Source organism: Nerophis lumbriciformis, linkage group LG38 (genome assembly GCF_033978685.3).
Source record: "Nerophis lumbriciformis linkage group LG38, RoL_Nlum_v2.1, whole genome shotgun sequence".
NCBI lineage: Eukaryota > Metazoa > Chordata > Actinopteri > Syngnathiformes > Syngnathidae > Nerophis > Nerophis lumbriciformis.
The window spans coordinates 10,434,370-10,506,458 of record NC_084585.2 but is presented as its reverse complement, the minus strand read 5'-3'; the positions used below and the strand labels follow the sequence as shown (position 1 = coordinate 10,506,458).

At 41.3% G+C, this 72,089-nt stretch overlaps 2 protein-coding genes across 4 annotated transcripts in view; both read right to left on the bottom strand.

Moving 5' to 3' along the window:
• The window catches only part of stat1a (signal transducer and activator of transcription 1a), a 41,081-nt gene extending 40,108 nt beyond the window's left edge, over positions 1-973 (bottom strand). The window contains exon 1 of the mRNA XM_061932546.1: positions 873-973. The gene's annotated coding sequence lies outside the window, so the exon portion shown is untranslated. The remainder of the gene's footprint in view (positions 1-872) is intronic.
• Positions 974-16,270: 15,297 nt separating this feature from the next.
• LOC133578403 (glutaminase kidney isoform, mitochondrial-like) lies at positions 16,271-68,662 on the bottom strand. Of its 3 annotated transcripts, none has more exons than XM_061932801.2 (18): positions 68,346-68,662; positions 52,521-52,617; positions 52,312-52,430; positions 43,407-43,536; positions 43,254-43,333; positions 41,238-41,401; positions 40,941-40,999; positions 38,299-38,331; positions 37,759-37,817; positions 37,619-37,685; positions 37,482-37,532; positions 33,149-33,325; positions 32,941-33,072; positions 32,787-32,879; positions 24,751-24,812; positions 24,600-24,676; positions 24,466-24,529; positions 16,271-18,565 (listed from the first exon to the last, which is right to left on the bottom strand). In XM_061932801.2, the coding sequence occupies exons 1-18, from the start codon at positions 68,570-68,572 to the stop codon at positions 18,418-18,420; spliced, it is 1,839 nt and encodes a 612-aa protein (XP_061788785.1). In that variant the 5' UTR covers positions 68,573-68,662; the 3' UTR covers positions 16,271-18,417. The 3 variants fall into 3 exon arrangements, with proteins under 3 accessions (XP_061788785.1, XP_061788786.1, XP_061788787.1); XM_061932802.2 differs by having other exon boundaries at positions 52,521-52,611; XM_061932803.2 differs by lacking the exon at positions 68,346-68,662 and adding an exon at positions 58,789-58,806 and having other exon boundaries at positions 16,272-18,565.
• Between the last annotated feature and the right edge of the window lie 3,427 nt (positions 68,663-72,089).

Here is a 72,089-nt window from a genome sequence, read left to right as displayed (position 1 = left end):
AAGCTGGACAAATAAAATGCCAAAAACCAACCACTTTCATGTGGTATTAGACAGAAAGGAGGAACTTTTCTTCTCCTCCATTTGAAAACGTGGACGTTACCAGCACTACTGTCTGATTACAATCAATGCAAGTCATCAGAATCAGGTAATACACCAACTTATATTCTTGTCTTCATGAAAGAAAGGAATCCGTATGTTAAACATGCATGTATATTCATTAAAACACCTTTAACATGTAAACAAAAACGGCAAACTAAATAAATATATATATATATATATATATATATATATACACATATATATATAAATACATACATATATATATAAATATATATATATGTATGTGTGGGGAAAAAATCACAAGACTATTTCATCTCTACAGGCCTGTTTCATGAGGGGGGGTACCCTCAATCATCAGGAGATTTTTTTTTTTATATATATATATATATATATATATATATATATGATATGTGTGTGTATGTTACTCATCAGTTACTCAGTACTTGAGTAGTTTTTTCACATACTTTTTACTTTTACTCAAGTAAATATTTGGGTGACTACTCATTACTTTTACTTGAGTAATAAATCTCTAAAGTAACAGTACTCTTACTTGAGTACAATTTCTGGCTACTCTACCCACCTCTGTTTATCGCACATGCCAACATAGACAAGCTGTAGAAAATGGATGGATGTCGTATTCAGCAGAAAACATCCAACATGCAACGTTACACTCAAAATATTACAGTTAGCTAGCAAACTTACGAGTGGCTTATTACTTCCGCAACCTACGGGGGAAAAAAAACATTACAAACTAACACATTGGTATTTGTTTGATATTGCCGCGGGAGAGAAGAATACATTCCAAAACGTACCGTTTATGAGTAAAAGAGGAGCGTTTTGACAGAAGAATCTTCTTCCTTGGTCCGCCACCGAGTGTGTCAAACAGAAAGTAATGTTTTCCTGCGACTAAATGTGTCAACCAATCATCGTGAGGCATGCATAATAAAGTCCCGCCCTCTGCTTTTGATAGCCAATCAGCTTGCTGAACAGAGGCTGTTCCGCCATCTCGAACGCGTCTGGACGAGAACAAGACAACGCATTTAAGATTGGACCTCCTAAAACGCCTCGTTAAAGTGCAGTTTGGAGTTCAAACGCTTAAATCAAGTTTTTTTTTAAATATTCTGTGGTTGTTTAAGTCAAAATTGTGTTTTTTTTTTAATATTTAGAAATAAAAGATACAACATAAAAAGGGGGAGGGATATCATTAGCTGGAACAGCCAAATAACCACATGTTTTCACGGAAAAGGAAAGCAAACCAGGAATTCAAAACTGAAACCTAAACTCTCACATTTGACCCTTTGTGCAAAAACGTAAGTTAAACATGACAACTTTAAAGAATGTCATAGTTATGATATTAGGGCATAGTTATTCAGCACGGGTACAGATTTATCCCCCCTTTTTTGCTGGAGGCTGAAACTTTTTTTTTTACTATTTAATAATAGACAACACTTTCAACATTTAGTGGCTACTATAATTGGTATCATTTGTCTATATAATTGTTATGCATAACATTAAAGGAGCCATACGTAATAATTCCATGTCAAGTCATCATTAAATGGCCCTGATACGTCAAAAGGCATTAATAAATCATGTTCTTTTCCAATACCTTTATAACTGTCAACAGTAGTTCAGCCGTGATATGCTCATTTCAAAATGAGATTTACAGCCCCGAAATCTTGTTATTGTTTTCATTTTGATGCCCCGCCCTCCACCGTTTGACCACTTAGAAAGTCCGTGAGTGTGTCACATCCAGGTTGCCACCTTTATCTGGCTACTGCCACTGGTAAAGTTACTAAACATGTCAGACCTTAGTCAATCTAAAAGTTACCATTCTCAACTTATTCATTGATTGAAACTTGTATTAGTAGATTGCACAGTACAGTACATATTCCGTACAATTGACCACTAAATGGTAACACCCCAATAAGTTTTTCAACTTCTTTAAGTCGGGCTCCACTTTAATCAATTCATGGTAACGAATCATGACAAAGCCAGGAACAAAACTAGGATTTGTATTGGGGGATGCCTTTGAAAGATGGAGACCACTGAAGGCGGAGACGATTTTTTCGTCTGACGCCAAACTTGCTAATTTCCTACTTGGTACACTTTATTGCCAAAAGTATTTGGCAACCCATCCAAATGATGAGAATCAGGTGTCCTAATCACTTGGAGACTGTTTCTACAAACATTTGTGAAAGAATGGGCCGCTCTCAGTGATTTCCAGTGTGGAACTGTCCTAGGATGCCACCTGTGCGACAAATCCAGTCGCGAAATGTCCTCGCTCCTAAATATTCCAAAGTCAACTTTATTATAAGAAAAGTGAAGAGTTTGGGAACAACAGCAACTCAGCCACCATGTGGTAAGCCACGTAAACTGACAGGGAGGGGTCAGCGGATGCTGAAGCGCATAGTGCAAAGACTTTCTGCACAGTCAGTTGCTACAGAGCTCCGAACTTCATGTGACCTTCCAATTAGCCCACGTACAGTACGCAGAGAGCTTCATGGAATGGGTTTCCATGGCCGAGCGGCTGCATCTAAGCCATACATCACTAAGTCCAATGCAAAGCGTGGGATGCAGTGGTGTAAAGCATGTTGCCACTGGACTCTAGAGCATGTGGAGACGCCTTCTCTGGACTGATGAGTCACACTTTACCATACTTGCCAACCCTCCCGGATTTTCCGGGAGACTCCCGAAATTCAGCGCCTCTCCCGAAAACCTCCCGGGACAAATTTTCTCCCGAAAATCTGCCGAAATTCAGGCGGAGCTGGAGGCCACGCCCCCTCCAGCTCCATGCGGACCTGAGTCCCCTTTCCCACGATATAAACAGTGTGCCTGCCCAATCACATTATAACTGTAGAATGATGGAGGGCGAGTTCTTGGTTTCTTATGTGGGTTTATTGTTAGGCAGTTTCATTAACGTCCTCCCAGCGCGGTAACAACACACAACAGCAGCAGTCACGTTTTTGTCTACCAGCAGTTCGTCTGCCGTAAACAGCAATGTTGTGACACTCTTAAACAGGACAATACTGCCATCTATAACATCAATAACATATACGGCTTTTAGAGAGTGCAGTGCACAACTGCGCACACAGCAAGGAGACGAAGCAGAAGAAGGAGGAAGATACAGCCATGGCGACGCCGACGACGAGTAAGATGAAGAAATACGCTTTGTTGCACCTTTCCTGCCTGAGTCCGGCGATTAGTTGCAAATCTTGCTTTATTGATTGCTTGCACACAGCCAATCCAACAGAAAACAAACTAGTCCCCGCCCGCACTCACGCTACCGCTCCCTCTCTTCTCTCGCCCACACACTCACTGACGTCACTCACCTCACATGCTCACCTATTAAAGGGCCACACACACACACATACGCTACTCTCATAACAGCTTGTAAGTTCCAAGCCGCAGCTGCGATTGGACCTGGATAGCCTCCGGGAAGAAGTAGTGGACTACCAAGTGCTTGGCACTGAAGATCTTCTTCAGAAAGCAAAGATTGACCGGTTTTGGGCCATGCTAGGGAGAGATGGAAGATTCCAGACTCTATAGCATTTGATGAAAGCACTTTTGTGCGTGCCACACAGCAATGCATCATCAGAGAGGGTGTTCAGCATGGTTAGAAAAATAGTGACAGAGAATAAAACAAGGATGGACAATTCAACCCTTAACTCAACAATGAGTAGATGAGTGTTATGTGTGTGTATATGTGTAAATAAATGAACACTGAAATTCAAGTATTTCTTTTATTTATATATACATATATATATAATAAAATAAATATATATATATATATATATATATATATATATAGCTAGAATTCACTGAAAGTCAAGTGTTTCTTGGATATATATATATATATATATATATATATATATGTATGTGTGGGAAAAAAATCACAAGACTATTTCATCTCTACAGGCCTGTTTCATGAGGGGGGGGTTCCCTCAATCATCAGGAAATTTTAATGGGAGCATTCACATACCATGGATTATATAGGGCACAGAGTGGGTGGGTACAGGCTGGTGTAGGGGCGTGGTGATTGGCTCATGTGTTACCTAGGAGGTGTTTCCGTCTGTGGCGGCATGCTGTTACAATTTCGCTGCGCTTGTTGAGGGATGACAGGTCTGGACGGTAAATAATAAACAGTTTTTCTTTCAAGCATAGGTTGCATCTTTTATTACCACTATTGTAAGGTGTGCTGGATGCAAGAATTTGCCATGTTATTGAATATTCAACATTATTGTCTTTGAGGTCCCAAATGTGTTTGCTGAGTTCTGTGGTATTCCGTATATATATATATATATATATATATATATATATATGAAATACTTGACTTTGTGAAATCTAGCTGTAAATATACTCCTCCCCTCTTAACCACGCCCATAACCACGCCCCCGCCCCTTACCACGCCCCCGCCCCACCCCCCACCTCCCGAAATCGGAGGTCTCAAGGTTGGCAAGTATGCACTTTTTCAGCTGGCAATCTGATGGACCAGTCTGGGTTTGGAGGTTGCCAGGAGAACGCTACGTTTCGGACTGCATTGTGGTGAGTGTGAAATTTGGTGGAGGAGGAATTATGGTGTGGGGTTAGTTTTTCAGGAGTTGGGCTTGGCCCCTTAGTTCCAGTGAAAGGAACTTTGAATGCTCCAGGATAGCAAAATATGTTGGACAATTCCATGGGATGCCACTTCCAGTTCACATGTGAGTAAAGGCAAGGTGGCCAAATACTTTTGGCAATATAGTGTATGTAAGTAAGGCATTTACGTTTTCTTATTACTTGGAATTAGGGATGTTCGATAATGGCTTTTTTGCCGATATCCAATATTCCGATATTGTCCAACTCTTAATTACCGATTCCGATATCAACCGATACTTATATATTGTCACGACGTGGACTATGGTGTGTTTGTTTTCCCGAGATGCAAGTAAAGCTGGACTGGTCATGGCGTGAAGGTACATACATATTTATTTATAACACTCAAAGGAACAAAAAGCGCACTCAAGGCGGATGTACAAACTTGACTAACGAAACAAAAAGACTTGCACGTGGGCAAAAAACTGTGAACAATTAAACAAAAACACTAACTGTGGCATTAATAGAAAAAACTTACTTGAACATGGCATTAAGTGCGCAGAGGTAGACAGAGTGTGACAGGGGTATGAATGTGGGATGTCACCAGAACGACAAACTGAAAACAATGAACTTAAATACTACAGACATGATTAATGAAAACAGGTGCGTGACTCAAAACGTGAAACAAGTGCGTGACATGACAGGTGAAAACTAATGGGTTGCTATGGTGACAAACAAGAGTGCACAATGAGTCCAAACGTGGAACAGGTGAAACTAATGGGTAATCATGGAAACAAGACAAGGGATTGAAAAGCCAGAAACTAAAGAGTCCAATAACTAAACAAAACAAAACATGACTAAAACAAAACATGATTACACAGACATGACATATATACAGTCGTGGAATTAACACATTATTATGCCTAATTTGGACAACCAGGTATGGTGAAGGTAAGGTCATTTTTTGAATAAATTAAAATAATTAAAATAAATTAAAAACATTTTCTTGAATAAAAAAGAAAGTAAAACAATATAAAAACAGTTACATAGAAACTAGTAATGAATGAAAATGAGTAAAATGAAGTGTTAAAGGTTAGTACTATTAGTGGACCAGCAGCACGCACAATCATGTGTGCTTACGGACTGTATCCCTTGCAGACTGTATTGATATATATTGATATATAATGTAGGAACCAGAATATTAATAACAGAAAGAAACAACCCTTTTGTGTGAATGAGTGTAAATGGGGGAGGGAGGTTTTTTGGGTTGGTGCACTAATTGTAAGTGTATCTTGTGTTTTTTATGTTGATTAAATAAAAAATAAAAAATAAAAAAAACATACCGATAATAAAAAATCCGATATCGATTATTTCCGATATTACACTTTTAAAGCATTTATCGGCCGATAATATCGGACAACTCTACTTGTAATACATTTTAAATTTAAATTTTACTGTTGGCCTTGGCTTGCCATCAAAGTAGGCCTATTAAAGTTAAAGTACCAATGATTGTCACACACACATACTTGGTGCGGTGAAAGTATTCTCTGCATTTGACCCATCACCCTTGATCACCCCCTGGGAGGTGAGGGGAGCAGTGAGCAGCAGCGGTGGCAGCGCCCGGGAATCATTTTTGGTGATTTAATCCCCAATTCCAACCCTTGATGCTGAGTGTCAAGCAGGGAGGTAATGGCTCCCATTTTTATAGTCTTTGGTATGACTCGGCCGGTGTTTGAACTCACTCATGTTCTATGCTGGACTGGTCTCAATGTATATGCAAAGCTTTGCAAATATATTACAAAATACCTATTCTGTCTCTGGTGGTTTTTCTACTCAGCTTTAAGTGTCGTAAAGAGCTTGGGAGCGACTTGTGTCTTGAATTCCCTGGGAGGAACAACTGGTCCAAACGCAACAACACACATACACATTAGCCCCCCAGACACATTTTCTCTCTCAATGTGGCCCCCGAGTCAAAATATTTGCCCAGCTCTGCTCTAACCACAAGGCCACTGAGCAGGTATGTCATATATAATATATATTATATATAATATATTTTGATGGTGGTCAATGCGGTCAAACTAGACATTTTAGCAGGGTAAGTCCAACAAAATGTCCCGACTCCCGACTAAAATTTTGCTGCGTAACTTTACAAATACATTTTAGTAATGGACATCAGTAAAATGTGGCAGAATTACTTAGTAAACCATCTTGCAAGAAGCATAAACAAGAGAAACTTACAGCGTAGGACTCATCCATTGCCATTTGAAGTTCCTTGGAGTAGGATTCTGTGGAAGTTGCTTCCCACTGTTAGACGCAGCACCGGAGCCAAGCGTGCAGTTTTTAACCAGGTTTTAATGTACAAACCCCGTTTCCATATGAGTTGGGAAATTGTGTTAGATGTAAATATAAACGGAATACAATGATTTGCAAATCATTTTCAACCCACATTCAGTTGAATGCACTACAAAGACAACATATTTGATGTTCAAACTCACACTTTATTTTTTTTTTTGCAAATAATAATTAACTTAGAATTTCATGGCTGCAACACGTGCCAAAGTAGTTGGGAAAGGGCATGTTCACCACTGTGTTACATGGCCTTTCCTTTTAACAACACACAGTAAACGTTTGGGAACTGAGGAGACACATTTTTTTAAGCTTCTAAGGTGGAATTCTTTCCCATTCTTGCTTGATGTACAGCTTAAGTTGTTCAAAAGTCCGGGGGTCTCCGTTGTGGTATTTTAGGCTTCATAATGCGCCACACATTTTCAATGGGAGACAGGTCTGGACTACAGGCAGGCCAGTCTAGTACCCGCACTCTTTTACTATGAAGCCATGTTGATGTAACACGTGGCTTGGCATTGTCTTGCTGAAATAAGCAGGGGCGTCCATGGTAACGTTGCTTGGATGGCAACATATGTTGCTCCAAAACCTGTATGTACCTTTCAGCATTAATGGCGTCTTCACAGATGTGTAAGATATCCATGTCTTGGGCACTAATACACCCCCATACCATCACAGATGCTGGCTTTTCAACTTTGCGCCTATAACAATCCGGATGGTTCTTTTCCTCTTTGGTCCGGAGGACACAACGTCCACAGTTTCCAAAAACAATTTGAAATGTGAACTCGTCAGACCACAGAACACTTTTCCACTTTGTATCAGTCCATCTTAGATGAGCTCAGGCCCAGCGAAGCCGACGGCGTTTCTGGGTGTTGTTGATAAACGGTTTTTCGCCTTGCATAGGAGAGTTTTAACTTGCACTTACAGATGTAGCGACCAACTGTAGTTACAGACAGTGGGTTTCTGAAGTGTTCCTGAGCCCATGTGGTGATATCCTTTACACACTGATGTCACTTGTTGATGCACTACAGCCCGAGGGATCAAAGGTCACGGGCTTAGCTGCTTACGTGCAGTGATTTCTCCAGATTCTCTGAACCCTTTGATGATATTACGGAGTGTAGATGGTGAAATCCCTAAATTCCTTGCAATAGCTGGTTGAGAAAGGTTTTTCTTAAACTGTTCAACAATTTGCTCACGCATTTGTTGACAAAGTGGTGACCCTCGCCCCATCCTTGTTTGTGAATGACTGAGCATTTCATGGAATCTACTTTTGTACCCAATCATGGCACCCACCTGTTCCCAATTTGCCTGTTCACCTGTGGGATGTTCCAAATAAGTGTTTGATGAGCATTCCTCAACTTTATCAGTATTTATTGCCACCTTTCCCAACTTCTTTGTCATGTGCTGCTGGCATCAAATTCCAAAGTTAATGATTATTTGCAAAAAAAAAAAAAAGTTTATGAGTTTGAACATCAAATATGTTGTCTTTGTAGCATATTCAACTGAATATGGGTTGAAAATGATTCGCAAATCATTGTATTCCGTTTATATTTACATCTAACACAATTTCCCAACTCAAATGGAAACGGGGTTTGTACATAGATTTTATCAAAAGTTTTCTCTCCAGCAGGACGCGACTTTTCAGCCACGTCCGTATCCTCTCTCTCTCCTCCCGCTCCGGGCCGCTTACTGTTAAAGACAACCGATGATTAGATCAACACGTTCCACCTGTGAAATCTAATCACCTGCCAGCTGTGTCTCGCCGTCAGCACATGCCCCGCCCCTATCCGATGGTGCTCGTCCTCAGCACCATGGGGCGGCATAGCTCGGTTGGTAGAGTGGCCGTGCCAGCGACTTGAGGGTTCCAGGTTCGATTCCTGCTTCCGCCATCCTAGTCACTGCCATTGTGTCCTTGGGCAAGACACTTTTCTCCCAGTGCCACCCACACTGGTTTGAATGGAACTTAAATATTGGGTTTCACTACGTCAAAGCGCTTTGAGTCACTAGAGAAAAGCGCTATATAAATATAATTCACTTCACTTCACCATAGACAGAGGCGGTGATTATTGCTCCTGCAGCCGCGCTGGCCACACCTCCCTCCACCTGATTCGTATCTGGCAACCTCAGTCATGGAGAGTGGCAGGGGACTACAGAATTTTGACCGTGATTGCAGTACCATTTCTGGCCACATTATTACATATGGCTCCTTTAAATAACACACACACAAAAAAAAACAAAAACAAAACATAGATCATATTACAACAACAAATAACTTTATTATCATTGTGTGCTTAATTTGCTTAAAACACCCCCAAAAATGTAATACTTTTTTACACCATAATTTTTTTTTTTTTGGACCCAACTTGAAAAATAAAATGGAATACACTTAAATAATAATAGTATAGTAAATTGACATAGGAGCACAATATGTAAACACGTTAATCAAATTAATAAAACAATTTGCACTGCTTTTATTCGTCGAAGCGAGGAAGTCAGGATTAATGGCTACGAGTTTGGTTCACATCTATTAGAGCAGTGTTTTTCAACCACTGTGCCGCGGCACACTAGTGTGCCGTGAGATACAGTCTGGTGTGCCGTGGGAGATTATCTAATTTCACCTATTTGGGTTAAAAATATTTTTTGCAAACCAGTAATTATAGTCTGCAAAGGATGTGTTGTTGTTGAGTGTCGGTGCTGTCTAGAGCTCGGCAGAGTAACCGTGTAATACTCTTCCATATCAGTAGGTGGCAGCCAGTAGCTAATTGCTTTGTAGATGATGGGGGGGGGGGGGGGGGGGGGGGTCCTGCTTTGGAAATAATTGTTACCCCTTTCAGATTTTGCATTTAGTTTCCACTAAAACATTCACATGTTGCACAATGAGATGTAAACATGGGATCAGTTATTGCTAAGAAAGCCCTGGAATTTTTTTTTTTATACCATTTGTTACAACATATCTTTTTGAGCAATCCTTTTCGAGGATAAAAAAGGAAGAAAAGGAACATACTTTGCTGTGAAAATGACACGAGAGTGGCTCTTGCCAAAGTGAAGCCTTTTTGTCTTGCCTCTGGTGAGGGCGGTCGCATTTTCACAGCAGCAGTTGACCTCCAGGGTCCCAACTCCCCGCCCCTCTGTTGCGAGTTGTCGTGATTAAATGTAACGTGTTTATGTGTGCATTGCATGGAGGTTTTTCCCCACTCCAGACTAGGCCCCCTTAGGTGCGCAGTCTAGATTGTATTTTTTTTACACATCTTCTTCCCCAGCGTTTGACCTTTTTCTCATCTTTTACGGGGCGCCTCGTGGCGACCCATCAGCGTTCCTGTTCTGTAACCCTGTACACTGTTTGTTTGTCTAATCTTGAACGGGTTTGTGCTGAAAACAGTAATAATAAAGTCCTATCCTATCCTAAGCCACGCATATCTGAGCTGGTCTCTCAAAGGCAACAGCTGAAGTCAGACTGATTTGCAGGTGTGTAATTTGTTGTGTGTTTATGCACTGTGTTAGTTGTGTTCTTTGAACAAGGTGATGTTCATGCACGGTTCATTTTGTGCACCAGTATAAAAAAAAAAGATAACTTTGTCTTGAATTTGAAAAAAATATATATATATATATTTTTTTTATTAAACGTTCTCCAATACTTTATTTTCCAAGTTCCTTTTCAGATTTTGGTAAAGGCAGCAACATCCATTGACTGAATAAAAATCCTCAAAATGCAGTGATTTGCTCCTGGAGAATATCAGTGCCAACCTTGTCATCTTCAACCACACAGCTGATCTGAAGCTTCTTGATACCACACTGCAAAAACTGAAATCTAAGTAAGATGAAATATCTCAAATAAGATATTTGCTTATTTTCTGTCTGATAAGATCATTCTTCTCACTAAGCAGATTTTATGTTAGTGTTGGAATAAAAAAGTAGTTTTATACTTGTGAGTGTTGATGACACAGCTTTGCAACAGTTGATATTCTAGTTTCAAGCATGTTTTACTCAATATAGGTCATCAAATCTCAGCAACAAGCTGTAATATCTTACTGAGATCATTTAGGACCAAAACACTTAAAACAAGTAAAACACTCTAACATAAAATCTTATGTATGGCCACGCAAGTCCCGGGATGCCCAAAATGTCCGTAACACACCCAGCCGAGTCCCACGGGGGGGGGCGGGGGGGGGGGGGATGTAATAGTTGGAAAAGTCGCCAAAAGTCCCAAAAATTTTCAAAATACCTACCTGGTAGAGATGCGCGGTTTGCGGACACCCGCAGGTCGGGCGGGTGACATGACGAAAAAAATAGATTTTAAATAGATTCGGGCGGGTGGCGGGTGAACCAATTCGGAAATATATATATACTAGAGATGCGCGGATAGGCAATTATTTCATCCGCAACCGCATCACAAAAGTCGTCAACCATCCGCATCCACCCGAACTAACATTTAATCAAAACCGCACCCGCCCGCCATCCGCCACCCGCCCGTTGTTATATATCTAATATAGACGATGCAAGGCATTAGTGAGGTTATAAAGCTTTTGCCTGTTAAAGAAAGGAGACTGATCCAATGTAGCAGAGACATTCAATGCGTGCCACGCTGTCACGGCCCAGACGCACACCAGTGCGCAATCATCTGGGAGCCGCGCTGAGCGCACCTCCAAGCGCGTGGAGGTGCGATGTCCCTCGCACCCGCGGCGGCTCCACGCGGGCTCGCGCCCGAGGCTTCAGCGCGCACCGCGGCGGCCATCCTACTCGTCGCGGCCTAGCCCTCGCGGCTCTCGCTGCCGGCGACGGCCGGGTATGGGCCCGACGCTCCAGCGCCATCCATTTTCAGGGCTAGTTGATTCGGCAGGTGGGTTGTTACACACTCCTTAGCGGGTTCCGACTTCCATGGCCACCGTCCTGCTGTCTATATCAACCAACACCTTTTCTGGGGTCTGATGAGCGTCGGCATCGGGCGCCTTAACCCGGCGTTCGGTTCATCCCGCAGCGCCAGTTCTGCTTACCAAAAGTGGCCCACTCGGCTCACCAGGGTGAGCCCCACCCCTTTCGTGAGCGCACTGCGCGCGGAGTGACCCCTGTTACGCGCCCCCGGCAACGGGGGTGGCGGGAAGGTAAGCTGCGCGGGCGGAGCGCGCGGAGTGACCCCTGTTACGAGCCCCCAGCCACGGGGGTGGCGGGCAGGTAAGCTGCTTACCTGCTGCGCGTGACGCCGGCCGCGGCGAAGGCGGACGAGGCGGGGTGTCGGTGCGGTGGGCGCGGTGGTGACCCTGGACGTGCGTCGGGCCCTTCTCGCGGATCACCTCAGCTACGGCTCCCGGTGGGGCCCTCTCGGGGGAAGGGGCCTCGGTCCCGGACCCCGGCGAGGCGTCCCTTCTCCGCTCCGTAAAAGTGTCCATCTCTTTTTTTTTTCTTCTTCTGTTGTGGCATATGCTGCAGGTGCCTGCTCGTTTTTCGTATGTGGGAAACAACATTTAACTATGTATATATACTGTATTTCCGAATTGGTTTAACTGCCACCCGCCTGAATCTATTTAAAATCTAATTTTTTTTAATTTCAATCGTCCGACCCGACCCGCGGATAAAATCTAATTTTTTTTTATTTCAACCGCCCGACCCGCGGATAATCCGCGGTTGTGTCCGCAAACCGCGCATCTCTAATATATACATAGTTAAATGTTGTTACCCACATATGAAAAACGAGCAGCACTCTTTGAAACAGGCAATTATTCATCAGGCACTGCAGCACAACACAACACAACACAAGACAAAAAAAAAAAAAAGATGCAAACGTGGTACGCGACAAACTAAAAAAGGGAATACTAAAGACCAGGGGAAAAAAAAGACCAGCTGTTTGCCTTGGCCAATAAGTTGCAGGTAATTTAGTATTATTATTTATTTAATTTATTTTTGTTTAAATAGGGATGACATACATTTGATATTTTATAATTTAAGTTTGTGCGTGTGATTGACAGCCTAAGGCTTATGAGGCACATTTTTCATTTATTTTTTTATTTCAACTTAAAAACGTATGAGCCTATGCCTATGCCTACAACATAGGCTATGTGTTTATCTTTATTTTCCTGCCTGTCGTTGACAATGGAGATTGTCTGATATTTTGTCATGGCTGCAGATCAATCAATAAAGGTTCATCTTTGTCGCAAAATTGTTCACTGCTTCACTGTGCACCCCGCCCTCGTCCCTATTTGAGCATTATAACGTTAACAAGTCAATATTCATTGAAATAAATTCTGAACTTTTTTTTTACCTAACGAAAATATAGGCCTAGTGTTTCTAAAACATTTTTTTTAACTTCTTAAAAGCATTGTTCTGCTTGCTGCAACTGCGCACACAAAGTGTGAGGAACGCACTCCTGATCTGAGGGCATTGGCAACAATAGTCAACACTTTCTTAATAGAAATGACAATAATATTATAATAATAATAAATAATATTATCACGCATTAATATCTCTTAGCCACTAATGCATGGTCAAGAGATATTAATGCGTGGCACGCATTGAATGTCTCTGCAGCATTGGATCAGTCTCCTTTCTTTAACAGGCAAAAGCTTTATAACCTCACTAATGCCTTGCATCGTCTATATTAGATATATAACAACGGGCGGGTGGCGGGTGTGGATTTGATAAAATGTTAGTTCGGGTGGATGGCGGGTGGATGACGACTTTTGTGATGCGATTGCGGATGAAATAATTGCCTATCCGCGCATCTCTCCTACCCGGGTTTGAGTCCCACAAGTCCCGCCGCTGGCCGGGATGCCCAAAATGTCCAAAATGCGCCCAGCAAAGTCCCACGGGAAGGCGGGGAGAAAAGTGAGAAAAGTGGGTAAAATGTTCAAAAATCACACCCGGGTTCGAGTGGGACTCGAACCTGGGTAGGTATTTGGAACATTTTTGGGACTTTTGCCGACTTTTCCAACTTTTATCCCCCCTCCCCGTGGGACTCGGCTGGGTGTGTTATGGACATTTTGGGCATCCCGGGACTTTCGCGGCCGGCGGTGGGACTTGTGGGACTGGAACCTGGGTAGGTATTTTGAACATTTTTGGGGACTTTTGCCGACTTTTCTCACTTTTCTCCCCCACTTCCCGTAGGACTTTGCTGGGTGCATTTTGGACATTTTTTGCATCCCGGGACTTGTGCGGCTGGCAGCGGGACTCGTGGGACGGTCACCCCGGGAGGTATTTTGGACACAGATGGGACTTTTGACCATTTTGGCCGCCTTTTCCCCTCTTCTTCCCCGCCTTCCTGTGCACCATTGCTGGGTGTGTTTTGGACCTTTGGACAAAAATACTTTCAAGCATGTTTTACTCAATATAGGTCATCAAATCTCAGCAACAAGCTGTAATATCTTACTGAGATCATTTAGGACCAAAACACTTAAAACAAGTAAACACTCTAACATAAACTCTGCTTAGTGAGAAGAATTATCTTATCAGACAGAAAATAAGCAAATATCACCCTTATTTGAGATATTTCATCTTACTCAGATTTCAGTTTTTGCAGTGCAGATCAATATCGTTATTAAACATTTTATTTTTCACTGAAGAAGGGTTCGGTGAATGTGCATATGAAACTGGTGGGGTTCGGTACCTCCAACAAGGTTAAGAACCACCGCTAGTAGAACATCGAGTGAGTATTTGTTTATTAAATGAGAATATTTTCCCTAAATATGGACATCCAGTCACAACAGCAACACAAACATGGGCATCACCTGCCGTCTTCACGTCCATGTGCGGCAAAAAGGAGTTTTTTGTGCTTCTAGGTTATTTACGTCAACATCCAAACAACTCCCCGCAATTTTCCAGCGAAGCATCTCAAAACCTCCCTGAGAAAGAACCGTTTAAAGTACAAGTTCACAATCTGTGGTACAAACATGTCAAACTAAATCAAAGGGAAACCATTGGAAAAAGCTCTGCTATGCTTGATGAGGCTGGCAGTGACACCTGTTGTACTGTCACAACAAACTATTTCAACTTTGGCAAACCGCTTAAACACTACAGAATAAATAGCAAATAAATAAGTAAAAATGTGCTAAACATTGACCAGGGCCAACAATTGTACTTCAGTTTAAATACCGTCCGCTCACATCTTGGTGGTTTCATTTATCACGTGTCACACGAAAAGCCACAATACGCACACTCGCACACACGTACACAACACTGACTTGTACCATAAATAAACACAAATACATACTGTGATGACATACCGAGTGTTACATTCCACCGTGTGCCCATAAAAAGGGAGGGATGGTTTTGTCTAATACACTAGTCTATAGAGATGTCCGATAATAGCTTTTTTGCCGATATTCCGATATTGTCCAACTCTTAATTACCGATTCCGATATCAAGCGATACCGATATATACAGTCGTGGAATGAATACATTATTAAGCCTAATTTTGTTGTGATGCCCCGCTGGATGCATTAAAGGGGAACATTATCACCAGACCTATGTAAGCGTCAATATATACCTTGATGTTGCAGAAAAAAGACCATATATTTTTTTAACCGATTTCCGAACTCTAAATGGGTGAATTTTAGCGAATTAAATGCCTTTCTAATATTCGCTCTCTACCAATCGCCATTTTCTCAAACACCGAGTCAAATCAGCTCTGTTATTTTCCGTTTTTCCGACTGTTTTCCGTACCTTGGAGACATCATGCCTCGTCGGTGTGTTGTCGGAGGGTGTAACAACACGAACAGGGACGGATTCAAGTTGCACCAGTGGCCCAAAGATGCGAAAGTGGCAAGAAATTGGATGTTTGTTCCGCACACTTTACCCACGAAAGCTATGCTACGACAGAGATGGCAAGAATGTGTGGATATCCTGCGACACTCAAAGCAGATGCATTTCCAACGATAAAGTCAAAGAAATCTGCCGCCAGACCCCCATTGAATCTGCCGGAGTGTGTGAGCCATTCAGGGACAAAGGACCTTGGTAGCACGGCAAGCAATGGCGGCAGTTTGTTCCCGCAGACGAGAGAGCTAAACCCCCCTGGATGTCTTGGCTCACACCGTCCCTTATGCCACCGAAGATGATCAAGAGAAGAATATAGACCCTAGCTTCCCTGGCCTGCTGACATCAACTCCAAAACTGGACAGATCAGCTTTCAGGAAAAGATAGCGGATGAGGGTATGTCTACAGAATATATTAATTGATGAAAATTGGGCTGTCTGCACTCTCAAAGTGCATGTTGTTGCCAAATGTATTTAATATGCTGTAAACCTAGTTCATAGTTGTTAGTTTCCTTTAATGCCAAACAAACACATACCAATCGTTGGTTAGAAGGCGATCGCCGAATTCGTCCTCGCTTTCTCCCGTGTCGCTGGCTGTCGTGTCGTTTTCGTCGGTTTCGCTTGCATACGGTTCAAACCGATATGGCTCAATAGCTTCAGTTTCTTCTTCAATTTCGTTTTCGCTACCTGCCTCCACACTACAAACATCCGTTTCAATACATGCGTAATCTGTTAAATCGCTTAAGCCGCTGAAATCCGAGTCTGAATCCGAGCTAATGTCGCTATATCTTGCTGTTCTATCCGCCATGTTTGTTTGTGTTGGCTTCACTGTGTGACGTCACAGGAAAATGGACGGGTGTATATAACGATGGTTAAAATCAGGCGCTTTGAAGCTTTTTTTTTAGGGATATTGCGTGATGGGTAAAATTTTGAAAAAAACTTCGAAAAATAAAATAAGCCACTGGGAAGTGATTTTTAATGGTTTTAACCCTTCTGAAATTGTGATAATGTTCCCCTTTAAACAATGTAACAAGGTTTTCCAAAATAAATCAACTCACCCATTCTCATTAATGGCTCTGCTGTTGAGATAGTCCGTGAATACAAGTATCTAAGCACAATTTTAGACAACAAATTGACCTTTGATGCCAACACTGACCGTATTTGCAAGAAGGCCAATCAGAGGCTGTTTTTCTTGAGGAGACTGAGGGGCTTTCAGGTTGATGAGGATGTTCTATTCATCATGTATCGAGTCTATTTTAACATCTTCTATCACTTCCTGGTTTGGTAACCTCAGTGTGGCCAATGAAAACAGACTAGGTGGTGTAATCAAGGTGTGCCAAAAGACCACAGGCACTACCTTGAACCCCCTGAACCAGATCTATCAGGCCAGAGTCATCCAGAAGGCAAAGGCCATTCTGGTCAACCCTCAGCACCCTCTCTTCTCAGAGTTTAGACTCTTGCCCTCAGGATGCAGGTACGCCCCCAGTAATAGGAAGGCCAAAACAACAGATACATAAGATCCTTTGTTCCCTCAGCTGTTGACTTTATAAATGAGCTTCTTAAACAAGCTTAGCTGCTATGCAGTCACTTTAGTGGGAAGCGACATGTGATGATTAGTTTTTATTGTATTACAAATGTTTTTAGTTTTTAGCTCAATGCCTTCATGATGGTTTGTATGTTGTATGTATTTTATGTATTTGTACCATGTTTTTACTGTTGTACCTTGTTTTTACTGTTGTACCTCGTTTTTACTGTTGTACCTTGTTTTTAATGACTACTGCTGCAAACCAAATTGCCCCTCGGGGACAATAAAGATTTCCTAAGTCTAAGTCTAACTCAAGTTATGGAAAAAAATGCCAACATGGCACTGCCATATTTATTATTGAAGTCACAAAGTGCATTATTATTTTTTTTTAACATGCCTCAAAACAGCAGCTTGGAATTTGGGACATGCTCTCCCTGAGAGAGCATGTGGAGGTTGAGGTGGGCGGGGTTGGGGGGTGGGCAGGGTTGAGGTAGGGGGTACCAGGGGGTGTATATTGTAGCGTCCCGGAAGAGTTAGTGCTGCAAGGGGTTCTGGGTATTTGTTCTGCTGTGTTTATGTTGTGCTACGGTGCGGATGTTCTCCCGAAATGTGTTTGTCATTCTTGTTTGGTGTGGGTTCATATTTGTAACAGTGTTAAAGTTGTTTAAACGGCCCCCCTCAGTGTGACCTGTATGGCTGTTGACCAAGTATGGCTTGCATTAACTTGTGTGTGTGGAAAGCTGTAGATATTATGTGACTGGGCCGGCACGTAAAGGAAGTGCCTTTAAGGTTTATTGGCGCTCTGTACTTCTCCCTACGTCCGTGTACACAGCGGCGTTTTAAAAAGTCATACATTTTACTTTTTGAAACCGAAACCAATAGTTTCCGATATTACATTTTAAAGCATTTATCGGCCGATAATATCGGCAGTCCGATATTATCGGACATCCCTACTAGTCTACGTACTTTTCAGAGTTCAAAGAAAACCGGCAGCCGCTAAATGAAGCCAGCATTCAGCGTTTGGCTGGTAACATCTTCCCGGGTGTGTCACAAAAGTAAAGCGGATCAAAGAATACAGTAGAAGTACACGTGGAGAAACCCGGCATGACACCAGCTAACAACAAGATTAAGACTTTTTGTCATCGGAACAGAATGACGTTCTGTCTAGAAACACCTGACATTTCACAGCATGCCATCCAAGTTTTTCTCCGCGTTTTCCTTTGTCGCCGGGCTCTCCTGAGGACTGAACAGGTTGTGGTAATCACGCAGGATGGTGACCACGTCGTGGTGGCCGAAGTGGACTGCCTCATCCATCGGTGTGTTGCCCCACCTGCCGCAGGACGTGACAATGCTTATTAATATTCCATCACATTCTTATTGACAGTGGTACACTGCAAAAAGTCAGTGTTCAAAAACAAGAAAAAAAAATACAAAAATGAGGGGTATTTTATTTGAACTAAGCAAAATTATCTGCCAATAGAACAAGAACATTTGGCTTGTCAAGACTTTCCAAAACAAGTCAAATTAGCTAACCTTAATGAACCCAAAAATACCTTAAAATAAGTATATTCTCACTAATAATGTGCACTTTTCTTGGTAGAAAAAAAAAAGACCTTTTTGCTCAATATGTTGAAAAATATTCTTAAATGAAGTAAATGCTAGTGCCATTATCTTGACATAATGATATGCGCTCGGCATTACATTTCTTGAAACCAGCAAACTTATACTAAAAAATAGTTTATTGTTCTTAATGGAAAGGCAACAAGGCAACCGCTTGTTACTCTCGGGGTCTCCTAGCCGCTCAGGCAAATCTTATTGTCTAAAATGCATTTTTCCATGGATAACATGACATCATCGCGCCAAGTGCGTGCTCTTTCAGTCAATTAGTGCGCATATATACAGCCCGGCCCCTGGCCACATTTTTTTTAATTGTAATTTTGAGGAATTTATCTGAATGTGCATGAACTATTTCTGTTCAAAATTGTTAGAAATGTTAATTGTTTAAATATTAACTGTCAGTTTACTGTACTGTGCCAAATGTACTACTATATGAGTACCTATTTTCTATTGTTTCATTGAAAATAAAACAGCAAAGTCCATTTAGCTGTCATCTGTTTTAATTATGAGACACAATTGTGTCAAAGTCATGATTTTTTTTTTTCATTCTTGAAATAAGAAATGATTACTTTAAAAAAGTAGTTTTATACTTGTGAGTGTTGATGACACAGCTTTGCAACAGTTGATATTCTAGTTTCAAGCATGTTTTACTCAATATAGGTCATCAAATCTCAGCAACAAGCTGTAATATCTTACTGAGATCATTTAGGACCAAAACACTTAAAACAAGTAAAAGACTCTAACATAAAATCTGCTTAGTGAGAAGAATGATCTTATCAGACAGAAAATAAGCAAATATCACCCTTATTTGAGATATTTCATCTTAATTAGATTTCACTTTTTGCAGTGATATACCCCACCTTAAAGTACCTATAGAGTTATTGAGTCTATATTGACGCTATTCAGTTCAGTTTCAGTTTCAGTTTATGTCAAACATGCATACGATACAATGTAACGCATCACATATTTCCAGTTGTTTCATTACAGCACGTCCGAAAAGGAGCAGGAAGAAACAGAGGTTATTTAATCCTACCCCTTTTCCTTGTTGTCTATAACAGAACAGTGAATAAATACATAATAAATAAATAATATCCCATAGTAAGTAAACAAATACATACATAAATAATCTTTAACTCAAACAAAAAGGTTCAATATGTTCATCATAATTGTTCTTCTGTGTACTTTGTGAACACTTGTAGTTTGAACAGTCTCTTAAACTGAATCATATTGGTGCTTAGTTGGATTTATTTGCTTAATCCATTCCATAATTTAATTCCACATACTGATATACTAAAGGTTTTGAGTGTTGTACGCGCATACAAATGTTTTAAATTAGATTTTCCTCTAAGGTTATATTTCTAAGTATTGTTGTACATTATTGGGTAAAAGGGTGGAGTGCCATCTCCGGGTCGGGGAAGAGATTTTGCCCCAAGTGGAGGAGTTCAAGTACCTCGGAGTCTTGTTCACGAGTGGGGGAAGAGTGGATCGTGAGATCGACAGGCGGATCGGTGCGGCGTCTTCAGTAATGCGGACGCTGTATCGATCCGTTGTGGTGAAGAAGGAGCTGAGCCGGAAGGCAAAGCTCTCAATTTACCGGTCGATCTACGTTCCCATCCTCACCTATGGTCATGAGCTTTGGGTTATGACCGAAAGGACAAGATCACGGGTACAAGCGGCCGAAATGAGTTTCCTCCGCCAGGTGGCGGGGCTCTCCCTTAGAGATAGGGTGAGAAGCTCTGCCATCCGGGAGGAGCTCAAAGTAAAGCCGCTGCCCCTCCACATCGAGAGGAGCCAGATGAGGTGGTTCGGGCATCTGGTCAGGATGCCACCCGAACGCCTCCCTAGGGAGGTGTTTAGGGCACGTCCGACCGGTAAGAGGCCGCGGGGAAGACCCAGGACACGTTGGGAAGACTATGTCTCCCGGCTGGCCTGGGAACGCCTCGGGGTCCCCCGGGAGGAGCTGGACGAAGTGGATGGGGAGAGGGAAGTCTGGGCTTCCCTGCTTAGGCTCTTGCCCCCGCGACCCGACCTCGGATAAGCGGAAGAAGATGGATGGATGGATGGATGGAGGTTATAGTTTGTTTTGTACATCATTTTAGATGTTTGCAAATTCACCAAATCGTGTAATTTCAATATTTGTGATTTAATAAATAAAGGGTTTGTATGTTTTCTATATCCAACATTATGTATTCTTATAATTATAATTAGTTTTTTTTGTAACACAGTTAGTGAATGAAGTGCACATTTGTAGTTATTTCCCCATATTTCTGCACAATAACTCATATGTAAGACTAGCGAGCAGTAGAGAATATGAAGTGATTTTTGGTCCAGAACATGTTTTGCTTTATTCATTATTAACCTGTTTCTTGCTAGTTCATCCCAGCTCTGACGCTGCTCACTCCCCCTCCCCCTTACGGCAAACCCCGCCTCGCCCTGGCAGCAGTCCTGAATATTTCTGATACAGAAAAGGGTTCAGCAGTAGACCACATTATCAGCTGGGCCCCCCCCAGGGTGCCTACATCAAATCATGGCACCTTCTACATTCCTTTTGTGACTGCCAAGAGAGTAAACTTTGGGAAACTTAGCCACCCTGCTAACCTAAACAATCTCATTCCTATTCTCTCCAAATCAAAGCCAACATCAAAGCCTGTCAATAACACCTTCAGGATGGGTCTGCTCAATGTCAGGTCTCTGAATAACAAATCATTTTTAGTCAATGATTTTATTACCACTTCTAAACTTGATTTTATGTTTTTAACTGAAACATGGCTGGAACAAAATAACAGATCGAGACAGCACCCCCCAACTATAACTGTATTGATATATGTAGATCGGGGAAAAGAGGTGGAGGGGTTGCTGCTATATTTAAAAACATGTTTCAGGGGAAACAGATGTCACTTGGTGATTTTACATCATTTGAATACCTGTGTGCTGAGTTGAAATGCTCTCCCAAAATTCTACTGTTAATTATCTACAGGCCACCTAAATATTCTGCAAATTTTTTCGATGATTTTACTGAATTATTGTCTAGCATCTCCACTGACTTTGACTGCCTGGTTATAACTGGTGATTTTAATTTTCATATTGACGATTTGAATGACAAGGGCGCAAAATAACTTTTTACTATTTGAGACACATTTGAACTGTCTCAACGTGTGGAAGAGGCTACTCATTGTAACGGACACACTCTGGACCTGATTATCACAAAGGGTCTCAATGTTTCTGATGTTCTTGTGATTGATCCTTCATTGTCTGATCATTTCTGTGTTTTCTTTAATATTTCTGTAATTCCGGACACACAAACAGAATCAAAGAATGTCAAAAAGCGGTACATAAATGAACATGCTAATGTCCTCTTTAAATCGGCATCTCCTCACTACCACCTCTAAACCCATGTCATGCTGATGATCTTGTAAACAACTTTAATTCCAAAATTGTGAATATCATATTAGACTGTATTTATATTATTCACATGTGAATAATGCTGTATAATAGACTGTATTTATGTTATTCACATGTGAAAAATGCTGGATAATAGACTGTATTTATATTATTCACATGTGAATAATGCTGTATAATAGACTGTATTTATATTATTCACATGTGAATAATGCTGTATAATAGACTGTATTTATATTATTCACATGTGAATAATGCTGTATAACAGACTGTATTTATATTATTCACATGTGAATAATGCTGTATAATAGACTGTATTTATATTATTCACATGTGAATAATGCTGTATAATAGACTGTATTTATATTATTCACATGTGAATAATGCTGTATAATAGACTGTATTTATGTTATTCACATGTAAATAATGCTGTATAATAGACTGTATTTATATTATTCACATGTGAATAATGCTGTATAATAGACTGTATTTATATTATTCACATGTGAATAATGCTGTATAATAGACTGTATTGATAGTATTCACATGTGAATAATGCTGTATAATAGACTGCATTTATATTATTCACATATGAATAATGCTGTATAATAGACTGTATTTATATTATTCACATGTGAATAATGCTGTATAATAGACTGTATTTATATTATTCACATGTGAATAATGCTGTATAATAGACTGTATTTATATTATTCACATTGTCCAGCACCTCCCTCGTGACATGTTCAAAGTTCTTCCAGAGGTGGGAATTGAAACTCTCTCTGACAGGAGACTCTGCCAGACGTTCCCAGCACACCCTCACAATGCGTTTGGGTCTGCCAGGTCTGTCCGGCATCCTCCCCCACCATCGTAGCCAACTCACCACCAGGTGGTGATCGGTAGAAAGCTCCGCCCCTCTCTTCACCCGAGTGTCCAAAACATGAGGCCGCAAATCCGATGACACAACTACAAAGTCGATCATGGAACTGCGGCCTAGGGTGTCCTGGTGCCAAGTGCACATATGGACACCCTTATGTTCGAACATGGTGTTCGTTATGGACAATCTGTGACGGGCACAAAAGTCCAATAACAAAACACCGCTCGGGTTCAGATCCGGGCAGCCATTCTTCCCAATCACGCCTCTCCAGGTTTCACTGTCGCTGCCAACATGAGCATTGAAGTCCCCCAGTAGAACGAGGGAATCACCCGGGGGAGCACTCTCAAGTACTCCCTCGAGTGAATCCAAAAAGGGTGGGTACTCTGAGCTGCGGTTTGGCGCGTAAGCGCAAACCACAGTCAGGACCCGTTCCCCCACCCGAATGTGGAGGGAAGCTACCCTCTCGTCCACCGGGTTGAACTCCAACGTGCAGGCTCTGAGCCGGGGTGAAACAAGAATTGCCACCCCAGCCCGTCGCCTCTCACTGCCGGCAACGCCAGAGTGGAAGAAAGTCCAGCCCCTCTCGAGAGAACTGGTTCCAGTGAGTCCGACTATATCTAGCCGGAACTTCTCCACCTCGCGCACTAGCTCAGGCTCCTTCCCCCCCAGCGAGGTGAGGTGGTTCGGGCATCTGGTCAGGATGCCACCCGAACGCCTCCCTAGGGAGGTGTTTAGGGCACGTCCGACTGGTAGGAGGCCGCGGGGAAGACCCAGGACACGTTGGGAAGACTATGTCTCCCGGCTGGCCTGGGAACGCCTCGGGGTCCCACAGGAAGAGCTGGACGAAGTGGCTGGGGAGAGGGAAGTCTGGGCTTCCCTGCTTAGGCTGCTGCCCCCGCGACCCGACCTCGGATAAGCGGAAGAAGATGGATGGATGGATGGATGTGAATAATGCTGTATAATAGACTGTATTTATATTATTCACATGTGAATAATGCTGTATAATAGACTGTATTTATATTATTCACATGTGAATAATGCTGTATAATAAACTGTATTTATATTATTCACATGTAAAGAAATACCTAAGTGTTTATTGTGAGCGAACTGTGGTGCTCAATTTCCCCCAGGGATCAATAAAGTACTTTCTATTCTATTCTATAATAAAGTTCATAAACAGACTGTGTGCCTGTCGAGACGCTAAATCATTTACATCACTTTCGCCTGAGGCATGGATAGCTACTTAGTTTTTCGGTCAAGTTTGGTTTTTCAGGTGCCATTATGGTACCCAGTTTCTTGTTGACATAATGTGTTTAAGCCACTCCTACAGTATTTACCTATCTTTGGGAATTGGGTTGACCTTGCAGGCCTCAAGCAGGAAGCGAACCACTTCAGCGTGGCCTAAACAGACACACAAACACACACAGATAAGTTCGCCAAACAGAAACATCCTGAATTGGCAGAGGTTCACCTTCGGCCGCTGCCACATGCAGAGCCGTCCTGGAGTCGTAGTCCCTCTGCTCCATGTCCATTGAGGACAAGGCAAACCTGCATCACAAGCAAACAAAGCCCAGATATGCAAGGAGGCATTGACATAGATGACTTGTGTGAAGATGCTGTACCTCCTTAGAGCAGACACGTCCCCAGTGTAGGCAGCGAACAACAGATTAATCACTGACTTCACCTGAAAGGCAGCAAAAGAGGGGGATTGACTCCGGTTAAGATCAGTAAACAAGCAAGAGGGATGGGCGATACGGCTTAGACTCTATATCGTGATACATATTGCAGCCTTCTGCGATGACGATATATACCACAGTGTTTCCCACACATTCATTTATTTGTGGCGGCCCGCCACGAAAGAATTACGTCCGCCACAAATGGATTTTTCGGCTTTTGACTCGGTCGACCGCTCATAAAAGCAATGGGACTGTCTGTGAATGTTGCTTGTAGTTACACCTCAGGTGCAGTAGGTGGCGGTAGCCTACTATGCACTATGCAATAGCACTTAATTCACCTGGTGGGCCAGAAGAAGAAGAAGAAGAAGAGGGACGGACGGACGGACGGACGGACGGAATCAATCAAAATACTCGCCGGCTACTTTTCATAATGATGGCGCTACCTACGTTTCTACCTCAAACGTCCAAAAGCTGCTGAAAGCCTTGATCCAGGATGCCATGGGGAAAAAAACTTAAATGGTGCCTTTTGGCGACAGTTAGCAGCTTGGTGGCTCATAGCCGGCTAGCTAACGCTTGCTAGCGTGGTAGCATTGCTTCATTTTTACAGGTGTTATAGGTAGATAGTAGTGATGGGTCCGGCAACACCGATGCATCGGCGCATGCGTCGAGCTCATAGAGCGAAACCCTGTGCCGGTGCGCGTACCGCTTTTAGAAAGTCACGTGACCGATCATGAGCTGTTTTGGTCACGTGACCGATACGCGAACTGTGTCGCACTGACGCATCCTCTGTGCCCTGTGAGCGGCTCTTTTCTACAGCCGGAGAAATAATAACTAAGAAGAGAAAGCGTCTAAAATTGAATACGTTGGAAAAACTGTTTTTTTTAAATAAAAATGTGTAAAAATAAATAAATAATAATTTCCAGGTCCACAAGCATCCTCATTCACAACACGTTCTCTTAGATTTCCATGTTATGATACATGTTCACATTATTTGACTGTATCTAAAAAAGACAAAAAATATATTTTTATTTAAATGAAGTTATGAAATAATCCTAAATAAAATACAATGACTTGGTTTATATTATTGTAAATACTAGGTCAGTGGTTCTCAACCTTTTTTCAGCAATGTACCCCCTGTGATTTTTGAATTCAAGTACCCCCTAATCAGAGCAAAGCATTTTTGGTTGAAAAAAAAAAGATAAAGAAGTAAAATACAGCACTATGTCATCAGTTTCTGATTTATTAAATTGTATAACAGTGCAAAATATTGCTCATTTGTAGTGGTCTTTCTTGAACTATTTGGAAAAAAAGATATAAAAATAACTAAAAACTTGTTGAAAAATAAACAAGTGATTCAATTATAAATAAAGATTTCTACACATAGAAGTAATCATCAACTTAAAGTGCCCTCTTTGGGGATTGTAATAGAGATCCATCTGGATTCATCAACTTAATTCTAAACATTTCTTCACAAAAAAAAAATCTTTAACATCAATATTTATGGCACATGTCCACAAAAAATCTAGCTGTCAACACTGAATATTGCATTGTTGCATTTCTTTTCACAGTTCTTTTTGACAGACATTTTAGTGACAAACCTGAGCTTGTGCTTCACTGAGTTTATGAACTTACATTCATATTTTGTTGAAGTATTATTCAATAAATATATTCATAAAGGATTTTTGAATTGTTGCTATTTTTAGAATATTAAAAAAAAATCTCACGTACCCCTTGGTATACCTTCAAGTACCCCCAGGGGTTCGCGTACCCCCATTTGAGAACCACTGTACTAGGTCATAAAATCAGTGTCAGTTGAGTCGGTCCATAGGTTGCCTGTAGGGATTTTTAATGTCCAGCAGATGTCAATATTTAGTGACACAGTATCGACACAGTATCAATACAGTTTTGCAATGTGTCAAAACGCTTCATGACGCCTCATCAACCCATCACTAGTAGATAGGTTATAGCTGCATCGCTCGCGGCTCGTCATATATTTAACGTTAATCCGTGATTTCACCGAGCGTTTCACTGACGGTGAGCAGCCTGACGCTGCTTCATTAACACCGCCGCTGTTTGACTCGTGGCCCGGGGCAGACGCTCGTAGTAACAGTCACATGTTACAATACCGACGAGCTAACGTGTCCAGGTTATAACCATGTTGTCAATAAACACACATGGACTGAAGCTAAATTGTCCACTGTCCACTGCAGCATGTGAATGCAATGAAAATAATAAAATCTGAGCCAACCAGCTGTTAAAATGTTGTCCAGGTTAATGTTTTGGCCATTAAAGACCATTCATTTCAGGATTTCAACTGTGATTGGGCTTTAAACAGGTGGCTGACCTGTTCAGATGAGTGTAACTGCTACTGGTCAAATAATGTGAAATAGCATTTAATTTTACATGTATGCAATGCCATTTAAATGCAATTATAGATAATAATAATAATAATAATAATAAATACTGTGTAGTGTTGTAAATAGTCAACGGGAAGGATTCTATTAAGATATAAGCCATGAGCACTACACAGCCAGAAAAAAACCTAGGCAGGACAAGTACAAATATTGGGGCAAGTAGATTTGAGAAGTCAGGCAAGTAGAAAAAAACCTTAACGTTGAACCCTGCATGTGTTGAGCTGCTGCCGCTTAAGGTTAGACGGCACTGTACATAGAGCGGTTCTGCTCGTTAGTAATAAATTCTAATGTTGGATGTTCACTCCTTCACACAGATGAGTATAGAAAAATATTTTCAACGGCCGAAAAGGGCTCGACTTGGAGAGGAGGTAGGCCTACAGTTCGGACCACAGGTGCGACCTGTTCAGCAGCAGCAGCAGGAGGAGGAGGAGGAGGAGGTTGACTGACTGTGGCAGGACACCTCTGCCTCTGTTTCACTTCATGTTGCTGGTAAATAATATGGTTGTAGCAGTAGGCTAAAGTTAAATTATTTAGTATTCACTAATTAAAGGGGCAGAGCTTTAAGAGACATTTTAGCTTTTATATTTTATAAGATATATTTTTTGTAAGAACCACAATTAATAAATATATTTCAGTGAATCACTAATTGTTCAAATCTGTATATAAATATGTACATAAAATGTTGTAATTATATTCCAACTCCGCGTTCTTCTTGGTCATCGCCGCTGCCCCCCCCCCCCCCCCCCCCCGCCCGCCCGCCGACCACACCACCACAAATAGATGCCTGTCCTGTGGGAAACACTGTACCACAATATATTATTTGGTATGTAAATGATAATAATACCATTTTAAAACCGTTGAAGGCTCCTAGTTTGGTTGCTGATGTATGCGGTAACATATTTCTTTTTGTATTATTTTGTCAAATCTATTATCAATCTACTTGCTAATTTTCTGTTCATAACACTTCTGTTAAAATGCAATAATCACTTATTATTTTGTTGTTTGGATACTTTACATTAGTTTTAGGTAGAGATGTCCGATAAATAAATGCTTTAAAATGTAATATCGGAAATTATCGGTATCGGTTTCAAAAAGTAAAATGGATGACTTTTTAAAACGCCGCTGTACGCCGGTAAAACACGGACGTCTAGTATACTCTGGACTGAAGCTGTGTGCCTTCGTTGTTTTTGTAGCTGTTGTTTTGAGGCATGTTTAAAAAAAATAAAAAATAAAGCACTTTGTGAAAGTCAAAGTATAGTATTTCCCATAGTTGTAATGGGTATTAGGATTATCTCAGGGAGAGCATGTCCCAAATTCCAAGCTGTTTTGAGGCATGTTCAAAAAAATAATGCACTTTGTGACTTCAATAATAAATATGGCAGTGCCATGTTGGCACTTTTTTCCATAACTGGAGTTGAAATTGTTCTCTTATTTTGGAAAACCTTGTTTTTGATTGATTGATTGAAACTTGTATTAGTAGATTGCACAGTAGTGAAGTGAATTATATTTATATAGCGCTTTTTTTCTCCAGTGACTCAAAGCGCTTTACATTGTGAAACTCATTATTTAAGTTACATTTTTTCTAAACCAGTGTGGGTGGCACTGGGAGCAAGTGGGTGAAGTGTCTTGCCCAAGGACACAACAGCTGTGACTAGGATGGCGGAAGTGGGGATCGAACCTGGAACCCTCAGGTTGCTGGCACGGCCGCTCTACCAACTGAGCTACGCTGCCCCAGTACATATTCCGTACAATTGACTACTAAATGGTAACACCCGAATAAGTTTTTCAACTTGTTTAAGTCGGAGTCCACGTTAATCAATTCATGGTAAAGTTACATTGTTTAATGCATCCAGCGGGGCATCACAACAAAATTAGGCATAAAATGTGTTAATTCCACGACTGTATATATCGGTATCGGTTGATATCGGAATCGGTAATTAAGAGTTGGACAATATCGGAATATCAGCAAAAAAGCCATTATCGGACATCTCTAGTTTTAGGCGATACTACAAATGTAGGTATCGATCCAATACCAAGTAGTATGAGGCCAATGCTGATACTAATACTTCAAATTTCCAAGATCATTGAATGATTAAATGTTTGATCACAATTATGATCGGACAAAAACACAGGATGGCATAACAATTGAAAGGGTGTTTTGGTTTTGTTCTTTTTTATGCATGGTGCATTCGCATGTGCGCAATATGTATTATTTATTGCTAATTATTAGTTGTTTCGTTGTGTTTGACTTTAGTAGCTGTATGTAGAAATGTGTCTTACCAAAATTTTTTGGACTTTTGGACTCTGCACTGCAACCACATAATTTCCCCATTGTAGGATGAATGAAGTATTTCCTATCCTATCAGCTCTGATTTCTGATTTACCGTATTTTTCGGAGTATAAGTCGCACCGGCCGAAAATGCATAATAAAGAAAGAAAAAAAAACGCACATAAGTCGCACTGGAGTATAAGTCGCATTTTTTGGGGAAATGTATTTGATAAAAGCCAACACCAAGAATAGACATTTGAAAGGCAATTTAAAATAAATAAAGAATAGTGAACAACAGGCTGAATAAGTGTACGTTATATGAGGCATAAATAACCAACTGGTATGTTAACGTAACACATTATGGTAAGAGTCATTCAAATAACTATAACATATAGAACATGCTATACGTTTACCAAACAATCTGTCACTCCTAATCGCTAAATCCCATGAAATCTTATACGTCTAGTCTCTTACGTGAATGAGATAAATAATATTATTTGATATTTTACGCTAATGTGTTAATCATTTCACACATAAGTCGCTCCTGAGTATAAGTCGCACCCCCGGCCAAACTATGAAAAAAACTGCGACTTATAGTCCGAAAAATACAGTATATTATATTACCGCATACCTGCCAACTTTTGAAATCAGAAAAACCTAGTAGCCAGGGTCCAGGGGCCGCAGGCCCCGGTAGGTCCAGGACAAAGTCCTGGTGGGGGTTCAGGTTCGCCCCCCGACGCAAAATGATTATTAGCATTCAGACAGGTTAAAATGTTGCTAAAACCATCACTTTTCTATCAGTCACAGTGACTTTTCAAAACAAAAATATTACAGCAAAAATCATATGGGTTGATTGACATGTTTATTCTGTAAGCTAACTTCAATAGTTTGAAATTATTTTGACAGTTAATGCCAGTTATCCTGTCAACCTTTCACAAGACTTCAATTTGTTAATTGAAAGTATAAACAGTATAAACACTTTTTACAGTAAACAAATGGTAAAACAGTACTAAACAATTCCATTAAAAAAAAAATTGGTGTCATTATTAACTTTCTGTCCAAGCTTGTATAATCTACTGCCTTGTTCAATTGTAAAACATTTTCTGTGCCTAAAATTCACATTTCTATCACAATTATCATACTGTAAACATGGTAAGCTAACTTCATTAAAATTAATAGTCCTGTCAATAGCATGGAATTACAATTCAAATGTAGTTTTTTTGTAAGCCTTTCAAAAGAATTCAAAATATGAAAAATTAATGGAAATTAATTTAAGCCATCAGACACTTGAAAAGTGGCACATCACATCTCTAATGTAATCATTTTAACTTTTCAACAGAAATAGCACTGCAAAAATATTAAGGACATACTTCTGTATTTTGGTAGTTATGCTGTCAACATTTAACAAGATTTCTTCAACTTGGACTTGAAAGCATAAATAGTATAAACACTTTTAACAGTATAACAGTACTAAACAATTCCAATAGATAACATTGGTGTCATTACCTTTTTGTGGCTAAAATCCAAATGTATCCAAAGAATCTGTTTGGGCGACGAAAAACGTTGAAAGTGTTCCACTTGTATCGCTAGCAACGGCATTAGACTTGTGTTTTTTTGTCCCAACGTGGTCTTTTACATCGCTAATTCCTCCGTGTCCGATCGAAAAATCTTGTCTGCACAAGGTGCAATTCGCGTAGTTTTCACCCTTTTTGGAACGGATAATTATTCCCGGATAGGCTTTAATATTCTTCACGGAATGACTGCAGTTTTCTTTTCGGTTTAAGACTCGTTTGCGATTTTTCTCCGGCTGATTCCATGATCGATCGCTCGTTTGGAAACAATGGCAACAGGTGCCTCGTGCATGGCATTCGGAATGGCTCGATAGGAAGTTACGGGAAGCAGTGTCGATTGTCATTGTTGTTACGCGATTTCGTGAATAAAACTTAAAAAAAACAATTTTTTTTTAAATTAATGAAAAACCGTATTTTTTATCACTGCAACCATAACCCGGAATAGGTTGATGAAAACCGCACTAATTACGGGAAAACCGGAGTAGTTGGCAGGTATGTTACCGGGCCGCTGTTTGTATGGAGGAAAATCGGACGTGACGGCAGGTTGTAGAGGACGCTAAAGGCAGTGCCCCCAATAATGTTGTCCGGGAGGAAATCGGGAGAAATTCGGGAGAATGGTTGCACCGGGAGATTTTCGGGAGGGGCACTGAAATTCGGGAGTCTACCGGGAATATCGGGAGGTTGAAACAGATACCGATAATTTCCGATATTACATTTATCGGCCGATAATATCGGCAGGCTGATATTAATCGCACATCTCTAGGCTCAACCATTATTTACTTAAACCTGGTGGTTTGCTTTAACCAAGGTGAATATAAACATTCACCATATGAAAGTTATTAGTTAATTAAGGATCTTCAGCTCTCACTGGATCGGTTCGCAGCCGAGTGTGAAGCGACTGGGATGGGAATCAGCACCTCCAAGTCCGAGTCCATGGTTCTCTCCCGGAAAAGGGTGGAGTGCCATCTCCGGGTTGGGGAGGAGATCTTGCCCCAAGTGGAGGAGTTCAAGTACCTCGGAGTCTTGTTCACGAGTGAGGGAAGAGTGGATCGTGAGATCGACAGGCGGATCGGTGCGGCGTCTTCAGTAATGCGGACGCTGTATCGATCCGTTGTGGTGAAGAAGGAGCTGAGCCGGAAGGCAAAGCTCTCGATTTACCGGTCGATCTACGTTCCCATCCTCACCTATGGTCATGAGCTTTGGGTCATGACCGAAAGGACAAGATCACGGGTACAAGCGGCCGAAATGAGTTTCCTCCGCCGAGTGGCGGGGCTCTCCCTTAGAGATAGGGTGAGAAGCTCTGTCATTCGGGGGGAGCTCAAAGTAAAGCCGCTGCTCCTCCACATCGAGAGGAGCCAGATGAGGTGGTTCGGGCATCTGGTCAGGATGCCACCCGAACGCCTCCCTAGGAAGGTGTTTCGGGCACGTCCGACCGGTAGGAGGCCACGGGGAAGACCCAGGACACGCTGGGAAGACTATCTCTCCCGGCTGGCCTGGGAACGCCTCGGGATCCCCCGGGAGGAGCTGGACGAAGTGGCTGGGGAGAGGGAAGTCTGGGCTTCCCTGCTTAAGCTGCTGCCCCCGCGACCCGACCTCGGATAAGCGGAAGAAGATGGATGGATGGATAGTTAATTAACTAACTTCATTTATATTGTATATATCGCGAAACCCTAACAAGCACACAACATGCTTGTTGGCAAATGCATGACTAAATAAGATATAACTCACTCTCTGGTCCCCTCCTTCCCTGCGAGGGTCCAGCTTCTTTGCAAAGTGTCTCAGATTGTCGTAGTTGTGAAAGTTGAAGAGGGAAACCAAGTCCTGTGACAAGATGACCGTTAGTCGTTTGCAGTTTTCAATACGGACACTGAAAAAGGCTCACCGTGCAGAACTGGATGCCTCGGACACTGTTGCCCAGCTTGTCCAGAGGAGGAGACCAGCACATGATGCCCATGACGTTTGGAACAACCAGCAGAATGCCACCGGCAACACCAGATTTAGCTGGCAGTCCGACCTAAAAACAAAAAACAAAAATGTAATCTTAACATTTACGTGACGGAAACGTCTAATGTTTTTTAACGGGTACTGACATGGAAGGCAAACTGTCCGGAGAAATCGTACATGCCACATGAGTGCATCAGACTCAGAGTGTTCAGCACCGCCTCTGGGCTCAGCACACGCTCTCCCGTGATGGGACAGAAGCCGCCGTTGGCGAGGGTTGCTGCCATGACGCTGGCACTCTCACAGGTCACCTCGATGGAGCACAACTGGCGGGAAACCGAATGGAATTCTCAGGATGGATGAAACTCATCGCTAATGACAAAATTAGTTTAGTGTTTGAATGCCCCGTTGTGCAGCGTGGGGCTGCTCCACACGCTAGAATTGTGGAAAGATTTGACATTGCTTTCCCCACAACTTGGAAAGAAGACAAGTATGGAAAGTGAAGTTTCGCCAGGCAACGATTACAAAAGTCTTGTGCCAGGTCAACATGAACACAACCTCTGTTATTTTCTTAGGAGAGAACACACAGAAGCTAATACAAATACTAACAAAAATAAATGAAAAATAACAGACTTTTTGGATCTCAGTAAAACTAAAGTAATGCTATTCGGTAACAATAGAAGAGAAAGTCAAACACTAATACAAATAGATGGAGAAGACATCGAAAGATTAAAATGAACCAAATTTTGGCTGTAATAATACTTAAGAAAATGAAAAATATGTGTCAGGTTCAAACACTGATGACATCTATTAAACAAGACATGAAGCAAAGAATCAAACGGAGGCAGAATTAAATTTGGACTCAATTGAGGAGAGACGCTGTCGACCTGTAACCTCTTACAGTGTCTTAGCACGCTCTGGCGAAAGATTGTACGCCACCTCTTTTTATTCGGACTTTCCCTGTTTACATAACAACAGCTGTTTCTAAAGGAATGGGGAGTATGTAAACAGTCATTGTTTTCGGTCACATTGAAAACAAAGGAAAAAGATGCCTCGGGCTTCGGCTGGTCCTGGATTCAGCTTGAGCAGGTCTTCGATGACAATAGATAACCCCCTTCCGTCTCCTCCCATCGTACACAATGGAATTTTCCAAGCCTTTGCTTGGTGCAACAAAGACAGCCTCTTGTCTGTTCATTGGGAACTCAGAACGGAAAGTTTTTTGATCATTTACATAGAATTTTTCTGACAATATGCAACATAAAGTGGCATGAAATACATCAATAATGAATAAAGTAAAATGTTCTTCCCAAAATTTACTTCATATGCTCTACTGCTCGCCAGTGTTATTATCATATCTGAGTTATTGTGCAGAAAAATGGGGAAATAACTACAAAAGACACTTATGTTACAAAAGAGAAATATCAGTTAGAATAATACATAATGAGTGATAAATACAGTGACTACAAATACATTGCAGGACGCCACCACAGTTGAATTTCTCTGTGATTGTTGGTCCAAAGCTCATGAAGATTTTGGCAAAAGAAGGGAAATTAGTTATCTTTAAGGTCGGTTGTGTGTATTTTTTTACGTCTTTTGCGCTGTTGGGTGCGTGTTAGAGTGCCTGCCGGTCACGAAATACTGCAGGAATGTGGCAGCAGGGTGCGTCAAATACAGCTGCAAAATTGTATTTTGATGAAATAAAAGCATGTTTTATTTTAAGTTTGTAAGCTGGAGTATGTTTGGAACTATATATAGTCAGGGTATTTTGGTTTATTTTGTCAGAAAAACAAAACAACAGCAAATGCATGCATCCTTGGTAGCAGTCATGGCGCCTGCCTTTTGGTTGGCCATACTCTCTTTAACTCTGGGTTAAATGTGCACTTTCTGCCATCTGGTGGAATAAAATGTAGTTGTTCTGAACGTCACTAAACGTTGGCATGGTAGATCCAATTCAACTGTATTTGTAGATTTGTAGACAAAAATGCATTATTTGTTTGAATGAATACTGGGGAGTGCTCAGAGAGTATGGGGTATCGGACTGTCTGATTGTGGCGGTCCGCTCCCTGTATGATCAGTGTCAGAGCTTGGTCCGCATTGCCGGCAGTAAGTCGGACACGTTTCCAGTGAGGGTTGGACTCCGCCAAGGCTGCCCTTTGTCACCCATTCTGTTCATAACTTTCATGGACAGAATTTCTAGGCGCAGTCAAGGCGTTGAGGGGATCTGGTTTGGTGGCTGCAGGATTAGGTCTCTGCTTTTTGCAGATGATGTGGTCCTGATGGCTTCATCTGGCCAGGATCTTCAGCTCTCACTGGATCGGTTCGCAGCCGAGTGTGAAGCGACTGGGATGAGAATCAGCACCTTCAAGTCCGAATCCATGGTTCTCACCCGAAAAAAGGGTGGGGTGCCATCACTGGGTTGGGGCGGAGACCCTGCCCCAAGTGGAGGAGTTCAAGTACCTCGGAGTCTTGTTCACGAGTGAGGGAAGAGTGGATCCTGAGATCGGCAGGCGGATCGACAGGTGGATCGGTGCGGCGTCTTCAGTAATGCGGACGCTGTATCGATCCGTTGTGGTGAAGAAGGAGCTGAGCCGGAAGGCAAAGCTCTCAAATTACCGGTCGATCTACGTTCCCATCCTCATCTATGGTCATGAGCTTTGGGTTATGACCGAAAGGACAAGATTACGGGTACAAGCGGTCGAAATTAGTTTCCACCGCCGGGTGGCGGGGCTCTCCCTTAGAGATAGGGTGAGAAGCTCTGTCACCCGCGAGGAGCTCAAAGTAAAGCCGCTGCTCCTCCACATGGAGAGGAGCCAGATGAGGTGGTTCGGGCATCTGGTCAGGATGCCACCCGAACGCCTCCCTAGGAAGGTGTTTCGGGCACGTCCAACCGGTAGGAGGCCACGGGGAAGACCCAGGACACGTTGGGAAGACTATGTCTCCCGGCTGGCCTGGGAACGCCTCGGGATCCCCCGGGAGGAGCTGGACGAAGTGGCTGGGGAGAGGGAAGTCTGGGCTTCTCTGCTTAGGCTGCTGCCCCCGATAAGCGGAAGAAGATGGATGGAATACTGGAGATTCTCAGTCCATGTACAAGTACCAGTGCTACAATGGCATAAGTAGAGTTTTAATTTAAACTAAGTTTACAAAACGTATAAAAGGAATGTTGGGCTTTCTCAAAGTAGCGAAATGAAACTACATATTCTTCCATCACATGCATGAAACTAATTATTTTTCTTATTGTACAGTATTAATAATTCACAAGGTCATTTCTAGCGGCTCACTAATGTGACACAGCACAATCAGGGTTTCCCGCACCGCCTAAACTAAAGTCTTAACAAGCTGCTCCGCTTAGTTCTGCCTCTGCCTCTGTTAGTACGTCTCTGCAGCACCCAGCATTGTCCCACCCACAGAACCATCTGATTGGTTACACGCAGAGTGGTAACAGCCAATCAGCAGTGCTTATTCAGAGCGCATGTAACAGCCAATCAGCAGTGCGTATTCAGAGCGCATGTAACAACCAGTGCTCAGGCAGGCAGAGAGGAGAGACGGTGGGGTGATCAGAAAGGTGTTTAGCAGGTTAGCATAAGGCAGCGGACTCTCCCAAAATTATAATAAACACCTCCCAGTCAATTACTAGTAACATCACTATGAGCCCGTTGACGTTCTAGAAACATAAGCAGCGGCTCAGCTCACTTGCAGTCCTTGAGGTGAAATCTAATTAGCTTGTAGCGTAATGTTAGCTCACTGTGCGGTGTGTGTGCGTGCGTGTGTTACGGACAGCAAAGCCCTGTCTGTGTGAGAGAAAGACAAGCATTATTGACCTACAGTTAACAACCAAGTTATTTCACTTGAACTTTTTCTGTGTTGAAGCAGCAAAAAACGACATTATGTTAAATGAAGAGTTTCCTGAAGCTGTCTCTGATAGTTGATATAATAATGTAACTGCATCATAAAGCCTACATGAACTCCATGGTGTTCAGGGATGAATAGTCTCTCCTATTGCTATTGTACTATTTTTTCAGCTATAGTTACATTAATCGTTAGTAATGGAGCAGTCTAGTTTTGAATGGCAGGGTCATAAATAAATATGACATTTACATAATAAAAATTAACTACAGGCTTCCCAAATGCTGTAATAAATTAAGCATGATGAGTTGAACATATGTCAGCATGTGGCATAATAATGACATACTTAGGATCTCAGGTAACTAGGACTGTTTTGTTTTTACTTTACGGAAAAAATATTGAGATATATATCGTATATCGCCATTCAGCAAATGGAGCGGAAAACACAACCAAAAATTGTAGGCTTCTTCACGCGACAAAGCCGGCCTACTTCACCGCAGTCTGTAGTCTATTGACCCCCAGGCTGTGGTGGCAGCGACGAGATGGAGACGTGATGGCGACAGGCCGAGTTACACTGATCCTTACACCCACCCACCCCCATCCCCGGTCCCCTTACTGGATTAGCTGATCATCGTTTACCTGGAAGTAGAAGTCCAAGATGGAGGTCATGTCTGTTCCCTCTGGGAAACACTGCAAGCACAAAACAAAACAGACACAAAAAGGAGATGATGATGCGGCTTAGCTTGTGTTCTGCGAGACGAGGGCGCGAGGTTGACCTTTTTTTCCTTCAGGTAGTAGCCGATGGCAAAGTTTCTGTCTCCTGACTCGCGCTCTGACTGGAACCTGAGACAAAGGGGAGTATGATCAATCATCTTGTCGTCTCCTCAGTTGCGTACAGGTGCACAGTTGAACTCACGTGGCATTGCTGAAGCCAACATATTCGTTCCCGGCCAGTTTGTTCATGAAGTTCATGACCTGCAGAGTTAATCGGGATACCTCAACATTCAGACAGGAAATTGCAATAATCCCAGTTTTTCCCACATGATTGCAATTTATCTGTGGCGGAGGCTGTGTGTGTGCGTGTGTATGATTGGCCATAACATTTGTATGGCTACCTGTCAACATTCACATATTAGAATAGGGGAATTTTGCAGAAAATACATGGAAATAATTGAGGATTGAAGTGTACATATTTTTACTTTAGTTTATATGAAATACATAACTCCAATATCATCGTATTATTCAGTCATCTAATGAATCAAACTCAATGTCTGCATCTTACAGCAGGAAGGGGATTCATATGGCCCCATTAGTGGCGGTTTACCTTACACATGAAACGTGACAAATTTGAGGCGTACACTACTTACAGTAAGCCACCAGACGGCAATAGAGTGTTGAATATCTCAAAATGTATGGAAAACACTGTAAAACAGTTGAAATGTGTAATGTTACTCACATAATCAAACTTCTCAGCGTTGCTCGCGCCTTGCTGGAACACAAACACATTCACTGCTGCTTATCTTATTAGCAGTAGACAGGAGGTGGACATTTGTTACCACAGCAATGTTTACAGATTGTCAACAAAGTCAGTTTAAATATAAATGAGTAATTATGTTCAGATTGAATATATGTACTAGCTAAAGTTTTTAATGACATTGCGTTTGTACAATTCAGGTACCCTAAATATATAGGAAAAGGCACAATGCTTATCGTGGTTTATTGAAACAAAATAACAGAATTTTGCATGGAGACGTTCTATCGTCACCTCAGTCAATTTATGCTTGGCACAAGAAATTAATCGCGACAGGCACAGGGCACAGGGGAGGAGTGGAAGACCAAAAACATCTGAGGAACACAGTCATTAAGTGAGACTGGGGTGTACAAACTTTTTCCATCGTGGGCATTATTCAGAAAAACTGAAGGATGTGGGTAGGGGACAATTTCTGAGATGTTTTAATACATGCTAAGCCAGGAGACTCCTTTCATCACCATAAGAGATACTTTGACATTCAATTCAAACTGTACCTTATGTGCAAAGCAGACCTCCACTCAAACACAGGCATGTGATTTGAACTTAATTAAAAAGACTGAAAATAAGCCAGGGGTCTGGAGGGGGAAAACCCCCCTCCGAAGCTCCTGGTTTTTCAGTAATTGAACATGCAAAAATGAGCAAAAAAAGCACAATTTTAAGATGTTTTAGTGTTTAAATAATTGAAAAATTATCAGAGTTGACATAAATACATACCCCACTATGTCTGTTTCAGTCACTATGTTATTTAGTCACTACAGTAATTACAACTTGTGTTCACATCCACAGGAACCACATGGGTTAGCCTACTCTATACAGTATTTACAACCTTACTAGTGTTCACTTCACAGCCACAGATGGTTCATCTAGTTATTGACATTATTTACACATTACTTTGTCTGTTTCAGTCACTATGTTAACCCTAACCCAGCGTTTCTCAAAGTGTGGGGCGCGCCCCACTGGTGGGGAATAGAGACATGACAGGTGGGGCGCGAGGAACGGGAGGAAATTTCACTTTAAATTTTTTTTTTTAAATTATTATATTCTTAGATTATTATTTTTTTACTATGCTTTCATTTTCTATACACACTGTAAATCACTTTGTGATTCTGTCTGTGAAATCCGCTATATAAATAAATGGAAATTACCGGTACTTATTTTTACTGTAGGCTTTATATTTCTCGGTACGAGCGAAAGTTTGACAGACATAGCAACAGTAACTAATGGGGGCGGGGCTAAGTGGAACAAACTTTCGCGCGGATGGGTAGCAGGCTAATGTGTGGATCACAATTACACAAATATATACATTTGTGACTCGCACCTCAAAGGTCGTCGAGCCAGAGCCTGCAGAGAAACAAAAATCTGACGGGCACACACTGTGTCATTCACCGGGAAGCACTCGCGTCAAGGCAGCTCAGCCCCGAACTCAATGAGGTTTTATCAGATGTTGTGAGCGCGGTAAATTTGTTCAAATCACGACCACTGAAAGCGCGACTGTTCTCTGCACTGTGTGAGGAAATGGGAGCTGATCATACAGCCGTGCTGTTTCACAGTGAAGCAAGGTGGCTCTCCTGGGGGAAAGTGCTGTCACTTGCCCTGTCTTGCCAAATGCATAGCTCCTCCTTTTTTTTTTGCAAAGTGGCACTTTTATTGTATTTATTATTGAACTTGATGCAAGTTATTTGATTTATTATTGAACTTGATGCAAGTTATAACACTTTTTTTGATTTATTATTGAACGTGATGCAAGTTATAACACTTTTTGATTTATTATTGAACTTGATGCAAGTTATAACACTTTTTTGATTTATTATTGAACTTGATGCAAGTTATAACACTTTTATTTGATTTATTATTGAACTTGATGCAAGTTATAACACTTTTTTTGATTTATTATTGAACGTGATGCAAGTTATAACACTTTTTTTGATTTATTATTGAACTTGATGCAAGTTATAACAGTTTTTTTGATTTATTATAGAACGTGATGCAAGTTATAACACTTTTTTTGATTTATTATTGAACTTGATGCAAGTTATAACACTTTTGTTTTATTTATTATTGAACTTGATGGAAGTTATTTTATTTATTATTGAACTTGATGCAAGTTATACCACAGCTGCACAGTTATTTTATTTATTATTGAACTTAATGTTATTTTATGTTATTGAGTTTGAATGTATACAACTTGATGTTCAATAAACTTGAAAATGTTAAAGCTTGGCATTAGCGCTCTGTTGGGGCGATGGGGGCAGGTGGGGCTTGAAAACTCCCCCTTGTCCAAAGTGGGGGATGACAAAAAAAGTTTGAGAACCACTGCCCTAACCCTTTTTTTATTACATTTTGAGGAAATCCAGCAGAGGGCAGTATTGTATAATTGCATACAAGTCAGGGAAGGTGACCTCTCTGATGTTTCAATGAGTGCGCATGTACAGTGTCCCGGTTATGCTTCTTCCCACCAAATCCCCTTTCAGCAAGATTATAACCTTAATCTGGCCCGGTTGCACACATCTGATGATTCATATGAATTATGTGTGCCAACATGATCAACTGAATTCAGTTGTTTTTACCTTAATGAGAGAGGTACACACAATGGCACCGGCATTCACCATGGGGTTGTGTGGTTTATCTGCAACACACACAGAAATCTCTCCAAAATCTCTCCTTTACACACAGAAGCCTGAAAACATATCACAACTACAATATCGTCCATTAGCTGTTTCTCAGGTGGAGTCTCGTCACACCCTTGCTGCTGGGACACAACCTCTCATCAATATTTTATACTGCTTCTATGGCAACGAGGCCAGAGACAGCTTCTCTTTCAGGTTAGCCGTGACAGTCGGAAGTGAACAAGTGCTCTTCCTTACCGTCATCATTCAAAAAGAGCTTGTTGAATCGCAGGCCGCTGGGTTCTTTGCCAATGAATCGGTGCACATACTCAGTTCCATGGTCGTGTACAGCGATGGCGTATTTCAGCGGCTTGACGCAGGACTGCAGACAGAAGGGAACCTTGGTGTCACCAACCGTGTGCCTGGATTAGAGACATAAATACTGTAAGTGGTGGCACATTGTTGAGAGTAGTTATGGACAACAGTACAGTCGATCCCCACCTTCTCAAGGTTTGGGATTGGTGACTCCGCATATTCACAAAATTCTCTCCTTTAAATTGTAAATCAATGTTTTATTGTCACTTGCATTGCACAATCAAACCATTACTTATTTAAATAAATAAGTAATGGCTGCTAGACTTTTGACAAGAACAAGAAAGTTTGATCATATTACGCCTATACTGGCTCACCTGCACTGGCTTCCTGTGCACTTAAGATGTGACTTTAAGGTTTTACTACTTACGTATAAAATACTACACGGTCTAGCTCTGTCCTGTCTTGTCGATTGCATTGTACCATATGTCCCGGCAAGAAATCTGCGTTCAAAGAACTCCGGCTTATTAGTGATTCCCAGAGCCCAAAAAAAGTCTGCGGGCTATAGAGCGTTTTCTATTGGGGCTCCAGTACTATGGAATGCCCTCCCGGTAACAATTAGAGATGCTACCTCAGTAGAAGCATTTAAGTCCCATCTTAAAACTCATTTGTATACTCTAGCCTTTAAATAGACCCCCTGTTAGACCAGTTGATCTGCCGTTTCTTTTCTTTTCTCCTCTGCTCCCCTCTTCCTTGTGGAGGGCGGGGGGCACAGGTCCGGTGGCCATGGATGAAGTGCTGGCTGTCCAGAGTCGGGACCCGGGGTGGACCGCTCGCCTGTGCATCGGCTGGGAACATCTCTGCGCTGCTGACCCGTCTCCGCTCGGGATGGTGTCCTGCTGGCCCCACTATGGACTGGACTCTTACTATTATGTTGGATCCACTATGGACTGGACTCTCACAATATTATGTCAGACCCACTCGACATCCATTGCATTCGGTCTCCCCTAGAGGGGGGGGGGGGGGGGGGGGTTACCCACATATGCGGTCCTCTCCAAGGTTTCTCATAGTCATTCACATCGACGTCCCACTGGGGTGAGTTTTTCCTTGCCCTTATGTGGGCTTTGTACCGAGGATGTCGTTGTGGCTTGTGCAGCCCTTTGAGACACTTGTGATTTAGGGCTATATAAATAAACATTGATTGATTGATTGATTGAAATAAAACAGTGCTGCAAGGGGATTATCTCCTAAATCAAGTACAGTAGTTGCTTTGACAAGACGTGGTGTTACAAATACTGTAAACTGTAATTGTTTGGGAAGTGTAAAACTACAATCAACACCTGTTTAATAACAGCATGAAGCTTCTTATAAAGCAGAAGTCACTAACTGGTGAACCTATATGGACCTGAAGTCAATTAATGCGATTAAATATTTAAGCGGTACTTTTTTGACTGGCGCAGATTTTATAGAAAAAAGTTCAGATCTATTCGCGCCAGGACCACCAGAATGTCTTACAGTCTGTGAAGACACTAAATCAACAGCCTACCATTTTTCTGCCCCGGTCAATCATTAATCAAAGTTTATTTAATCTTAACAGCACACTCCTCATCACCTCAATAACTGTGCCCTGGACATTGCATTTCTGAATGATCAACATAACACTCCTCAGTAATCTGACTGTTAACAACGCCACCCCACCTTTCTCCTGTTAAATGCTACACAAACTACTGTACCAGAAGACTATAAAGCTACATTGACTGCACTTAACTATGCAGTTGTTATCCTCCAACTACATTTTGTTGAGGTGTATAACTGATGTTATTATGACAATGACAATAAGAGATTGATTGATCAATAGACATTTTTAGGACTTTTCATGGGTATTGATTTGCCATCTTGAAAGGTAACCCCCACAAATATCAGGTATCCATACTGTACTGTCTGTACGTATGACGATATTACCTCTGACCGTCCACGGTGCACAGCGATACGGCCCACAAGTCTGGGCTGAAGCGTGACAGTTGGGGAATGTAGTCCGCCACCTGTAGCAACAATTTTTCATGACACATCAGAATGAATCTACAAAACCGGTGCAGTATTTGTGTTGTCACTCGCCTGTCCTCCAGAGAGGTTCTTGGCATTTTCGTAGAGCTCATCCATATGCCTGCAGAAGGGCTGAAAGTCTGGGATAACAAACTTCTTTCGGAAGGCTTGAGTGAGCAGAACTATGTTGCTCTGAACACATCTGCACACAAAAAATATACATTAAATATTAGATGAATGTTACAAATAATACATGTAATGTACTGTGGAAGTGCACTGGTCTGGCAGTTGTGCTATTCAGAGTATGACTAAGGTTTTCGAGATACATATGCCTCTCAAAATCGTTACAAGAGATCATGAGATCTCAGGTCAATGAGCATTTAAAAACAACTGTTTGGCTTTTATTTGTTTTTACGATATATCATCACAACCAGTGGTGTTCCAATCCAATATTGATATCGGCCCAATACAAGGCTCCGATATACGGAGTCCTGCAGCGCGTTTACTTGTGCAAACAACCAGTAAACAGGAAAATGTCCTCAAATAAGCACAGAAAATCGGTATTTGTTTCTACTTCGGTGAAGTCATTTACAAAACGGTAGCCTAGAAAGGCAATAGTGGTAGCCTAGTAGCCAAATTTAATAATAAGGCCAGAATTGGTACTGCAATCACAGTCAAAATTCTGTAGTCCCCTCCCTCTCTCCCTGACTGAGGTTGCCAGATAGGCAGCAGAATCCAACTTGATCGACTGGGCTACTCCAGGGAACTTCAAACTGCCACTGCCTCTTACTAGAGCAGTGGTTCTTAACCTTGTTGGAGGAACCGAACCCCACCAGTTTCATATGCGCATTCACCGAACCCTTCTTTAGTGAAAAATCAAATGTTTTTTTTTTCAAATTCAAGACAAAGTTATATGTTTTTGGTAACACTTTAGTATGGGGAATATATTCTAAGTAACAAAGACCTCATTTAGAGTTTTTTGGACACTAGGGTTACATATTCTAAGTAACAAAGACTTAATTTAGAGTTATTTGGTTAGGGTTAGGGTTAGAGGGTTAGGGCCAGGGTTAGAGGGTTAGGGTTATAATAAGGCCATGCTGTTTAAAGCATTAATAAGTACTTAATAATGACTAGTTAAGAACCAATATGTTACTAATTTGCATGTTAATAAGCAACTAATTAATGGGGAACATTATCACCAGACCTATGTAAGCATCAATATATACCTTGATGTTGCAGAAAAAAGACCATATATTTTTTTAACCGATTTCCGAACTCTAAATGGGTGAATTTTGGCTTATTAAACGCCTTTCTAATATTCGCTCTCGGAGCGATGACGTCACGTTGTGACGTCACATCGGGAAACAATCCGCCATTTTCTCAAACACCGAGTCAAATCAGCTCTGTTATTTTCCGTTTTTTCGACTGTTTTCCGTACCTTGGAGACATCATGCCTCGTCTGTGTGTTGTCGGAGGGTGTAACAACACGAACAGGGACGGATTCAAGTTGCACCAGTGGTCCAAAGATGCGAAAGTGGCAAGAAATTGGACGTTTGTTCCGCACACTTTACCGACGAAAGCTATGCTACGACACAGATGGCAAGAATGTGTGGATATCCTGCGACACTCAAAGCAGATGCATTTCCAACGATAAAGTCAAAGAAATCTGCCGCCAGACCCCCATTGAATCTGCCGGAGTGTGTGAGCAATTCAGGGACAAAGGACCTCGGTAGCACGGCAAGCAATGGCGGCAGTTTGTTCCCGCAGACGAGCGAGCTAAACCCCCTGGATGTCTTGGCTCCCACCGTCCCTTAAACTGGACAGATCAGCTTTCAGGAAAAGAGCGCGGATGAGGGTATGTATACAGAATATATTAATTGATGAAAATTGGGCTGTCTGCACTCTCAAAGTGCATGTTGTTGCCAAATGTATTTCATATGCTGTAAACCTAGTTCATAGTTGTTAGTTTCCTTTAATGCCAAACAAACACATACCAATCGTTGGTTAGAAGGCCATCGCCGAATTCGTCCTCGCTTTCTCCCGTGTCGCTGGCTGTCGTGTCGTTTTCGTCGGTTTCGCTTGCATACGGTTCAAACTGATATGGCTCAATAGCTTCAGTTTCTTCTTCAATTTCATTTTCGCTACCTGCCTCCACACTACAACCACGTTTCAATACATTCGTAATCTGTTGAATCGCTTAAGCCGCTGAAATCCGAGTCTGAATCCGAGCTAATGTCGCTATGGCTTGCTGTTCTTTCCGCCATGTTTGTTTGTGTTGGCTTCACTATGTGACGTCACAGGAAAATGGACGGGTGTTTATAACGATGGTTAAAATCAGGCACTTTGAAGCTTTTTTTAGGGATATTGCGTGATGGGTAAAATTTTGAAAAAAAACTTCGAAAAATAAAATAAGCCACTGGGAACTGATTTTTAATGGTTTTAACCCTTCTGAAATTGTGATAATGTTCCCCTTTAATGGTGAATATGTTCCCCATACTAAAGTGCTACCATGTTTTTTTACTGGTGCACAAAATGAACCATGCATGAACATCACCTTGTTCAAAGAACAAAACCAACACAGTGCATGAACTCACAACAAATTACACACCTGCAAATCAGTCTGACTTCTGCTGTTGTCGTATACATAATACGCCGATAGGGAGAAGTTTTTATTTACACGATGAGTTGGGTGTGTCTTGACCTCCGCCGAACCCCTGATTCCGACTCACCGAACCCCTAAGGTTTGATCGAACCAAGGTTAAGAACCACTGTACTAGGGGTTAAGGTGTTGGGATCATAATAGCTGAATAGACAAGCGTTTTGTCAACAACAAATCTCTAACCGACACATTTTACACAGAAATTAGGCTATTTTCCGGAAGAAGAGCGTCATGCCTGTGTACAATATCCCAACTAATGGCAATCACATGGTTATTGTCAGTACTATCAGAAAACAAAGACTAAAACCAACTACAACCAACGCTAGCAATGGTTATACTGGTGAAAATGAGTAGAGCACACTTAGCAGCCTAACGTACGCCCAAAACTAAAGAGGAGACATTTTACCAAGGCTACACGAATGAGGAATTATTTTATCATGTGGTTTGGCTGTTTTCATACGTTTCACATTGCCATGATGACAGCCGTGCTAATGTTGGAACCCATTTCCTCAGCGTATCAGCATATTGAGAACGAAATAGGCACTGACACTACCCACATCCACATAGGGAAAAATTCATTTTCGCCAAATAAAACCTGTCAGTTGGATGACACATCGACAAACAGGCTAACGGGCATATATTTCCCCCTGTTAGCCTATATGTCGATGTGTCATTGACTGGGCTAGCATGCTAAGCATTACATTAGGACCTAAGCACCATCACACTAAGCATTCGTTGCACGAAAGTACTAGTTTTGTTAGACAAGATCATAGACTGTATTGGACAATATAGTAATATAAGAAATGTCCATTTTCATTTATTACAAGTAATAAGAAAAGGAAAATGCCTAACGTACCTATCAAGGAGGAAATTAACAAGTTTGGCATCAAATTAAATCATCTGCGGTCCCCTCCAAGGTTTCTCATTGTCATCCCATTGGGTTGAGTTTTTTCTTGCCCTGATGTGGGATCTGAGCCGAGGATTTGGTTGTGGCTTGTGCAGCCCTTTGAGACACTCGTGATTTAGGGCTATATAAGTAAACATTGATTGATGATTGATTGATGCGGTCAATCATTGTCACGTTGGCAAAAGGCAGTCCCAAAAAGCCAATCAATGAGCTAAAAAGGGACACATTTCAGTCTGACCGGTGGCACAAGTGTTTCACTCTATTCATTAGAGTGACATTTTTGGACGGGACAAAAACTGCCTTTTGAAAAAGTGCGGGGGACATGTCCCCCCTGACCCTCCCTTAAGTTACTGTATTTTTCGGACTATAAGTCACAGTTTTTTTCATAGTTTGGCCGGGGGTGCGACTTATACTTAGGAGCGACTTATGTGTGAAATTATTAACACATTAGCGTAAAATATCAAATAATATTATTTATCTCATTCACGTAAGAGACTAGACGTATAAGATTTCATGGGATTTAGTGATTAGGAGTGACAGATTGTTTGGTAAACGTATAGCATGTTCTATATGTTATAGTTATTTGAATGACTCTTACCATAATATGTTACGTTAACATACCAGTTGGTTATTTATGCCTCATATAAATTACACTTATTCAGCCTGTTGTTCACTATTCTTTATTGATTTTAAATTGACTTTCAAACGTCTATTCTTGGTGTTGGCTTTTATTAAATACATTTCCCAAAAAAATGCGACTTATACTCCAGTGCGACTTATGTGTTTTTTTCCTTCTTTATTATGCATTTTCGGCCGGTGCGACTTATGCTCCGAAAAATACGGTACGTCCATACTAGAGATGTCCGATAATGGCTTTTTTGCCGATATCCCTTTTTTTTTTTTTGTCCTGTCCAGCTTCTCAGGCAAATCATATAGTTGATGTAGATGCCCATAATATATTTATATTATCATTTGGTGCAGCCGGGCCGGAGCAGGAGGGGATAGAAAGAGAAAAAAAAGAAGACAGAGGGGGGAATTGTGGGGACAAGAGGGGGATTAGACAGAGAGACAAAAACAACAACAGCAAAACAACAACAACAACAACAACAATAGAGCATCATCAGCAAATACGACATGTACAAATATGATGTTAAAGTAATAGCAAATAAGCAGTTAGCGAAAATAAAAAATAATACAGAGATGACAATGAGCATTATTACACTACAAATGGAGCAATACAAATACCAATAGAAATATCACTATTGATATCCGATATTCCGATATTGTCCAACTCTTAATTACCGATTCCGATATATACAGTCGTGGAATTAACACATTATTATGCCTAATTTTGTTGTGATGCCCCGCTGGATGCATTAAACAACGTAACAAGGTTTTCCAAAATAAATCAACTCAAGTTATGGAAAAAAAAATGCCAACATGGCACTGCCATATTTATTATTGAAGTCACAAAGTGCATTCTTTTTTTTAACATGCCTCAAAACAGCAGCTTGGAATTTGGGACATGTTCAACCTGAGGGAGCATGAGGAGGTTGAGGTGGGTGAGGGGGAGGGGGTGTATATTGTAGCGTCCCGGAAGAGTTAGTGCTGCAAGGGGTTCTGGGTATTTGTTCTGCTGTGTTTATGTTGTGTTACGGTGCGGATGTTCTCCCGAAATGTGTTTGTCATTCTTGTTTGGTGTGGGTTCACAGTGTGGCGCATATTTTTAACAGTGTTAAAGTTGTTTATACTGCCACCCTCAGTGTGACCTGTATGGCTGTCGACCAAGTATGCAGGGCATTCACTTGAGTGTGTGAGAAGCCGTAGATATTATGTGACTGGGCCGGCACGCAAAGGCAGTGCCTTTAAGGTTTATTGGCGCTCTGTACTTCTCCCTACGTCCGTGTACACAGCGGCGTTTTATAAAGTCATAAATGTTACTTTTTGAAACAGATACAGATAATTTTGAAACCGATACCGATAATGTCCGATATTACATTTTAAGGCATTCATCGGCCGATAATATCGGCAGTGTGATTTTATCGGACATCTCTCGTCCATACTGCTCCCAGTTGTGTCAGCCATTTAGAAGAAAACAAGGCAGCAGGGTGGTAGCTTCTGTTTGTGGCTAAGCTATCTCTCTGGCATCACTCCCTATAATCCCTGTAGCGTGGGATCCCTGCGAGGGAAACGCACGCTACACTCCACACGCTGCTCATGTGCTTCCTGCAGAGGCTAAACTAAAAAAAAAAAAACAGCCCCGGCAGGCAATGGATCACTGCCAGTAGCGGAAGAAGTGTCAGGAGTGAGCTGTCACATGCCCTGGCTCAGCAAGCCACCATCCCAAAGTCTGGTATCAGTGGGGGTTACTTTGCACTTCACTGTTTTGTCTGCTCTCTATGGCGTCACATTAGTGCCAAAAATCCGAGCGCATAAAAACTGTTATCGCGCGCTGATTCTCCACTTCGTGCGCGCGCGCGACACCCTTTTGCACGCGCGTGGTGCCTTTTTGTGCGCGCGCGGTGCCTTTCTGCGCGCGCACGACGCCTTTCTGCGCGCTCTCTGTGTACTCCTGGCATCTCTCCTCGCGCTGTCATGTTTCTTTTTGGCACTTTGGGGGCGGGTATGCTTAGACGGCCCCTTCTTTCTGATTGGTCAGGCGAAAAATGCTGAAAAATGCCAGAGCCAATCAGAAGTATAGTAGGGCGGGTCATCGTCAATACCGTATTTTCCGCACTATAAGGCGCACCGGATTATTAGCCGCACCTTCTATGAATTACATATTTCATAATTTTGTCCACCAATAAGCCGCCCCGGACTATAAGCCGCGCCTACGCTGCGCTAAAGGGAATGTCAAAAAAACAGTCAGATAGGTCAGTCAAACTTTAATAATATATTAAAAACCAGCGTTCTAACAACTCTGTTCACTCCCAAAATGTACGCAAATGTGCAATCACAAACATAGTAAAATTCAAAATAGTGCAGAGCAATAGCAACATAATGTTGCTCGAACGTTAATGTCACAACACACAAAATAAACATAGCGCTTACTTTCTGAAGTTATTCTTCATTCGTAAATCCTTCGTCTTCGGTGTCCGAAGTGAAAAGTTGGGCAAATTTACGATCCACTGGCAGATGTTGGCGTCGTCTGGCGCTGCCTCCTCGTCTTAGTGAAGGTGTGTTCGCCTTCTGTCTTCCATTGTTCCCACGCAGTTAGCAGTCTAGCTTCGAATGCCCTGTTGACACCAATATCTAGCGGCTGGAGGTCTTTTGTCAATCCACCCGGAATGACGGCGAGTATTGAATTAAGCGCGTCAGCGTGTCTCTCAATGTGCTGTTATGAGCTAGCAAATATAACAACTACACTACCCAGCATGCAACGATAGTTACGAGCATGCGCGGTAGCCCTGAGAAGTTCCCACGCAGTTAGCAGTCTAGCTTCGAATGCCCTGTTGACACCAATATCTAGCGGCTGGAGGTCTTTTGTCAATCCACCCGGAATGACGGCGAGTATTGAATTAAGCGTGTCAGCGTGTCTCTCAATGTGCTGTTATGAGCTAGCAAATATAACAACTACACTACCCAGCATGCAACGATAGTTACGAGCATGCGCGGTAGCCCTGAGAAGTTCCCACGCAGTTAGCAGTCTAGCTTCGAATGCCCTGTTGACACCAATATCTAGCGGCTGGAGGTCTTTTGTCAATCCACCCGGAATGACGGCGAGTATTGAATTAAGCGTGTCAGCGTGTCTCTCAATGTGCTGTTATGAGCTAGCAAATATAACAACTACACTACCCAGCATGCAACGATAGTTACGAGCATGCGCGGTAGCCCTGAGAAGTTCCCACGCAGTTAGCAGTCTAGCTTCGAATGCCCTGTTGACACCAATATCTAGCGGCTGGAGGTCTTTTGTCAATCCACCCGGAATGACGGCGAGTATTGAATTAAGCGTGTCTCTCAATGTGCTGTTATGAGCTAGCAAATATAACAACTACACTACCCAGCATGCAACGATAGTTACGAGCATGCGCGGTAGCCCTGAGAAGCGTTGTCGTATGCTGGGAGTTCGAATGTGGTTATGAGCACGCTGTGAGAAAACGTTGAGAACTCAGTTAACACGCCTCGTCTGCATTATTTATAATTAGACAGACAACACACTTAATAGGAGCCATTTGGGGTCTTTACATAAACACACAAATGGAAATGAAACGTCACATATCCCAGCATGCACCGCGCGCTTCTTCTACGGGGAAAAAAGATGGCGGCTGTTTACCGTAGTTGCGAGACCTAAACTTTATGAAAATGAATCGTAATAAAGCGCACCGGGTTATAAGGCGCACTGTTAGCTTTTGAGAAAATTTGTGGTTTTTAGGTGCGCCTTATAGTGCGGAAAATACGGTATGTATCAAGATTTACGGAGGAAGAAGTGGATAAAAAAATGTCGCGCGCTGATGAAGGTTATTTCATACCACATAAACACAATACAGGGTAATACAAAATGTGACCCAAATAAATAAGACAACAAACACCATAATCACATCTTTCAGCCAGAACTGGTCCACCAGCAATAACATCCAACCATAACATTATTTTGTATTTTCACTTCTTCTTGAACATTTGTTTTCTAATTTATGGAATTTATTTTGATTCAGCCATAAAATTAATGAAATAATCTTTGAATTTTGTTTTTAAAATGTTAAAAATAGCTTTTAATAATGTATTCTGAAACAGTTTAAAATAATCAGAGAACTGACTAACACTGACCCTACACAACTAAATTGCACAATTAAGTCATTTTTTTTAAAGCGAAAGAGGTAATTTCAACAGGTACAGCATCCTATGTCATATCTACATGTAATAAGATTTGTAACAAGGCAAACAGTTTGTAAATTGGTCGAAAATCGAGCAAGTTATGGTAATTTAATTAGTACATGTACCATTGACATCAATGTAATGATTGAGGCTAGCTGTCCGAGGTAAGATGGCTACAACGTTGCTACGCTGGAGAATGATTGGTCATATGAAAAATGCTCAGAGCCAATCAGAAAGGAGGGGCCGTCTAAGCATACCCGCCCCCAAAGTGCCAAAAAGAAACATCACAGCGCGAGGAGAGATGCCAGGAGTACACAGACAGCGCGCAGAAAGGCGTCGCGCGTGCGCAAAAAGGTGTCGCGCGCGCGCACGAAGTGGAGAATCAGCGCGCGATAACAGTTTTTATGCGCTCTGATTTTTGGCACTAATGTGACGCCATAGCTCTCAGGATGTGTGCTGAAGTCCAGCACGATCAGAACCTGAGCAAAAGCCAGGGGACGAACTAAAGTGAGGACGCAATGCTGAATAATTCACATGAGGCAGCATTAATAGCACTTAATGGTTAAAAAAAAAAAACGGTTGTAATCGCAAACACATACTTTTTGAAAAGATGTTTGTCCAGGGCACCATCTGAGGTGGTTTTCAAGGTGACCTTCAGCATCTCCATACATTCTTTGAGCCTGGGGTCTCCTGTGCGAAGCCCTGTGGCTTTGAGAGCCTAATGAGAGTGGAGAAGATAGCAAGGTGGACAAAAAGAAAAAGAAAAAAAAGCTTCATTAGGACCAAATTATTTTGGTAGAAAACTCACTGTGGTAAATTTGTGTGCTGGGATCTTCTCTTGGCCTTCAGCTATGGTGTAAAAGAGCAGGTCCTCCAGGCTGGGCAGAACGCCTGCCTTTCTTCTCCTGCACGAAACACACACAGTTGAGACGACACATGAGACATGCAGAACAATGCTACCAACTCAAAACATTGCACATTGCTGCATGTGCACGGGTTATTGCTAGAGTACCAGCCAGGGAGTGAGTCAGGTCCACTGCCAGTGGCCGACATGATATAGTGACGATGCTACCTCAGTTTTTCTCTATCCTCTTGTTGTGGGGCATTTATTCTTTGCTCTTGTCATTTCTAAAACAAAGTAGCAGATGATTATATTGTAACCTATTATCTCCGTAATATCGCTAAAATTCGTTCCATTTTGTCCACTAGCGACGCTGAGATCATTATTCATGCGTCTCGATTACTGTAACCTATTAATTTCGGGTCTCCCTATGTCTAGCATTAAAAGATTACAGTTGGTACAAAATGCGGCTGCTAGACTTTTGACAAGAACAAGAAAGTTTGATCATATTACGCAGAGCTCACCTGCACTGGCTTCCTGTGCACTTAAGATGTGACTTTAAGGTTTTACTACTTACGTATAAAATACTACACGGTCTAGCTCCAGCCTATCTTGCCGATTGTATTGTACCATATGTCCCGGCAAGAAATCTGCGTTCAAAGAACTCCGGCTTGTTAGTGATTCCCAGAGCCCAAAAAAAGTCTGCGGGCTGTAGAGCGTTTTCTATTCGGGCTCCAGTACTATGGAATGCCCTCCCGGTAACAGTTAGAGATGCTACCTCAGTAGAAACATTTAAGTCCCATCTCAAAACTCATTTATATACTCTAGTCTTTGAATAGCCCCCCTTTTTTAGACCAGTTGATCTGCCGTTTCTTTTCTTTTCTCCTCTGCTCCCCCCTATCCCTTGTGGAAGGGGAGACACACAGATCCGGTGGCCATGGATGAAGTGCTGGCTGTCTGGGGTCGGGACCCGGGGTGTACCGCTCGCCTGTATATCGGTTGGGAACATCTCTGCGCTGCTGACCCGTCTCCGCTCGGGATGGTTTCCTGCTGACCCCACTGTGGACTGGACTCTTACTGTTATGCTGGATCCACTATGGACTGTACTCTCACAATATTATGTTAGACCCACTCGACATCCATTGCATTCGGTCTCCCTAGAGGGGGGGGGGGGTACCCACATATGCGGTCCTCTCCAAGGTTTCTCATAGTCATTCACATCGACGTCCCACTGGGGTGAGTTTTTCCTTGCCCTTATGTGGGCTCTGTACCGAGGATGTCGTTGTGGCTTGTGCAGCCCTTTGAGAGGGCTATATAAATAAACATTGATTGATTGACCAAAAACATGCACCTGGGGATAAGTTGATTGGCAACACTAAATTGGCCCTAGTGTGTGAATGTTGTCTGTCTATCTGTGTTGGCCCTGCGATGAGGTGGCGACTTGTCCAGGGTGTACCCCGCCTTCCGCCCGATTGTAGCTGAGATAGGCTCCAGCGCCCCCCGCGACCCCAAAAGGGAATAAGCGGTAGAAAATGGATGGATGGATGGATGATTGATTGATTGATTACTGTCAGTAGACTTGCTACTAGGGGTGTAACGGTACGTGTATTTGTATTGAACCGTTTCGGTACGGGTGTTTCGGTTCGGTTCGGAGGTGTATCGAACGAGTTTCCACACGGACATATTAAGTAGCGTAACGCACGTTGTGTAAACAATGCACACCGAGGCACAACACACGGCATGCTAGCAACGACCGGGCTACGACAGACTGACCATACGTCCTCTTTTCACCGGACGTGTCCTCTTTTGCGGGGCTGTCAGGGCGGAGTTTCTTAAATGCCTCAAATGTCCGGCATTTTGAGTTAGGGTTGCGTGTATTTTCAATGTACGTTCAGGGTTAAGAAAGGGTTAAAAACAAAACAAATTGTGCGCGCAGCAGCATTGGTGAGGGAGGGGCAGAGACAGAGAGAGAGAGAGAGTTATGATAAACGCGCATGCGTCGCCAGGCTCTGCTTTTTATCCATAGATTTATCACATTAAATTTTTTATTATCTATAGCAGGGGTGTCAAAAGTGTGCCCCAGAGGCCATTTGCGGCCCACAGCTAATGTTTTAAAGGCCCACGGCGCATTCTAAAAATACTATTAAAATAAACAAAAACATAACAAAATTGAAATAAAAAAGCTTAAAAGTTAAATGTAATTTAGAAAAAGTTGCAATGTTGACTAATAAAACAAAGCTGTTTTTTTTTCTATCAAACTGTCATTGCTCAAAACATAATATTGAATCAAAATCAATGTTATTACGAATTGTTGACCTATCCAAAGTTCTGATTACTTCACATCAAATATTCCACTAAGAAAATATATTTTTGGTGGAAGATTTTGCAAATTTGGTAAATAAATAATCAAAAAATTTATATTTTGTTGTTTTTTTACTGTACCGAAAATGAACCGAACCGTGACCTCTAAACTGAGGTACGTACCGAACCGAAATTTTTGAGTAACGTTACACCCCTACTTGCTATGGAAGCATTAAAAACTACAACAAAATATGACGGGGAGAAGACGCTGTCAAAGTGGAGCCACGTCAATAAGACCACCCACAAAACGGCGCATTCTGAAGAGAGGGTCAGAAAGCGGCTTGAACACGGTATGTAAAACATCGTCTATGCAACATTTTGACCAAAGAACCACCCTTACATTTATGTAGACCACAAGGAAGTGTTTTAAATGTAGGGAAAAAAAATCATTATATGACCCCTTTAATGCTCCTTATAAGGGCTTTCTGATCGACCACACCCTAACCCTGGAACGTTCTCCATCTTAGAGCACCACAGTCGGTCGACCGTAGGGATTAAAAACCCACCTTTTTAGCACAGCTTTTATCTAATTTCTCTGCCTTCTTGTTTTTAAATACACTGCTTGCCTATCTGTTTTATCCAGTGCTTTCATGCTTTTATTTATATTTTTATCTATGTTTCTGTTTTATCTAGTGTTTTTTCATGTTTTCATTTCTATTTTAATTTTCTATTATATATTCTACCTTGCTGTTTTTTATTTTTTTATACTTTGTAGCACTTTGAGATTTTAACAAATGTAAAGTGTATCATTATTATTATTACTATAATCCAGTGCGACTTATGGTCCAACAAATACGGAACATAACAAAAACCAAGGCACCGCTGTACTTGGGAGTTATACCGTATTGTTCGGACTATAAGTCGCAGATTTTTTTCATGAGCGACTTATGTGTGAAATTATTAACACATTACCGTAAAATATCAAATAATATTATTTAGCTCATTCACGTAAGAGACTAGACCAGTGGTTCTTAACCTGGGTTCGATGGAACCCTAGGGGTTCGGTGAATCGGGCTCAGGGGTTCGGCGGAGGTCAAGACACACCCGACTCATCGTGTAAATAAAAAATTCTCACTTATAGGCGTATTACGGATACGACAACAGCAGAAGTCAGACTGATTTGCAGGTGTGTAATTTGTTGAGAGTTTATGCACTGTGTTGGTTTTGTTGTTTGACCAAGGTGATGTTCATGCACGGTTCATTTTGTGCACCACTAATAAAACATGGTAACACTTTAGTATGGGGAACATATTCACCATTAATTAGTAACATATTGGCTCTTAACTAGTCATTATTAAGTACTTATTAATGCCTTATTCGGCATGGCCTTATTATAACCCTAACCCTCTAACCCTAACCAAATAACTCTAAATTAAGTCTTTGTTACTTAGAATATGTTCCTCATACTAAAGTCATACCTGCCAACTTTTGAAATCAGAAAAACCTAGTAGCCAGGGTCCAGGGGTGGCAGGCCCCGGTAGGTCCAGGACAAAGTCCTGGTGGGGGGTTCAGGCTTCGCCCCCCTGACGCAAAATGATTATTAGCATTCAGACAGGTTAAAATGTTGCTAAAACCATCACTTTTCTATCAGTCACAGTGACTTTTCAAAACAAAAATATTACAGCAAAAATCATATGGGTTGATTGACATGTTTATTCTGTAAGCTAACTTCAATAGTTTGAAATTATTTTGACAGTTAATGCCAGTTATCCTGTCAACCTTTCACAAGACTTCAATTTGTTAATTGAAAGTATAAACAGTATAAACACTTTTTTACAGTAAACAAATGGTAAAACAGTACTAAACAATTCCATTTAAAAAAAAATTGGTGTCATTATTAACTTTCTGTCCAAGCTTGTATAATCTACTGCCTTGTTCAATTTAAAAAAATATTCTGTGCCTAAAATTAACATTTCTATCACAATTATCATACTGTAAACATGGTAAGCTAACTTCATTAAAATTAATAGTCCTGTCAATAGCGTGTAATTACAATTCAAATGTAGTTTTTTTGTAAGCCTTTCAAAAGAATTCAAAATATGAAAAATTAATGAAAATTAATTTAAGCCATCAGACACTTGAAAAGTGGCATCACATCTCTAATGTAATCATTTTAACTTTTCAACAGAAATAGCACTGCAAAAATATTAAGGACATACTTCTGTATTTTGGTAGTTATGCTGTCAGCATTTAACAAGATTTCTTCAACTTGGACTTGAAAGCATAAATAGTATAAACACTTTTAACAGTATAACAGTACTAAACAATTCCAATAGATAACATTGGTGTCATTACCTTTTTGTGGCTAAAATCCAAATGTATCCAAAGAATCTGTTTGGGCGACGAAAAACGTTGAAAGTTTTCCACTTGTATCGCTAGCAACGGCATTAGACTTTTTTTGTCCCAACGTGGTCTTTTACATCGCTAATTCCTCCGTGTCCGATCGAAAAATCTTGTCTGCACAAGGTGCAATTCGCGTAGTTTTCACCCTTTTTGGAACGGATAATTATTCCCGGATAGGCTTTTGAATATTCTTCACGGAATGACTGCAGTTTTCTTTTCGGTTTAAGACTCGTTTGCGATTTTTCTCCCGCTGATTCCATGATCGTTCGCTCGTTTGGAAACAATGGCAACTGGTGCCTCGTGCTTGGCAGCGGTGCTATAAATAGCCTCGCGCATGGCATTCGGAATGGCTCGATAGGAAGTTACGGGAAGCAGTGTCGATTGTCATTGTTGTTACGCGATTTCGTGAATAAATTTTTTTTTTTAATATTTTTTTTTAATTAATGAAAAAACGTATTTTTTATCACTGCAACCGTAACCCGGAATAGGTTGATGAAAACCGTACTAATTACGGGAAAACCGGAGTAGTTGGCAGGTATGTAAAGTGTTACCAAAAAACATATAACTTTGTCTTGAATTAGAAAAAAAAACATTTTATTTTTCGCTAAAGAAGGGTTCGGTGAATGCGCATATGAAATTGGTGGGGTTCGGTACCTCCAACAAGGTTAAGAACCACTGGACTAGACGTATAAGATTTCATGGGATTTAGCAAATAGGAGTGACAGATTGTTTGGTAAACGTATAGCATGTTCTATATGTTATAGTTATTTGAATGACTCTTACCATAATATGTTACGTTAACATACCAGTTGGTTATTTATGCCTCATATAACGTACACTTATTCAGCCTGTTGTTCACTATTCTTTATTTATTTGAAATTCCCTTTCAAATGTCTATTCTTGGTGTTGGGTTTAATCAAATAAATTTCCCCCAAAAATGCGACTTATATATGTATTTTCCCTTCTTTATTATGCATTTTCGGCCGGTGCGACTTATACTCCGGAGCGATTTATACTCCGAAAAATACGGTATAATTGTTTTTAAAGCAGCACAAAACACTGAAGTATAGTAAAATGTCCTGAGAAGAACGGATGCGCCTTATGGCTGGACCTGGCTGGTACTTGTAGCACCCAGGAATGTTGGTTAGGTCAGGAGGGCAACGTTCAGACACTCAGCTATGTTTCAAATCAACATCGGATTGGATTTACACAAAGCTGACTGCTCACATGACACAGGCCAGTGTGTTCAGAGAGGCAAAGCCGTTTTAGCTGGCCGCTGGAGACACTTTGGACACGTTGAGATGTGAGAGAGGTTCCCTTTGGAGAGATTCAGCAGCAGTAATGACCCGACTAGAACTTAAATACCAGAACTGACTGCACTCAAAAGATTATAACCTACTGTTGAGCATTTGTGGGTTAACCATGAAAAGAGGAAGTGGGGTTAATTTAAAAGGAAATGGTGAGAGAGGAGGACTACTTCTACTGAGGGGAAAAAACTAAAAAACATAAATAAACATAGAGAGATACTTACAAAGCAAGTAGATCAACATGAGGGAGAGAATGTGCAGAGGAAATATTATTGATTTGTGACAATATACAAAACTGACAACATTCAGGTAGAACTTGCTCAAATCTACAGTTGAAGAAGTATTGATACCCCTTGAACTTTTCTACATTTTGTCACATTACGACAAATATATTTTATTGGGATTTTATCTGAGAGACCAACAAAAAAGCAGCACACACCTGTAAAGAAGAAGCAAAAGTATTTCACTTTTTTTTTTTTTTTTTTTTTTTTACAAACAAAAGCTGTCAAGTGCAGCAGGTAAAAATTGAGCAGTCTGATTCAATATTTTGTGGAACTACTTTTTACGGCAATTATAGCTTTTCCTTTATGTCCCTAACCACTTTGCGCATCACATCTAAAGACTTGGAAGTTTTTGCCCATTTTTCTTTGCAAAAACTCAGTCAGATTATTTGCAGCGCTTTTGTGAACCACGGGTTTCAGAATTTGGATTGGATTTACTTTTTAATATTTGTAAAAAATAAAAAAAAGGAATAAAAAAAAAAAAAAAATCATGTGGACCTGTCCCTTGTTTTTTGCTGTTAACTGGTTCTAATGACCGGGATAAATTTGCACAATGTAGGAATCCTAAAGGGCAGCACGGTGGAAGAGGGGTTAGTGCATCTGCCTCACAATACGAAGGTCCTGAGTAGTCTTGGGTTCAATCCCGGGCTCGGGATCTTTCTGTGTGGAGTTTGCATGTTCTCCCCGTGACTGCGTGGGTTCCCTCCGGGTACTCCGGCTTCCTCCCACCTCCAAAGACATGCACCTGGAGATAGGTTGATTGGCAACACTAAATTGGCCCTAGTGTGTGAATGTGAGTGTGAAAGTTGTCTGTCTATCTGTGTTGGCCCTGCGATGAGGTGGCGACTTGTCCAGGGTGTACCCCGCCTTCCGCCCGATTGTAGCTGAGATAGGCTACAGCGCCCCCCGCGACCCCAAAAGGGAATAAGCGGTAGAAAATGGATGGATAGGAATCCTAAAATATTTTCATAGCTCGAGCATAAAAAAACTGTTTACGACCTTTTATAAATGTTTTCAACACTATGAGACATGAAATACCACCCTTAACTCACCTTTAAATTATTTTAATAAAAAAAATATATATATTAGTAATGCTGCCTGAGGCTAAGCCAATCAGTGGCCAGGATACTGAACAGCCCTCTGATGGTTTGGTCTCCTGCAGTTGCCAATATTACTGTTGTATTGATATTTTTAGTTTAGCCCTTTCATGCTTGAAATGCTTAATTTTGACCAAAAAAAATTGTACAATATGCTTTAAAAAATGTAAAAACAACCAGCGACAACTATATTAATTTATTTTTATTTTTTTTATTTTTTTTACTTGCCTTCTACTTCACAATTGTGCTGCTTTGTGTTGACCTTTCACATAAAGTGCAGATAAAATATGATTGGTTCGGTCTCAAGGGGTATGAATACTTTTTCAAGTCACAGAATATACAGTAAAAAAATAATTGAGCTATCTAATACAACAAATATGGCTGGTAATAAAGTACAGTACATATGAAATACCGGCAACAAAAGCAGTGCTGCAAAAATATGACCTAAATAAACTTCACTATAATGAGGATTGTCAGGCAGCTGCAGGTCAAAGGTGGGAAACCTGCAACATCTGGAGCAGTAGCTGGCCTTATTAGCGCTTGCCTTTGTCCTTGAGTGACAGACAGTACGGGTGAAGGTAATGCAATAGCACCAAATGGGTAAAAAAAAAAAAAGGCGCTAGCCTGGCAGCCAGCAAGAGCCAGCGTTGCACAAATCAAACTGGTAGTGACTCATCTTCTCCTCTTAGACACGAGTGCTGGGCAGTGTGCCAGCTCACAGGCATTTCTACAGAAAAATGTGCAAAAACTACGTAGGCGAGGTACATCCAACAAACATTTTAACCCCCATTAGATGGATCACAGCCTTGGGTGTCCAGTAACCAGACAGCATTTATGTCTTAGCAGATACAATCCCTGCAGTCATTTTACACGCACCTTCCATCCAGGGATGTTCCGCTGACTCAAAACTACTTTATTTATTTTTACTTGTCACCGTGAAGAAGTGTGATATGAATAAGGCTGCAATTAATCAATTGATTAATTCGATTTAAAAAAAAATCTTCAATGTATATATTGTGTTGCTTCGAATAATCGTTTAATGACAGCAACTAACAAAAATCAACAACATCCAAACCGCACGGAGTGGCCAGAACTTTGAATACAGAAGCACGGTTTCCACACAGCTGCTGCGGTAGAGCACACATGAGAGCGGTGGTGTGATTTGTGTGGCAGCCATCAGCGGAGATTTTTTAATTTTTTTAATGCACACAAGTTCAAAGTGCAATTTTAATGTTGATAACTAGAAAAATATTAGATTTAAAAACTTTTTTTATTTTTTATTTCAACGACCGTATTTTTCAGACTATAAGTCGCAGTTTTTTTCCGGGCTCCAGTGCAACTTATATATGTTTTTTTCCTTTTTTATTATGCATTTTCGGCAGGTGCGACTTATACTCCGGTGCGACTTATACTCCGAAAAATACGGTAGTTTCCCTATGGGGCTATGAAGTTTGTTTTACTCGATAACTCGATTAATCAAACAAAGCAACAAACTAATCGATAAGATTACTCGAATACAAAATAATTAATTGCTGCAGCTCTGAATATGAATAAGCTAAACACCACATAAGATAATTGCTTTTTTGGGGGAATTTTGCCTATCTTTTACAATCATTATGAAAGACAAGAACACGTCTTTTTTTTTGTAGGATTTTATGATGAAAAACACTTCCAAGTTGTAGCCTTCAAAATCCTCTAAAGCAGGGGTGCTCATTACGTCGATCTCGGAGGGTGTGTCAGTCGATCACCAGCCAGGCATTAAAAAAATAGTCCTAAAAATGAGCGATCATAAATCTTCACTATGACGTCACTTTCGTCACTTGATTGACATTCACGGCACCCGAGGGTCTTCTGAGATGACGCTGGCTGCTGCCAGCTCATTAAAATTACCGACAGGAAGGCGAGAAACACTTTATTTCAACAGACTCTGGCGCCGTACCTGTTGTCAAAACTCCAAAGACCGACTGCACAGTTGCGCTAACAAAACAAGAGTCTCAGAAAGCTGGCGTGCACAAGCTAGCAAGCTACGGAGTTTGCCGACGATGTATTTCTTGTAAAGTGTATACAAAGGAGTACGGAAGCTGGACAAATAAGATGCCAAAAACCAACCACTTTCATGTGGTATTGGACAGAAAGGAGGACTTTTTTCTCCTCCATTCAAAAATGCGGACGTTTTTAGCACCACTGTCTGATTCCAATCAATGCAAGTCATCAGAATCAGGTAATACACCAACTTATATTCTTGTCTTCATGAAAGAAAGGAATCTATATGTGTCATGCAGAGAATAATCTCGCCACACCTAGTGTGTGTGTGACAATCATTGGTACTTTAACTTTAACTTTAAACATGCCTGTATTATCTTTAAACACCTTAACTTGTTAACAATATTAACTATATGTGTTAAACATGCTTGCATTATCTTTAAACACTTTTAACGTATTAACAATATTAACTATATGTGTTAAACATGCTTGTATTATCATTAAACACCTTTAACTTGTTAACAATATTAACTATATGTGTTAAACATGCTTGTATTATCTTTAAACACCTTTAACTTATTAATAATATTAACTATATGTATTAAACATGCTTGTATTATCATTAAACACCTTTAACTTGTTAACAATATTAACTATATGTATTAAAAATGCTTGCATTATCTTTAAACACCTTTAACTTGTTAACAATATTAACTATATGTATTAAACATACTTGTATTATCATTAAACACCTTTAATTTATTAACAATATTAACTATATGTATTAAACATTCTTGTATTATCAATAAACACCTTTAATTTATTAACAATATTAACTATGTGTTAAACATGATTGCATTATCATTAAACACCTTTAACTTGTTAACAATATTAACTATATGTGTTAAACATGCTTGCATTATCATTAAACACCTTTAACTTATTAACAAAAACATATATTTCATAAATAAGTAAATATAAATTATATATATGAATGAGGTAGATCCCCACGACTTGATCAATTGAAAAGTAGCTCGCCTGCAGAAAAAGTGTGAGCACCCCTGCTCTAAAGCAACTTCAAAACCCTCCATCATTTTTTTATATACACACTACAAGTATAAATAATAATAATAATAATAATACCTGGGATTTATATAGCGCTTTTCTAAGTACCCAAAGTCGCTTTACATGTAGAACCCATCATTCATTCACACCTGGTGGTGGTAAGCTACTTTCATAGCCACAGCTGCCCTGGGGTAGACTGACGGAGTATATACTGAGTTAATTTTATATATATATATATATATATATATATATATATATATATATATATATATATATATATATATATATATATATATATATATATATAATGTAGTAACAGACACCAATGTTTTTCAACCTTGTTTGAGCCAAGGCACATTTTTTGCGTTGAAAAAATCCGGAGGCACACCACCAGCAGAAATAATACAAAAATTAACTCAGTTGCCAGTGTAGTGGAATTTCTTCCCTTTTCACCTTTTTCTATTTTGTTGTTTGATTGATGCATAAGCTAGAAGGAGAAGATTGCCAAGCATAGAGTTGAGCATATGGTCGCCCTGACATTGTACAAGATATCTTGATTGTTTGTTATGGCGAAGGGATCCAAGAATGTTGCAGAGTAAGCGAATCCAAAACAGCTGGCCCTTGACCCACCAGTGAAACATATAAATAACCAAGTTAGACAAAGTCTAGGAGCTTTTTCTTTTTCTCTGGAGAAACTGTCTGTATTCATGGCAATTCAATCCAACCTTGTACCATTTGATTACGGGTAAATATAACTCTTCTGATAAATTCACTTTGGTTCCTGTTTAAGATTTGGACTTTCTACTACAACAGTAAAAGGTCGTTGTCGCAATTGTTGGATATGACTTTAAAGCATAACCAAGCATGCATCACTATAGCTCTTGTCTCAAAGTAGGTGTACTGTCACCACCTGTCACATCATGTGACTTTTTTTGAGTTTTTTGCTGTTTTCCCGTGTGTAATGTTTTATTTCTTGTCTTGCGCTCCTATTTTGGTGGCTTTTTCTCATTTTTTGGTATTTTCCTGTAGCAGTTTCATGTCTTCCTTTGAGCGATATTTCCCGCATCTACTTTGTTTTAGCAGTCAAGAATAGTTCAGTTGTTTTTAATCCTTCTTTGTTAGGACATTGTTGATTGTCATGTCATGTTCGGAAGTACATTGTGGACGCTGTCTTTGCTCCACAGTAAGTCTTTGCTGTCGTCCAGCATTCTGTTTTTGTTTACATTGTAGCCAGTTCAGTTATTGTTTCGTCCTGCATAGCCTTCCCTAAGCTTCAATGCCGTTTCTTAGGGTCACTCACCTTTTATTTATTTTTGGTTTAAGCATTAGACACTTTTTTACCTGCACAATGCATCCCACTGTTTCCGACATTTACAAAACAATTAGCTACCTGCTGCCGCCTACTGATATGGAAGAGTATTACACGGTTACTCTGCCGAGATCTAGACCAATGTTTTTCAACCAACCAATGCACATTTTTTGCGTTGAAAAAATCCGGGAGGCACACCACCAGCAGAAATCATTAAAAAACGAAACTCAGTTGACAGTAAAAAGTCGTTGTCGCAATTGTTGGATCAATATAGCTCTTATCTCAAAGTAGCTGTACTGTCACGACCGGTTACATCACGCTGTGACTTATTTTGAGTTTTTTTTCTGTTTTCCTGTGTGTAGTGTTTTACTTCTTGTCTTGCGCTCCTATTTTGGTGGCTTTTTCCTCATTAATTTTTGTATTTTCCTGTAGCAGTTTCATGTCTTCCTTTGAGCGATATTTACCGCATCTACTTTGTTTTAGCAATCAAGGATATTTCAGTTGTTTTTATCCTTCTTTGCGGGGACATTGTTGATTGTCATGTCATGTTTGGATGTACACAGTAAGTCTTTGCTGTCGTCCAGCATTCTGTTTTTGTTGACTTTGTAGCCAGATCAGTTTTAGTTTTCTTCTGCATAGCCTTCCCTAAGCTTCAATGCCGTTTCTTAGGGCCACTCACCTTTTGTTTATTTTTGGTTTAAGCATTAGACACTTTTTTACCTGCACAATGCCTCCCACTGTTTCCGACATTTACAAAACAATTAGCTACCTGCTGTCGCCTACTGATATGGAAGAGTATTACACGGTTACTCTGCCGAGCTCTAGACCAGTGTTTTTCAACCAACCACTGCACATTTTTTGCGTTGAAAAAATCCGGGAGGCACACCACCAGCAGAAATCATTAAAAAACGAAACTCAGTTGACAGTAAAAAGTCGTTGTCGCAATTGTTGGATCAATATAGCTCTTATCTCAAAGTAGCTGTACTGTCACGACCGGTTACATCACGCTGTGACTTATTTTGAGTTTTTTTTCTGTTTTCCTGTGTGTAGTGTTTTACTTCTTGTCTTGCGCTCCTATTTTGGTGGCTTTTTCCTCATTAATTTTTGTATTTTCCTGTAGCAGTTTCATGTCTTCCTTTGAGCGATATTTACCGCATCTGCTTTGTTTTAGCAATCAAGGATATTTCAGTTGTTTTTAATCCTTCTTTGCAGGGACATTGTTGATTGTCATGTCATGTTCGGATGTACATTGTGGACGCTGTCTTTGCTCCACAGTAAGTCTTTGCTGTCGTCCAGCATTCTGTTTTTGTTTACATTGTAGCCAGTTCAGTTATTGTTTCGTCCTCCATAGCCTTCCCTAAGCTTCAATGCCTTTTCTTAGGGACACTCACCTTTTATTTATTTTTGGTTTAAGCATTAGACACTTTTTTACCTGCACAATGCCTCCCACTGTTTCCGACATTTACAAAACAATTAGCTACCTGCTGCCGCCTACTGATATGGAAGAGTATTACACGGTTACTCTGCCGAGCTCTAGACCAGTGTTTTTCAACCAACCAATGCACATTTTTTGCGTTGAAAAAATCCGGGAGGCACACCACCAGCAGAAATCATTAAAAAACGAAACTCAGTTGACAGTAAAAAGTCGTTGTCGCAATTGTTGGATCAATATAGCTCTTATCTCAAAGTAGCTGTACTGTCACGACCGGTTACATCACGCTGTGACTTATTTTGAGGTTTTTTTTCTGTTTTCCTGTGTGTAGTGTTTTACTTCTTGTCTTGCGCTCCTATTTTGGTGGCTTTTTCCTCATTAATTTTTGTATTTTCCTGTAGCAGTTTCATGTCTTCCTTTGAGCGATATTTACCGCATCTACTTTGTTTTAGCAATCAAGGATATTTCAGTTGTTTTTATCCTTCTTTGCGAGGACATTGTTGATTGTCATGTCATGTTTGGATGTACACAGTAAGTCTTTGCTGTCGTCCAGCATTCTGTTTTTGTTGACTTTGTAGCCAGATCAGTTTTAGTTTTCTTCTGCATAGCCTTCCCTAAGTTTCAATGCCGTTTCTTAGGGGCACTCACCTTTTGTTTATTTTTGGTTTAAGCATTAGACATTTTTTACCTGCACAATGCCTCCCACTGTTTCCGACATTTACAAAACAATTAGCTACCTGCTGCCGCCTACTGATATGGAAGAGTATTACATGGTTACTCTGCCGAGCTCTAAACCAGTGTTTTTCAACCAACCAATGCACATTTTTTGCGTTGAAAAAATCCGGGAGGCACACCACCAGCAGAAATCATTAAAAAACGAAACTCAGTTGACAGTAACAAGTCGTTGTCGCAATTGTTGGATCAATATAGCTCTTATCTCAAAGTAGCTGTACTGTCACGACCGGTTTCATCACGCCGTGACTTATTTTGAGTTTTTTTTTCTGTTTTCCTGTGTGTAGTGTTTTACTTCTTGTCTTGCGCTCCTATTTTGGTGGCTTTTTCCTCATTAATTTTTGTATTTTCCTGTAGCAGTTTCATGTCTTCCTTTGAGCGATATTTACCGCATCTGCTTTGTTTTAGCAATCAAGGATATTTCAGTTGTTTTTAATCCTTCTTTGCAGGGACATTGTTGATTGTCATGTCATGTTCGGATGTACACAGTAAGTCTTTGCTGTCGTCCAGCATTCTGTTTTTGTTGACTTTGTAGCCAGTTCAGTTATTGTTTCGTTCTGCATAGCCTTCCCTAAGCTTCAATGCCTTTTCTTAGGGCCACTCACCTTTTGTTTATTTTTGGTTTAAGCATTAGACATTTTTTTACCTGCACAATGCCTCCCACTGTTTCCAACATTTACAAAACAATTAGCTACCTGCTGCCGCCTACTGATATGGAAGAGTATTACACGGTTACTCTGCCGAGCTCTAGACCAGTGTTTTTCAACCAACCAATGCACATATTTTGCGTTGAAAAAATCCGGGAGGCACACCACCAGCAGAAATCATTAAAAAAACGAAACTCAGTTGACAGTAAAAAGTCGTTGTCGCAATTGTTGGATCAATATACTGTAGCTCTTATCTCAAAGTAGCTGTACTGTCACGACCGGTTACATCACGCTGTGACTTATTTTGAGTTTTTTTTTTCTGTTTTCCTGTGTGTAGTGTTTTACTTCTTGTCTTGCGCTCCTATTTTGGTGGCTTTTTCCTCATTAATTTTTGTATTTTCCTGTAGCAGTTTCATGTCTTCCTTTGAGCGATATTTACCGCATCTACTTTGTTTTAGCAATCAAGGATATTTCAGTTGTTTTTAATCCTTCTTTGCAGGGACATTGTTGATTGTCATGTCATGTTCAGACGTACACCGTGGACGCTGTCTTTACTCCACAGTAAGTCTTTGCTGTCGTCCAGCATTCTGTTTTTGTTTACTTTGCAACCAGTTCAGTTTTAGTTTTGTTCTGCATAGCCTTCCCTAAGCTTCAATGCCTTTTCTTAGGGGCACTCACCTTTTGTTTATTTTTGGTTTAAGCACCTTTTTACCTGCACACTGCCTCCCGCTGTTTCCGACATCCACAAAGCAATTAGCTACCGGCTGCCACCTACTGATATGGAAGAGTATTACACGGTTACTCTGCCGAGCTCCAGACAGCACCGACACTCAACAACAACACATCATTTGCAGACTACAACTTGCAAAAAAAACATTTTAAACTCAAATAGGTGAAATGAGATAATCTCCCACGGCACATCAGACTGTATTTCATCATACCATAGCACCTGGTACCTGGTACCATAGTACCTGGTACCAGGTAATTAAAGCTTGGTCAGCTGAGCTGTCAAATCCGCGCACAGTAGTTAGCTCCAAAGCTAGCTGTAGCTAACAACAAGCGCCGTTGAATTTAAAAAAAAGGGCCTCGCTAATGTTTGTAGCAACACACAAACGTAATGTTGACTACTTTTCAGTAGTTATGATGCTGAAATGAATGGTCCCTTCGTCTCCCATTAATGACGTTAAATCCTGCATTTTGTTGCAATGATGGTCGACGTTACACGGCTTACTCACTTCTCCATGGAAGACTCTTTGGCGGCATCGTTGTGTCCGTCTGCTTTGGAGCAAAAGCTTCTGGCGCCGGTCTGCCTGACGAGCGGCCCGGTGAAAGCTCTCCCCGTGGCCGGGGAAGGCGACCAGCAGCCGGCTGCAGGTGCTGCGTGGACTCCGCCTGCCAAAGGTCGCTTCAGCTGGCCGTGTAAAATCTCCTTGAGCAGTGCCCTTGACCGTAAATGTAACATTTCAACCCCCGTCAACCGACCCCGAAAAACAGGAGCGTGAATCGGGCAAATGATAGCGATGTATGGAAGAGAGGAGCGTGATAGTAACGGTTTTCCCGGCGAATGAACACCGTAGGCGTTCTCCTCACAAGGTACAACCTACACTCATTTTGATTGGTTCTCCAGAAAACAGAACTTGCAATCCAATTGGCTGGATTTACTGTCAATCATCGAACGGCAGGCGTTCTCATCACAAGTCACAACCTACACTCATTTTGATTGGTTCTCTAAAAAACCGAACTTGCAATCCAATTGGCTGGATTTACTGTCAATCATCAAACGGCAGGCGTTCTCATCACAAGCACAACCTACATTCATTTTTATTGGTTCGCCAAAAAAACAGAACTTGCAATCAAATTGGCTGGATTTACTGTCAATCATCTAACCATTGCTACTGACTAGAGATGCGCGGTTTGCGGGCACGACCGCGGAGTCCGCGGATTATCCGCGGATCGGGCGGATGAAATTAAAAAAAAATTAGATTTTATCCGCGGGTCGGGTCGGGTCGGGCGGTTGAAATAAAAAAAAAAAAAGATTTAAAATAGATTCAGGCGGGTGGCAGTTAAACCAATTCGGAAATATATATACATAGTTAAATGTTGTTACCCACATACGAAAAACGAGCAGGCACCTGCTGCATATGCCACAACAGAAGAAAAAAAAAAGAAAAAGAGATGGACACTTTTACGGAGCGGAGAAGGGACGCCTCGCCGGGGTCCGGGACCGAGGCCCCTTCCCCCGAGAGGGCCCCACCGGGAGCCGTAGCTGAGGCGATCCGCGAGAAGGGCCCGACGCACGTCCAGGGTCACCACCGCGCCCACCGCACCGACACCCCGCCTCGTCCGCCTTCGCCGCGGCCGGCGTCACGCGCAGCAGGTAAGCAGCTTACCTGCCCGCCACCCCCGTGGCCGGGGGCTCGTAACAGGGGTCACTCCGCGCGCTCCGCCCGCGCAGCTTACCTGCCCGCCACCCCTGTTGCCGGGGGCGCGTAACAGGGGTCACTACGCGCGCAGTGCGCTCACGAAAGGGGTGGGGCTCACCCTGGTTGATATAGACAGCAGGACGGTGGCCATGGAAGTCGGAACCCGCTAAGGAGTGTGTAACAACCCACCTGCCGAATCAACTAGCCCTGAAAATGGATGGCGCTGGAGAGTCGGGCCCATACCCGGCCGTCGCCGGCAGCGAGACGCGCTTGGAGGTGCGCTCAGCGCGGCTCCCATATGATTGCGCACTGGTGTGCGTCTGGGTCGTGACAGCGTGGCACGCAAATGTCTGTACTGCATTGGATCAGTCTCCTTTCTTTAACAGGCAAAAGCTTTATAACCTCACTAATGCCTTGCATCGTCTATATTAGATATATAACAACGGGCGGGTGCGGGCGGGTGCGGTTCTGATCAAATGTTACATCGGGTGGATGGCGGATGGTTGACGACTTTCTGATGCGGTTGCGGATGAAATAATTGCCTATCCGCGCATCTCTACTACTGACGCTCCGAGTTAACCTCTCGTTCTGTTGACGCTTTCTGTTCCTAAAATCACGGGTCGGCAACCCGCAGCTCTTTAGCGCCGCCCTAGTGGCTCTCTGGAGCTTTTTCAAAAATGTATGAAAAATGGAAAAAGATGAGGGGAAAAAATATACATTTTTTGTTTTAATATGGTTTCTGTAGGAGGACAAACATGACACAAACCTCCCTAATTGTTATAAATCACACTGTTTATATTAAACATGCTTCACTGATTCTAATATTTGGCAAGCACCGTTTTGTCCTACTAATTTTGGCGGTCCCTGAACTCACCGTAGTTTGTTTACAAGTATAACTTTCTCCAACTTTCAAGGACGTGTTTTATGCCACTCCTTTTTCTATCTCATTTTGTCCATCAAACTTTTAACGCTGTGCATGAATGCACAAAGGTGAGTTTTGTTGATGTTATTGACTTGTGTGGAGTGCTAATCAGACATATTTGGCCACTGCAAGCTAATCGATGCTAACATGCTATTTAGGCGAGCTATATGAACTATTGCATCATTATGCCTCATTTGTAGCTATATTTGAGCTCATTTAGTTTCCTTTAAGTCCTCTATTGATTCAATGTATATCTCATGACACACTATCTGTATGTAATATGGCTTTTCATTTTTTTGCGGCTCCTGACCGATTTGTTTTTGTATTTTTGGTCCAATATGGCTCTTTCAACATTTTGGGTTGCCGACCCCTGTCCTAAATGAATGAACAAATGAAAAAGATGGTTCGACAAAAAACAGACAATCTTTGAATCTCAGTAAAACTAAAATAATGCTATTTGGTAACAATAGAAGGGAAAGTCAAACACAAATACAAACAGAGGGAATAGAAATTGAAAGAGTAAATGAAACCAAATGTCTGGGTATAATGATTGATGATACATTTAACTGGAAATCTCATGTGAAAAAATATACATCATAAAGTAGCAAGAAACACGTCAATAATAAATATAGCAAAATATGTTCCTGACCAAAAATCACTTCATATTCTCTACTGCTCGTTAGTGTTACCATGTCTGAGTTATTGTGTAGAAATATGGGGAAATAACTACAAATGTACACTTCATTCATTAACGCTGTTACAAAAAAGATCAGTTAGAATGATACATAATGTTGGATATTGAGAACATACAAACCCTTTATTCATTGAAATTCCACGACATAGTGAATTTGCAAACAGCTAAAATCATACACAAAGCAAACTATAATCTGCTAGCCCATAATATACAACAATTCTTCTCAACAAAAGAAGAGGAATATAATCTTAGAGAAACATGTAAATGGAAACATTTGTATGCACGTACAACACTTAAAGGGGAACATTATCACAATTTCAGAATGGTTAAAACCATTAAAAATCAGTTCCCAGTGGCTTATTATATTTTTCGAAGTTTTTTTCAAAATTTTACCCATCACGCAATATCCCTAAAAAAAGCTTCAAAGTGCCTGATTTTAACCATCGTTATAAACACCCGTCAATTTTCCTGTGACGTCACATAGTGATGCCAACACAAACAAACATGGCGGATAGAACAGCAAGCTATAGCGACATTAGCTCGGATTCAGACTCGGATTTCAGCGGCTTAAGCGATTCAACAGATTACGCATGTATTGAAACGGATGGTTGTAGTGTGGAGGCAGGTAGCGAAAACGAAATTGAAGAAGAAACTGAAGCTATTGAGCCATATCGGTTTGAACCGTATGCAAGTGAAACCGACGAAAACGACACGACAGCCAGCGACACGGGAGAAAGAGAGGACGAATTCGGCGATCGCCTTCTAACCAACGATTGGTATGTGTTTGTTTGGCATTAAAGGAAACTAACAACTATGAACTAGGTTTACAGCATATGAAATACATTTGGCAACAACATGCACTTTGAGAGTGCAGACAGCCCAATTTTCATCAATTAATATATTCTGTAGACATACCCTCATCCGCGCTCTTTTCCTGAAA

Excerpts from the sequence above, each read along its gene's own strand:
- LOC133578403 (XM_061932801.2), bottom strand. The coding sequence starts at position 68,572 with ATGTTACATTTACGGTCAAGGGCACTGCTCAAGGAGATTTTACACGGC. Across the intron at positions 33,326-37,481 it reads TCTTGGACTTCTACTTCCAG|TTGTGCTCCATCGAGGTGAC; the intron begins GTAAACGATGAT and ends GTTTCCCGCCAG. Across the intron at positions 24,677-24,750 it reads GACGTGTCTGCTCTAAGGAG|GTTTGCCTTGTCCTCAATGG; the intron begins GTACAGCATCTT and ends CTTGTGATGCAG.